Source organism: Onychomys torridus, chromosome X (assembly GCF_903995425.1).
Source record: "Onychomys torridus chromosome X, mOncTor1.1, whole genome shotgun sequence".
NCBI lineage: Eukaryota > Metazoa > Chordata > Mammalia > Rodentia > Cricetidae > Onychomys > Onychomys torridus.
Window position 1 is genome coordinate 118,889,437 of NC_050466.1, and position 72,089 is coordinate 118,961,525.

General features: G+C 39.8%; 1 protein-coding gene and 1 long non-coding RNA gene across 2 annotated transcripts; both read left to right on the top strand.

Annotated features, from left to right (window-relative positions):
* The first annotated feature begins 21,980 nt into the window (after positions 1 to 21,980).
* On the top strand, positions 21,981 to 37,070 carry LOC118574351. Its single transcript, XR_004943720.1, has 3 exons — positions 21,981 to 22,240; positions 23,315 to 23,404; positions 36,644 to 37,070. It is a non-coding gene; the product is annotated as an uncharacterized LOC118574351 (long non-coding RNA).
* Positions 37,071 to 58,190: 21,120 nt separating this feature from the next.
* On the top strand, positions 58,191 to 60,193 carry LOC118574350 (transcription elongation factor A protein-like 3). The gene is made up of 3 exons (XM_036175222.1): positions 58,191 to 58,374; positions 58,929 to 59,001; positions 59,338 to 60,193. Exon 3 carries the CDS (start codon positions 59,364 to 59,366, stop codon positions 59,964 to 59,966), a length of 603 nt encoding a protein of 200 aa, XP_036031115.1. The 5' UTR covers positions 58,191 to 58,374; positions 58,929 to 59,001; positions 59,338 to 59,363; the 3' UTR covers positions 59,967 to 60,193.
* The last annotated feature ends 11,896 nt before the right edge of the window (positions 60,194 to 72,089 follow it).

Genomic DNA, 72,089 nt, shown 5'->3' on the forward strand with positions numbered 1-72,089 from the left:
AGACTCAGATTGGTTGATTTGAGTGGCATTCATGTTAGTAGCTTTTAATTGGCTAGGGTTAGTTGGGGTTACAGTTATCCATCTTTGGGCAGTCGTGGACAAGTGCCCAGACTTTGTCCTTGAGCTGCCATGAAGGCTGGCTGGCCTGGCATGTACTGACGGTGGGCGCTGACTCAGTGGCCCAGGCATGGTGGATCCTATCTCCCTGTCCCTGCTGGCAGGGGCACCAGTGATTAATTGTCTGTTGTTCATGTCCCTCCCAGAAAATGCTTGCTCAGTCTCAGGAAACTGAGATTGAGGCCTGATCTCTGAGAGAAGACTGAGCAGCCTGTCATGGCGTCTCCTTGGTTTTTCAGTTACAATTTTACCATTTGGGGGCATTCTTGGGCAGATCAGGGTATGTTTTAAGAAGATTACAGGAACTGTCCTGTTTGGTCACAGCCTTGAGATGCTGTAGGGCTGGCTCAGGCCTAGACGTATGATCTCCCTCGTCTCTGTGTACACGCTCTCTCTCTCGTTGTCCTTTGAGGAAACTGAAACTCAGGCCCAGTTGTAAAATGGGGAAAGTTCAGACATTTCAACACAAGAGATAGAAATAGAAAATGATCTAAACAATAGCCAACAGGGAAAGAGATTCAATTCCCAAAACCAACATGTCAGCACCCAACTGTCTGTAATTCCAATTCCAAGGGATCCAACACCCTCTTCTGGCCTACATGGGCACCAGGCATGCATGTACTGGTCAGACTAACATGCAGGCAGACATATATTCACATAAAACAAAAATAAATCTTTGAAACTTGTAGTGAAGCTATACATTGCTACACCATTTAGTATTAAGAATGAACAATTATCATATGCAACAAAATAGATAAATTTAAACAAATATGCAAGATGAATGAAAGAATCTAGATGTCTCTAACCTCTGATTCCATTCAAATATTTTCCAGCAGATATAAAGTGGTCTATAATGACAGGTTGCTGCTTTTGCCTGCAGACAGGGTAGGGCAGTGGGTTGGACTGTGTGGTGGTATTATGTTCCCCAAAATATTGTGCGCCCTATAAATTTATTGGGGGTCAGAGAACAGACAGCCACTAGAACAGAGCCAAAAATGGTGGCTAGAAAGTGGGTTAGAGCAAGCCATAGAAGCTGGGCGGTGGTGGTGCACGCCTTTAATCCCAGCACTTGGGAGGCAGAGCCAGGTGGATCTCTGTGTGTTCAAGGATACAGCCAGCATGGCAGACACACGCCTTTAATCCAAGGGAGTGACGGCAGAAAGAGAAAGATATATAAGGCATGAAGACCAGAAACTAGAAGCATTTTGGCTGGTTAAGTATTCAGGCTTTCGAGCAGCAGTTCAGCTGAGATCCATTCTAGATAAGGACTCAGAAGCTTCCATTCTCAGGAAACAGACCAGCTGAGGAACTGGTGAGGTGAGGTAGCTGTGGCTTGTTCTGTCTCTGATCTTCCAGCATTCACCCCAATAACTGGCCTCAGGCTTGTTCTTATTAATAAGACTCTTTAAGATTCATGCTACAGGACTGAGAACCTGAGTAACATAGAAATCAAACCTTATGGACTGGTAAATAATCATGAACCTTGGGCCTACCAAAGTATAGGAAGATGTCTATTATCATTATGGAGCAAAGTAGAAACGTAATAACTGTTTAAAATCAGTGTATTGGACTTCAGAGATGGCCCAGTGGTTAAGAGGACTTGCTGCTCTCATAGAAGACCTGGGAAACGTCCCGAAACACGACAAATCCACAGAAGAGTTTTTTTTAAGATAGGAGAGAAAGAGACAGACGTGACAGGCCTGTGGGAAACACACGTGGTCAAGAGGGAAAGGAGAGAGACCGGTGCAAAAATGGCGCCGGCTTAGAAAGGGTGGGCCGCGCATGCGTACAGGAACTCATGTGGCTACTCCACACATGTGCATAGATTACATGGCTGCTCGTGCTTTACACAACCATGCAAAGCCACGGAGTCCTAGTCACGCGAGATGTTTTGACCCAGAAATGGCTATTTTGAACCGGAAATAACTAGGTGGAAGTGTCTAGGTCCGCTGAGCATGCCCAACCGTGTGGGCATGTTGTGACCTCATATCACTGTGTTCCCAGCACCCACTTGGTGGCCCACAGTGGACTGCATATCTATTTCCAGGGGATGCAACACCCTTTCTGGCCTTCACCAGGCACCCACTCAGTATATGTACATGCAGTAGTCAGATATGTAGGGTAAAAGGACCTGCCAAAGTAACAGACCCTGACCCTGAACCCAGAGCCAGAGAAACACACCCTGACCCTGAGACCAGAGCCAGAGAAACACACCCTGACCCTGAGACCAGAGCCAAAAGGTTAAAAAGGGCTAGTGAAAGAAACACACCCTGGCTCTGAAACCAGTGCCAAAGAAACACACTCTGCCCCTGACCAACTCAGGACAAAACCCAACCAATCCCTGAGCAGGAAACCAACCAAACACTGAGCACAAAATCCAGCCAATCTCTCAGCTTCTTCAACTTCAGGTATTGAAAGTCAATCAATTTCCACCCTGAAAGTCTTCACAATGGAAAAACTCGGCCCCTAAGAAGCCTTATATTAGCCCTGTTCCTGTTCAGTTAGGAGCTGCCTTTTTCTACCCTGGCAGAGGCAGCCACTCTCTTGGATTCCTCCCAATAGATCTCTTGAATGAGGTTTGGGTGAGACCTTCTTTTGCTGGAGCAGAACAGAGAAGCAATGACTTTAGCCCAGGCTATAGTGGAGCACAACTGTAATCCTTTTGCTGGGGAAGCCTTCCTGTAAAGAGCCGAGTTGTTACACTCTGGGGACCTGAGCAAAGCTCTAACAACTTCGCTGGGGAAACCCTCCTCTGCTGGAGCAGAGTGGTTACATTGAGGAAAACTTTTCTCTGGAGAAGGGCTGTAAGCTGCTATGCTCATGGTGACTTTGTGGTATTCCCTGGCTTCCCACTGCCAGGGTCCCTTTCCATCGGAGCTATAATGCTTACAATATATACACATATTTTTAATGGTAATCATTGGCTGGTGAGACATCCCTAGCCTGCCTGATGCCATTCCCTCAGGCAGGTGCCAGCCACCCACAGGCCAGCATGGGTCCTCAAAGCCTGGCCTGGTGGAAAGACATCCATAGACCTGCCTGGTGCTGTAATGGTGTCATTATGATGAGCAAAATGTGTGGTGGAGAAATGGGAGAGAAAGAGTAGCTGAATGATTCATGTGCTGTAGGAAGAAATGAAGAGGGTGAGGGACAGGCTGAGGTGGGTGGTCCTCTCGCCACAACAGGACGTCAGGACCCAGGCTGCTGCCAAGGGCCATGCCTGGGTCTGTGGTCCTATCCCAGCTGGGGTCTGGGTTAACATCATGGGCCATGTTGCCACCAAAGGCCACACAGACGCCTGGAGTCTGGGCTGCAACCTGTGGCCTTGGTGTCTTAGGGCTGTGATGCCACTGGAGTGACACTGATCTTAGTGGCCTGTGCTGCCACCCAGGGCCATGGTGTCATCCTGAGCTGCTGCCAAGGGCCATATCTAGGTCTGTGGCCCTATAGTACACAGGGTCTTTGATGTCCATGGCTCCTGTTACCATCGAAGGTCATGTGGATGCACAAGGTCTGGGCCAACAGCTCAGGCCATGAGGATCTGAGTGGCCTGCTCTGCCACCTGGGACAATGATGACATCCAGGAAAGGCTGATGCCAAGGACCATGTATGGGTCTGTGGTCCTACCACATCCAGTTTGTGTTAAAGTTGGAGGCCTGTGTTGCCACCAAAGGTCACACAGGTACCTGAGGTCTAGGCCTCAATCTGTGGCCTTATTGGTGTCTGAAGGCCTTGCCGGAACCATGCTGATCTGAGTGTTCTGTGCTGCCACCTGGAGCCATGGTGTCATCCGGGCTCCAGGTACTGCCAAGGGCCATGTCTGGGTCCATAGTCCTGCGGCAGCTGGGTTCTGTGTTGATGTCTGTGGCCTGTGTTACCACAGGGGCCATAAGAACCATATATGAGGAAATCCGAGGGCCAGGCTGAGCTGGACCTGCCCTTCTCTGGACACTGCAGCAAGGGAGCTGGCTCTGACCTTCATGGGAGAGCTGGCCCCACCCCTCACCATGGGCATGGGAGAACTGGCCCTGATGGCTCTGCCCCTAGCCTAAGGGGGTGGCCCTAGTGACCCACATTCAGGGCCTTGGATTGGCCATCCTAACATCTGCCCCATCTATGACCTGCTAGAACACTGGAAGGGACTGGTCCTGTGAAACAATACCAGGGTGGCCACAGGATATCCAAGAAGAGTTTTGGTGAGGGTCCAGTCCCTTCCAGTGGAACCATAGCTGCAGGATCTCCATTTCTCGGGTTGCTGAGAGGAGTTTTGGTGAGGGTCCCCTGATGATAATGTATCAGAAACCAGAGGCTATGAATTAGACCAATGACTTTGCAATGAACGTTTGCAAGTAAAGCTGATTGGACAAAAGGGTTTACTGTGTGCCTCACCATATATATTGATCATATTAAAATGTCAATGGGGCCCTAGTACGATGGTGCCTGGCACAGCATCTGATGACCTGAGGTGCATCCCCAGGACCCACATTGTGGGAAGCAAAGAAATGATTCCTGCAAGTTGTTCTCTGACCTCTACATGTACGCTGTGGATCCCGTATTCCCCTGCCAGACACACAAAATAAGCAAGCAGATAAATAAATGTAAAACATGTAAATGGATACAACTTATCAAGGAAAAAATGTTCTTATTGCCTATTGAAATAGAATCCAAAACTATTGCTTTTCAAGACATATACCTGAAACAAAAGGCATTTGAATGTTAACTTGAACACTTAAAAATAACTAAACAATTCCATCCAGGTACAAATAATTAGAAAGCAGAAGTTATAATCTTAATGTTTAAGAGAGAACTACAATCAAAATGCAATGAAAGTATTTTGAAACACACAATAATGTTAGGTCTAAAATTCATTAGGAAAATGTGAGCCTTTATACCTATATTCCAGTCACACAGCAAAATATTGATTGATGCAAAACTACAAGGAGGTATAGGAAAACTGATTACCAATTGCAGATGAATGTAACATACTTTTCTCAATGCAACAAAAATCATGAAAATAATTGATTCATCAATGGAAAGACCTGTATAACCTAACCTGACAGGCAGATCCCATAGGAGGACATATGGAACTTTTATGTCTGATACAATCTTACTCTGGGATGGAAACTTTATTTGATGCTTATTGTAGTTTGTCCCCATTTCCTTCTCAGCATTTAGAGGTCATTGACAGTGTATTGGAAGAAATGAGAGAAATGTCCCAGAGACATGTGAATGGGCCGTCATCACAGGAATCACACCGAAAGAGCATCTTTTAGTAGCTTTCAGCATCCAGTGTGTGGTGAGAGATGAAACTCATGAAGATGAGCTTTTACCTCTTGACCTCTCAGTAAAAACCTTAATGAATACCATGGAGCTAGGATAGTGAGAGTGAGAGGCTGTGAATGCGTGAACAGGAATTCCCAGAATCTGGGTCTGCAAAGACTTATGATTGACTGATAGAACTTCAGTGATGTGGAGAGCATGGAATGTTGCAGTACCAGAGCCTAATTACATTAAATTCTGTGCTCTCTTTAGCCCATGAGGATCCAGTCCTCTGCCCCTCTGTGTTGGACTGACTTAGCATCTTGTCACTAACAGATGAAGTTGGACCTGACATTTAAAATATCAGAAAATATCACTTTAACAAACCTTAATTTTCTGCCAGTCAGGGGACTGAGTGGCATCACAAGGCAGCTAATGCCTGTAGCTGAGGTTTCTCAATGCTATGCTAGAGTAGCCTACTTAATATTTCCACCAACATATTTAAGAAGTGTGTTGATTTATGGTTTTCTGTTCAGTTCTCGTAGCTCACTTTTATTTTAATTTATTTTTTTAAAGATTTATTTATTTATTATGTACACAAAAGAGGGCGCCAGATCTCATACCAGATGGTTGTGAGCCGTCATGTGGGTGCTGGGAATTGAACTCAGGACTCTGGAAGAGCAGTCAGTGCTCTTAACCTCTGAGCCATCTCTCCAGCCCCCTCACTTTTATTTTTTATTTCACATGTCTTACCTGTATATATGTCTGTGGTAACATGTGCATAGAGTTCCCACAAAGGCCAGCAGAAGGTGTCACAGCCCTTGGGCCTGGAGTTACTGAGGTTCATAAACCTCCATGTGGGTTTGGGACTCTAATGCAAGAGCAGCCAGAGCTCTTGATCATTGAACCATCTCTCTAGTCCCCATAGCACATTTTTTTTTAAATTGGGATACTTGTTTTCTTGTTGTTTAGAATTTTGTTGTTGTTTGTTTTCACTTCTTTGTATATAGCAGACACTAATTCTCTGTCAGATGTACTGCTGGCAAGGATTTTATCCCATTCTGTTGACTACCTCTTCATTTGATTAGCCGCTTCCTTGAAGTACAAATGCTTTTCAATTTCATGAATTGTTGTTTGTCAGTCTTATTCCTGGGTAAGCAACGTCCTATCCTGGTTAAGCAGAAATCTCTATCCTGACATATTCTCTCTCCTCTAGAAGTCTCAGGTCTAACATGGAGATCTTTAACTTATTTTGAATTTTGCAACCAAAATGAAAGGAGTAAATTTCTTTCTACCACATATAGATCTACAGTTTTCAAAAAATCATTCGTTAAAGATGCTGCCTTTCCTCATATAATGTATGTGTGTGTGTGTGTGTGTGTGTGTGTGTGTGTGTGTGTGTGTGTGTATGTGTGTGTAAACTTTTTAAAGAATAAAACCAATATCTGTAGGTGCATGGACTTACATTTTATTCTTATATTCTGGATCCTCAGTTCTAGTCCATTCACCAATGTCTCTGGTTTGGTGCCAGTACCATCCTGTTTTTAACTACTTTGGCTCTGTAGTAGAACTTGAAATCAGGTATGGTGATAGCTCCAACCATATTTTTATTGTTCAGGGTTGTTTTGGTTATTTGTTGTCTTTTATCTTCCATGTGAATATTTAGGGTTTTTGTATTTATTTCTTTTATTTTATGTGTGAGTGTTTTGTCTGAATGTGTGTGTGCATGTGTACCAGATGATGTCCATACAGATCAGAAGAGGGCATCTGATTCCCCTGGAAGTGGAGTTACTAGTGGATGTGAGCCACTATGTGTGTGCTGGGAACCAAACCCAGGCTCTCAACAGCAAGTACTCTTAACCACTGAATAATTTCATCAACTACTTCGTTATTAATTTTAAGACCCTTTTTTCTATTTCTGTGAAGAATTGTATTGAAATATTAATGAAGATTTCATTGAATTTGTTTTTGGTAGGATGACTATTTTTACAGTATCAATCATACCAATCCACACACATGGGAGGTCTCTACAACTGGAGTATTTCTTTTTCAACTTCTTTCCTCAGTGTTTTCAATGTATAGATCTTTCACTTCCTTGGTTATGTTTATTCCGAGGTATTTTTGTTTTGAGACTATTGTGAATAGATTGTTTTTCTGATTTCTTTCTCAGTCTGTTTTTGTTTGGTATATAGGAAGGCTACTGATTTTGGTAACTTAGCACTCTGCTAAAAGAATTATTCACCTCTAGAAATTTTCTAGTAGAGTTTACAGGATCTGTCATGTACAGAATCTTGCCATTTGTAAATAGGGATAGTAGACTTTCTTCCTTATTTGTATTCCTTTTATTTCCCTCTCTTGTCTTATTGTTAGGACTTCAAGTACTATATTGAATAAGAGTAGTGAAAGTGGACACTCCTGTCTTCTACTTGATCTCAGTGGGAATGCTTTTTTTCTCTATTTGACATGATATTGGCTGTCTCAGTTAGGATCTCTATTGCTGTGATAAAACACCATGATCAAAAATAAGTTGGGGAGGAAAGGGTTTAATTTAGCTTATCGTTCCACATCACTGAGGGAAGAAAGGGCAGGGACTAAAACAGGGCAGGAACCTGGAGACTGATGCAGAGGCCATGGATGGGTGCTGCTTACTGGCTTGTTCCTCATGGCTTGCTCAGCTTGCTTTGTTATAGAATCCAGAACCACTTATTCAGTGGTGATACCATCTACAATGAACTGAGTCCTCCCACATCAATCACTAATTAAGAAAATGCCCTAAAGTCTTACCTACAGGTTGGGGCGTTTTCTCAGTTGAAGGTCTCTCTTTCCAAATGACTTCAGTTTGTGTCAAGTTGACAGAAAACTAGCCATCATGGTGGCTTTTGGTTTGTCATATACAATACTTATTATGCTGGGATATGCTGCATCTATCCCAGGTCTCTCAGAGGATTTCTTTCACTGGCTCTGGTTTCAGAGTCAGGGTGGATTTCTTTCACTGACCCTTTTACCCTACAACCACCACTTCCAATCACTGTGAATTTGACAACTCTAGGATCTCAAGTAAGTATAATCATATAAACATAGTATTTGCCCTTTGGTGTCTGGGTGGCTTATTACATTTGTATTGTTAAGGTGCATGTATATTATAAGATATGTCAGAATTTTTTACTTTCTAAGACTATGTAATATTCTGTTGTATCTACATATTGCTTTTGTTTACTCATTCATTTTACATTTATTGGTATACACTTGATTTGTTTCCAGTTCTGGGATATGGTTAATAATGCTTCTATGAACACTGATCTATAATAACTATTCAAGTTCCAGCTTTCAATTGTTGGGGGTTTTGCTTAGAAATTGAATGGATGGATCACACACTATTTGCATGTTAAGTTTATATATAAATAGATGAAAGATAGTACCTGTATGAGTTTATGTGTGCCAGGGTCATATAGGTGCCCACATAGGTCAGAGGGTGCCAGATCCCTTGGAATTTGTGTTACAGGTGGTTGTGAGCCACCATGTGATTGCTGGGAACTCAACCCAGGTCCTCTGTAAGAATAATATGTGATATTAATCTCTGAGCCATCTCTCCATCCCCTGCATGTTAAATGTTTAAGAAAAGAATTACTCTATGTTCTGCATAGTGGTTAAACCATTTTATATCCCTACTATCAATGGACAAAGATTCCAATTTCTCCACATTAGGTCAACACTTGCAATTAGGTGTTTGTATTCTATTTATAATTGAAATTCTAATAAGTGGGAAATCATGTATCATCGTAATTTTGATTTACATGACCACAGTGATTATCCACCTGGTACATCTTATTGTGTATTGGAAAGAACCCAGGACCTATCATATACTAAACACATGTCCTAGCATGGAACAACAATCACAGCTGGCATTTTTTTTAATCTTGAGAGTTATTTTTTTTAAGATTACCTTAGGTCATGTCACATGAATATGAAGTTTTCTTTTCCAATTCAAATGCTTTTGATTTTGCTTGCCCAAATGAAGTGGCTATAACTTCCAGTAAAATCCTGAATGCAAATGTCTTCTTTGTGATCTCAAAGAAAAAAACCTTCCAGGCTTTCCCCAACTGTGTAAACTAGCCATGAATTTTTCACACTGGGTTTTGGAAAGATTCTGTTTGTTGACCATAAAACTAGGAAATAACGCCCCAAACAATCTCTTCCACCAGAATTCCCAAGTGGTTTGTGTAGTTTATGACAGCTTACTTCCTAAAGTTTAGAAACAGTCTCATAGTTACCAGTCTATTAATAACAAACTTCTATTACGTTTTCCGCAATGGACTCCCCTCTGTGAACCTTAATTAGCTAGCTGTGGCCACTCATACCTGACTAAATAAGCAATTTCCCAAATATGATATTTTAGGCAAACATAAATTGTCAATAACACACAAATAAAAATAAGGACAAGCTGTTACTAGAACATGAGCATGAAAAATAAAAGTACTCAATTTAAATTTCAACAACAATTTTAATGTTCAACAAAGAGTGGGGAAGCAATGGGAAACTATATTCTTTTCAAATTTTCATTTTACAGGGACTAGGGAGATGGCTCAGTGAGTAACAGTGCTTACTGTACAAGCATGAGAATCTGACTATGAATCCCTAGCAACCATATACAACAAGTCAGGCATGGCTGCACATGCTTATCATCTCTCAGCATTGTGGGGCAGAGACATTCAAATGCTTGGAACTGCCGGGCGGTGGTGGCGCTTGCCTTTAATCCCAGCACTCGAGAGGCAGAGGCAGGCAGATCTCTGTGAGTTTGAGGCCAGCCTGGTTTCCAAAGTGAGTTCCAGGACAGGCGCAAAGCTACACAGAGAAACCCTGTCTCGAAAAACAAAACAAACAAACAAACAAAAACCCAAATGCTTCAAACATACTGACCAGCCAGTTTAGCTGAAGAATCAAACTTATGAGTCAGAGATTAGATCTTACCTTAAAGGAATAATGAAGAGAGAAACAGGAAATAACAACCAATGCCTTCTTTGGTCTCCACACACAGGTATGTGTTACCTCTGTATACCTGGGTTGTGTATGTACCATATATACACTATACACTTCTCTCCCAAAATTTCCATCTTACAGTATCATATTTCCTAAATTGCTATAAGTTTGAGATAGTAAAACTAAGACATGATGGTATATACAAATAGTGTGGCTACTGTGGTAAGTAAGCTTGGAGTAGGGACTTATGGCTGGTACTGGACAGGCTTTGGAAAAAAACAAGCTGCTAGCTTCAACATGTCCTCAAAACAAATGAAAACAAGACCAGGAAAAATCCACATCAATGGCTTAGAGTCAATTGAGCACACAAACACACACACACACACACACACACACACACACACACACACACACACATTCGAGATGGAGGTGGACTCAGTAAGACCCTATTGGCTAGTTTTACATCAACTTGACACAAAGTAGTCATTTTAGAAGAGGAAACCTCAATAGAGAAAAAGTCTCCACCTGATTGGCCTTAAGTAGTGACTGATAGGAGAGGTCCCAGCTCACTGTGAGCAGTGCCACCTCTGGGCTAGTGCTCCTGGGTATCTATGAAAGCAAGCTGAGCAAGCCACGAGGAGCAAGCCAGTAAGAAGCACCCCTCCATTGCTTCTACTTTAGTTCCTGCCTCCAAGTTCCTGCCCTGCTCGAAGTCTTGCTCTGACTTCCCTTGGTGGTGGACTGTTACCTGGATGTTTAAGAAGAGATAAATTATTTTCTCTTCAGCTTGTTTTTGGTTATAGTATTTTATCACAGAAATAAAAACATTAAGATAAACACTGACTCTCACCAGGAAGTGGTGGTGCATGCCTTTAATACCAGCAGTTGGGAGGCAAAGGCAAGCAGATCTCCATGAGTATGAGGACAGACTGGTCTACAGAGCTAGTTCCAGGACAGGCAGGGCTACACAAAGAAACGCTGTCTCAACAAACCAAAAAAAAAAAAAAAAAAAAAAAGACTGACTCTTTTTAGAATTACCCATAGTCAATATTTCTACTGCATATTGACTATTATAACAAGGTCTGATAATGCTAAATTAGCAGACCACATTGAACCCCTTTATATAATGAGAAAATGCAGCATTATTCACTTTGAACTTATATTTTAAAAACTAATATACAGCACATGTAGTCATTTGGGGAACAGCTGCTCTCTAACACACAAACAACTTTATACACATCTAGACAATCTAGACAGGCCCTAGAGGCAAGCCCTGAACCAATGCTCATCCACATGGTGGGAGAACGCCTCTTGGTTCTCCCAGACTATGAGGCCACAGTGCTCTTCCCTGCAGCTGTTAGCAGACCACGCCCCCTTCCTACTCTTAAGACTTTGTCTTTGCCTTCTTGGTGCTGATGACGCGTGTGCGCTTGCCTCACTCCTTTGGGGCAAAACTGTGGGCTAGAAATCTGTTTTGCTGCACTATAGCCTTGACTCATGATGCACGAACTGACCTCTGGTTTTTCCCAAGTAGAAGAGCAAAGGGAACTCTTGCATTTTCCTGCTTAACCCTGTAATGCCTTGATAATTCTTAAAATGTCAGGATGGGAGACTCTCTGCTTCTTTCTTGACATATTCTATCTCCCCACCACTGTGCTGACATCCATTTCCACAGGGCTTTCAGGCTTCCTTCCTTGGAGACATACAATGTAGACTTGGGCCAATCATGCAAACATCAGCCAAGTGTGAGGGTAAAGCAAGAATTGCTTGTAAGGGAGAGGAGTTGAAAATGACTGTGGTTAATTTAGCAATGGTAATTTTCTAATGTAAAATTAGAGAGGCATCTGTAATCAAAATAGTGTGATGAGATTTGCTTGTTTTTATGGAAACAAGTGTAACAAAGTCAGTCCCTAAAATTATAGAATAAACATGTATATTGCTAATTTTCATGTCTTCCTTTATAAGAGTGAATGTTACATCTGATTCACAAAAAATGATGGATCTAATATTTTTAGAGAAACATCTTGAGACAACACATGTAATTATTCCCTAGGACATAATGTATCACCAGTGTATAAAGCACTAATCATATATACTAAAAGAACATCAAATAAAGAGATTCAGTATGTCTGGGATAGGCTCCAAACACCTTCATTTTACCAAAACTGTACAGGGAACTTTTTAACCAATATAGGTTCACAGGTTTAACAGGCTGCTATTGTATAATTATCAATTTTCATCATGCACCATGTTTCTGAACTTCATCTATACCCTATCTACCCCAGTTCTCTCATTATTACTGGTATATTGTATAGCACTGTGTGTTTGTACAATGAAGATTAGTGCTGTTTTAAAATGTGATCCAGGGCCAGTGAGTGGGTAAAGCACTTTTGACAAGCCTGACAATCTAATTCAATCCTTGGGACCCACATGATGGGAAGAGAAAACTGATTCCATCATGCTCTCAATGCTGTCCTCTGACCTCCATACACATGCTGGGGGGGGGAGGGAAAGAGAGAGAGAGAGAGAGAGAGAGAGAGAGAGAAAGAGAGAGAGAGAGAATACATGCATATATATATTATATATATATATATATATATATATATATATATATACTATATGCATATGCATATCTTACATGAATGGATATTTGAAAAACTGCTGTCTAGACGCCTTACTTGAATAAATGTCCTTGTGGCTATCTGTTAGATGTACTGCATATGTGAACTTGTGGGTCCATTTGAAGTGTCAACAGATGGACACAGTCTGCAAAGTCAGTGTACCTTGTCACAGTTGTCTAATCAGTTGTGTGCAGCTCATTTAAAGAGGGCACCAGGTGTGTGATCCACAAACAGGCCTTTGTGTCAAGCTCATGAAAATTATGACAGAAGCGTTTTCTCGTATTAGAATTGCCTTGCTACTATAATTAACATTTTATTACTGTGGTGGGTTGAATGAGAAGGGCCCCCACAGGCCCATATATTTGAATACCTGGTCTCCAGTTGGTGGGACTATTTGGGAAGGATTAGGCGGTATGGCCTTGTTGGAGGAGGTGTGTTACTTGGGGGTGAGCTTTGAAGTTTCAGAAGCCTCATGCCATTCCACTGCTTGCCTTTGGCCTCTTGCTTGCAGACCGGAAGGTGAAATCTCAGCTGTTCCTTGGCTTCACCATCATGGCTTCAAATCATCTCCAACTATAAGCCAGATTAATTGCTTTCTTTGCTAAGTTGCCTTGGTCATTGTGTTTTATCACAGCACTGGGAAGGGAACAAATATAAGCATCTTGCTTTTTTTTTCCTTTTCTTGTAAGCTTTAATTTACCACTCTTATCCACCACACATCAGGAAGCTATCGACAACAGTGTATCGCATGGTGAGTCAGTTTACAACAAAACTGAACAAGGCAATTGTGTTTACAGACGTTTTCAGCCGAAGTCCGCAATGCAGCTCGCTGAAACACAGTGCTCACACTTTATAGGGAGGTGGAGATAAAGTCCTCTGGTATCAGCAAGAAAACAGACATCTGAAAGAGTGGTATGGAAATCAGAAATTTAAGGAATTGAAAAAAAAGAACATCGTGGTATTAAAACACATCTATCTACATTTACAGTCCCACTTAATTCAAACAAACAACCACCACCAAAGCTCAACCATTCACTAGCAGTAAAACATCACGAAAACCAGACTCATAGCATCAAGAGATGCCGAGACCAGCAGGCTACTGAAACACCAGGGAGATTGTCACAGACTCCTCACTGCACTGTCATGTTCCTGTCACTCCAGCATCTTGCTTTTGCAGTCTGTAAATGCACTCCTAATTTAAAATATATATATATATATATAATATGGCTGGGCAGTGGTGGCGCATGCTTTTAATCCCAGCACTTGGGAGGCAGAGCCAGGAGGATCTCTGTGAGTTCGAGGCCAGCCTGGTTGGTCTACAAAACAAGTTCCAGGAAAGACGCAAAGCTACACAGAAACCCTGTCTCGGAAAACCAAAAAATAAAAAATAAATTAATAATAATAATAATAATAAAATATATACAACATATACAGGCAGCATGTTTCTGTTTTTCTATTTCTCTTACTGTTTTGCAGGAATTCTAGTTTAGCCTCAAGATCGCCACTGCACTGCAGTCTTTACATACTGCTGGTGGGAATGTTAACTGGTGTATTTCTTTTATGAACAACAGTATGGAAGTTATCCAAAGAAATCAAAATAGAAGTTCCATATGACATAGCTATACCACTCTTGGGTGTATTCACAATGGACTCGAACTCAATATACCACAGAGCTATTTGCTAGTCTATGTTTATTGCTGCACTGTTCACCATAGTTTAGTGAAACCAGCACATTGTACCTCATGTTTATGTACTTACGTGTCAAGTCAAAAATAAACTAGAACTTAAAAAAAGAATGTTATAGAATGAGCTGTGTAATGAAGAGCGTGATTTTACCTTCCTTGTAGCCTCTCTGGGTTTGGTAGGTTTATTTCTGATATATTCATTCCATCACAATTATGATTATGATCCACATTCTGATACCCTCAATATTGATAGCTGTGAGTGTTCATTTTATTGCTATTCTGTTTGTTTTTATTTAACTTGACATATTGTCTTTTATGGATGAATTGTTGGATGCTTTCCTATTGTTTTTGTTATTCATTTCTAATTATATATATTATTACCAAATAACCCAATTTTTTTTCTTCAGCTTCTTCAACTTTTTATATTTGTGCATGTGTGTGGCTCAGCATATTTTTTAAATGAATTATTCACACACATTTTAAGAGAGTGTACATTCTGGTGTTTTAAAGTAGACTATAATGTACACACCCAATAGACCCACTTGGTCAATGGTGTTCAGCTCATCTGGAAACTGGTTGCTTTTGGTTCTCCCAATCCCCTGTATTACTGAACAGGGAATGATGAAGGCTCCAATTATAACTATGGATTTGTGTGGTGATATTTTGTTTGTACTCTAACAAACAAAGCTTGCCTGGAGATCAGAGTGCGGAGCTAAGCCACTAGTTAACCATACAGGCAGGCAGTGGTGGCGCACACCTTTGATCCCAGCACTTGGGATCTCACGCCTTTGATCCCAGTACATGGGAGGAGGAAACAGGAAGTGACAGGGCTGGGCAGAGAGAGGAATATAAGGCAAGCAGAGACAGGAGCTTGGGCCCCCTTTTCAGGATGAGGAGTTGCCTAGGTAAGAAGTGGCTGTGGCTTGCTCTTTTGTCTCTCTGATCTTTCAGCATTTACTCTGATATCTGGCTCCAGGTTTTTATTATGACCAATTAGAATTCGTGCTACAGATTTGTCTGTTCCCCTGAATACATGTAGGTCATCCAGTTTCACTTGCATCTCAGATAAAGAAAATTATATTGCACATTCGTATAACTATTTGTTGTGAGCTGAAATTCAAATTGAACTGAATTAGATTTAGTCTGGCAACTCTGCACCTGGAATATTCTGTGGAATAGAGCCAAAGTGCTCTGAACAATGTCCTAGGTGAACTTCAGTAGCTGCCAGCCCCAGTGGTCACCATGTGAAGGGGGTTTCCTGATGTCCCTGGGGAGTGGAACCTCCGGGTGACTTCAACCACGGGTGACACACAATGCAGGGGACACAAAACACCCAGGTGAGCCCTTTGCCACTAATTGGCATCTTAGAATTCTATTCAATACGTGTGTTTCCTATTGAGTTTAAGAGATTGAGAGACATACCCTTAGACAAGAGAGTCCCAGAGTTTCTGCTTTGAGTCTGGTACCTGCCAATGGAGAACTAACACTCCAGTGTCCAGTCCAGCCAAAGATGCTTAAGGATCCCATATCACCCTTCTGGTGCTCAAAGGAAGTGCATTTCTCTCAGGTGAAATGGGAAAAGGAGTAGGAAAATAAGGTAACAAGAAATCTCAACAACCACATAAAGTGGAGTCAGTGGTGACTTTAGCTGAATGGAAATGTGATCCCATTTGTCCCTTCCCCTAACCAGATGAAGACACTCCGTCCACCACATGGACTTACAGGAAAAAGACAAACATGCCAGAATTTTCCATCCTTCTCTTTTCTCACTTCCCTTTCGATGTCATCAGTTACTGTACACTGTAGATACGACCAGTATTACCCAGGACGGCACATTAGCATCACATGCTCCCAGAAATGATGTGATAAGAAAGACACTTCAACTCTGTGGCATTCTTTCCACACACCCTGAAGAATGGTCTAATTTCAAGAAAGACAGCTAATGAAACCTGTGCTCCTCGTGGGTATCAGGGCCACTAAAGCCTTGTTGTAATTCCTCAAATGGGTAAGTACAGAGTGACCACATACCCAGCAATTCCACTTCTAAGTACATACCCAACAAAAAGCAAGACCTTAGTCTATATAAACACTTGTACACAAAAGTGTACAGCAACATTACTCATAACATCTCCAAAGTGGAAATCACCTAAAGACCACCAAGTGATTATCAGATAAATAAAATGTGAAATAACAAAACAATAGACTATTATTCTGCCTTTAAGAAACAAAGAAATCAATCTTCCTACATTCTGGAATGTGAATGAACCTTGAAAACATCACAAAATGAAAGGAAGCCTGACGCAAAACAAATATAGCATGAATCCATTTATATCAACTGCCCCAGAAGAGAAAAAGGAGAATCCAGAAAGACAGAGCACATCTGTGGCTGGACAGCTTTCAGGAAGCAGGCTGAAGCAAGAGGATTGCAAGTTTAAGGTCAGCCCTGACTACAGAGTGAATTCAAAGTCAGACTAAGCTACATAAGCAGAACCTGTCTCATATTACTATTCTAAATTCAACTGAGGATCTAACTATACTAAACCATAATGGGAGGTTTCAAGGTGACAGAAATATCTGAAAGTTATTACAGTGGTGCACAATGATATATATTTACTAAAAATCATCCTTAACATATAGGGGGATGTTTGTTGTTGTTAGGGATCAGTTTTCATTCTGTAGCCTGCACTGGATCAAACTTATGATAATCTTCCTATATTTTCCCAAGTACCAGGATTAGAGGTGTGAACCACAACACCCGGCTTAAATGTGTGGCTTTTAATTGCCTTTAAATTATCTTGTACAAAATGGTAACAGATTTGAAATCCCTCTCCCTGAGACTGGCCTTCATGGTACCATAAGGCATCATGCAAGCTTCCAAAGGAGGGGAGCAACCAATAGTCCTACTCAGCTGTGATGCCTCTGAACCACAAAATGACTGGCATGGCACAATAACCCCAAGGATCCAGTAGTGGTACACATAGTTTGGCTCTCTAACTGGATTTAATTTAAGATCAGCTCATTAAGAGGGAAGCCATGCCTGGTACTGGGACTCCAGCCAACTACCCAGAGCTAGTGAAAGCATGGATCTTGGAGAAGAACTTACAGCTGCCACTTCACTGAATCCCCAAATATATTCTAAATATTTGTCCTTTTACCCACAAATAAGTGTATTACTCACCCATCATCAAAGAAACTTCTCTTTGCAACAGACAGAGACAACTACAGAAAACCACAGAAAATCAAAAAGCAGAGTCGTGGAGTCCAGTCCTAATGGTTAGATCTACAAAACAACACCCACACCTAAGGTTCGGGGAACATTGAAAAGGGGGCAGGAAGATTGTAAGGGCCTGAGGAACAGGGAATCTGTTGTGAGATTGCATCTCCTAGTGAAGTCAGAAGCTACACCCATAAAGCCTCAAAACACATGACTACCTAAACATGAGCTGAACAAGGACAATAACTAACATGCTAAAGTGGATAGGGAAAGCTCATCAGGCTTCAGCCCTACACAAAGAACTAAAATATGATGAAAAACATATACATACAAATAAGAGCACACAGACTGAGCAGGTTGTGCTTATGTATTTAGTAATATATATGTACCTACAATATATGTATGCAACAATTAATGAAAAAAGAGGCCACGAATTTGAAAGAGAGTAAGGAGTGACATGTGGGAGATTTTGAAGGGATAAAAAGGAAGTGGGAAATGATATGATTATATATCTATATTATTACATCGATATTAGTTATATCTATACTATTAATAACATTACACATTATAATCTCAAAAAATAAATTATTTTAAGTTGTTAAAACCTTGCCCCCTGTGCCACAGGAATAACCATCTTTTTTCATACAAAGAAGGCCTGATGTACATGTATCATGTAAACACTAATATATATAAATCTGGGTATATCCTGTCCTTCTGACTCTGTCCTGTAGTTTTCCAACCATTGACTTCCCCTTCTCCTCTGCATATGGAAAGCCTGACTTACATCTTCACTTGGCCAAGGCCTGCTTTCTATGAAGTCAGTAGTATACTGTCCTTGTGTGTCTCTCGATTTCTTCGCCTGAGTGTGTGTCAGTGAGAAGAAATTAGAACCACCTTTCCGGATGCAAGGATACTTGTCCAAGGAGCACAATTCTTGCAGAAGTCAGACTTAAGGGTGGAGTGAGGAATTCTAACAAGGTTCTGATAATGATATCACCCTGAAATTTCATCTCCTTCACTTCTGGGCCGGAATTTCAGAAAGTTAGCCAAGTAGAAGGCAAAATATGAAAGAAGCAGAAGAAGTAAGAGGGAAATATGGTTGTCATCACAAGCCTCTGACTCATTCCCTCTCTTTCTCTCATACACACACACACACACACACACACACACACACACACACACAGAGCAGTCAGATTCTAGTATCATACCAATTTTTCCAAGATGGTTTTCTTGATTCAGACAGTACAAAATTTCATTTTAGGATCAGCCAAACTATTTCCTGTACATACTCAGAAAATCACACAACACACACACACACACACACACACACACACACACACACACACACACACCTAGTTTACAATGAAAGATATCATAATACATAAGATCAATTTGTGAAAAATTATTATTTCACAGGTATAAGATGAAAAATTATAGGAGGAAGTAAAAATAGCTATAAAATCAATACAATTATGACAGGTGGCTATATTGCCTGTCACATTAGCAATAGTTGAAATTGTTACCAACATTCAGAGAAAGACATTTTCATACCATCTTGATAACAATAAACAGTAATAATACAGTGAATGTATTTTGTCAGTGTATACATAGTACACATTTCATAGTTTTCAAGGGACATTTTGAAAAAATTAATGTAGAAAAAAATGATTTGGAATGCATTTGCTTATATATGTACATGAGTATTGAAACTGAAGTTTAATTTTAAAAGTGTAAAGAAATTAAATTTATCATAAAACTACAGGTAAAAGAAACTTGGCATCCATCTAAAGAAACAATAATTTGATATAAAATTTAAGACAGAGTTGTAGAGGTATTTTAAATGCATTTCTAGGTAAGCAGGGTCATAATTGTAGGCAATGAGGTTACAAAGAACACAATGGTCAGGACTCACTTTTGTTCATATGTCTCATTTTGTGCTTCTCACATGGCTTTCAATTCAACATAGTGTTAGGCAGTACTCTGTCTGGCCGTCTTAGCAGCCTTAAACTGTGGAAACGTCCCCTTTATCCATCTAGACCTCCAGAAAGCTCCATGGGCATAATTAGCCTCGGCCCCTCCCTCCCACCTAGCTCACCAGGCTTCAAGCTGCAGTTCATGTTTGGACCACCAGGTGGCAAAAGTACGCCATCCACAGCAAACAACTACAAAGACGGTTCGGCAATAAGAAAAAAAAAAAGATAGCTCTTAAAATAAGCTTATAAAAATGATTCTAATTATTTTGAAGGTAGAAACTATATGTGTAAAAGAATATCATGAAATCATATACATGAAAATCACCAGATAATTCTAGCATTCTATTACAGTCAGCAGCAGGCACAGGGGGCTCTGGGGAGATGTTTAGTAGATAAAGAGGGTACTGGCTACAGCTGTGTCTATAGTGTCCTAGAGAAAGGGTGGCAGAAAGGGGTTGGAAAAGGGCCTAGAAAGAACGTATAAGGGTGGGATAATGGAAGATTAATGCAGTGGCCTTTGTGTGGAACGTCAACCTACACTAATTGCCAGGTAGATCTGGAGACAAACAGGAAACAGAAAATGGAGCTCCTTTAATACACATACAGAGTTTCCAAACAACAGCAGTCATAGGAAATGATTCATTTTAGCACACTTGTTGGTTTTTATAAAGTGCTTCCCTTTGCATCGAAAAGAGAAAAAGAAGTTGTGCGCACTGGGACACATCTATTAGCTCAGCACTTGGGGGACTGAGTCAGAAGGATTGACAGTTAGAGGTCAGCCTGGGAAAGCACTGTAAATTCCAGTCCAGCCTGGCTGGACTCTCAAATCAAAACAAAGAGCAAATAAAAATAAGATAAGATAAAATAAAATTAGATATGGCTATCAACTGTCGAGCAGAAGGTTTACAGCTTTGTCAGACCAGGGAGCTGAGAAAAAAGGGACACAGATTCAGAGTATGCCTTGAAATTCTAGAATTTTCTGGAATTGCTGAACTAATGGGAGGAATCCTCTACAACTATCGCAGGAACATCTGAAATGGAGATTTACCTCCTTCCTCCCATCTGAAATAAAATGAAAGTGCACCTGGGAGTGCTCAGGGTCCCCTCGGGGGTTAAGGGATGGACTCCGGCCAACCCTGCCAGACACCTGGAGATGAGCCTGAGCTTGTTCATCTGTGAAAAAGGACAGGCCAGGCTTTTCCTACAGAGATGTCCTGAGGGGAATGGAGAAAATGTTCCCAGTGTGCATGGCACAGAGTGGGACGTTGATGGCTTTTAACTGTTGGGACACAGTAGCAGGATCCGGCTGAGCTTTAGATCTGAGGCAGGCACCGTGAAAATCATTCCTCTGTTCTTTGCCTAACAAGAACACAGACATCTACAGTAATGAAGAAATATCTCTCTGGCGTCCTTTGTGTTCATGACTTGAGTCAGGAAGTGCTTTCTATTCTTGGGTCTTCATAATGTGACAAGAGACGTTTCACACCATGCCTCCAAGCAAACCCAAATCAGGCCCGACCTGGGAAGACAGGGCCCATCTATGCCTTCATCTGAGGAGCTCACTGGTGCTGGGTGGGCCTTGTGGCTGCCCCAGAATTGTACGGCATGTTAGTAACATCTATGCAGAAAAATGTTGGACCTGCCCTACTTTCGCTAGTCCTTGGCTCTATCCAGACACATCACACCACGCGAAAATTTTACCCATGTCCTGACTCTGCAGGGACCAAAAAAACATTCAAGTCTAACAGGCATTTATTTGACACACAATAGTCTGTTTTTGTTTTTTTTTTTCATTTCTTAGCAACCAAATGTTTCTTGAACACAAGACCTACACTGTTCTATTAGAGGTGCTCCACCAATTCTCTAGTTAATACAAGAGAAGAGGGATGAATGTGTATATGGGTTTTCGGTCAGAGAGGAGCTGGTCCCACCCACTAGATTTAAAGTTTCCTAAGTTTCCTATATTCTCTACTAACATGTCATTTCTCCCTCCACCCCTACCCCAGGTGATTTGGCTCAGGTCCCTTGGCTGCAGCAAATATTCTCTCCCCAAGGTCACAAACTTTTTTTTTTTTTTAGCACATGGTACAGTTAGTTGTTTATATAAACGTTAACATACTGAATGTTATTTTAATGGTGTTTTAACATATGCTCAATTGTACAGACCGTTTCTCTCCTTTAACAATAGGTCTTTGACAGTTCCTCGGGCTCTGGAGTGTGATGTTCTGAGTGTAAATGCAAGCTGTCCTGCTCTGTAACTCTACAGCCTTGAGCACCGTAGTGCCTCACTGCCCCGTGGTGTTTCATCTGTGCTGTACAATGATGACCAGCAACATTGTGCATCTTGGAAGTGTGCTCTGAGCACTGAATGACTCAACACTTTAAAAGGCTATGGTACATTAGAAATGTTCATCGGTTTTTAAATTTGGCTTTATGGATCATTCTTACTACTATTTTTCTTACATCTATAGAAAAAAACACATCATAGGCTGATGTTTGCTCACAATCAGTTACATTTGAGATGTGTTATTACCAAACAGTCTAGGGCAACAACAGGAATTTCTTTCTTGCTAAGCCTCCAGAAGAGATACCTTCTTTGCCTCTCTTGCAGCTTTTCTGCTGGATGCTCCTTTCCTGGTTTTATGGCAGTATCACTGCAAGTTCACTCTTCCTTGATCTTCCCTTTGTATGTCAGACTTCCCTGTCTCTGTTAGGAGGACAACGGTTGTTAGATTCTAAATCCAGGATAATCTCTTCTAAAGAGCCTAAATTGCATGGTCATGAATTTAGGCATTGGGGGGCTAAGGTTTGGACATACCTCATTTGATGATGCAATTAAGACCATTCTGTTTACAAGCAAGAGTGTAGTTAAAGCTACAATGACATCATACATTTTGCACCTAAATAAAAAAAAATCATCCTAAAGAAAGCTTGTGAAGGACTGGAGAGATGGCTCAGTGGTTAAGAGCACTGACTGCTCTTCCAGAGGTCCTGAGTTCAATTCCCAGCACCCACATGGTGGCTCACAAATGCCTGTGATGAGATTTGCTGTCATCTTTGGGCCTGCAGGGACACATGCAGGCAGAACACTGTATACATATTATATATATATATATATATATATATATATATATATATATATATATATATATATATATTTTATATATATATAAAAGCTTGTGAAGTAATATGAAAAGTTGACAACATTAGCAGGGCTTATTTTTTTGCATTGTTTTGGGTTGTTGTTTTATATTATTTCTCATATGTTCTAGTGACACTTAACACTCATGTAAATAAATTATTAAATTTGTTGATCATAAATGTCTATTGTACTACCTGCAGAACACTTACCTCAGAATGATAACACAGGGAGAATAGATTGCAAGCAGTGTTGTATAAAATACTGTAAACCTATTTCCCAACATTCCAAACCGTGACTGTTGTTTGTTTGTTTTGATTTCCTTTCAGTATCTTACCCCTGCCCATTCAACTGAGAAAACCAGTTTCACTTATTTTGCTGTGCCTTAAGAAAAGCGCTGGTCTTGTCTCTGAGAAACAGTAAGTAGCAAATACTGGTTAGAGATATTGACCTTGGCCCCACATGACCTGTGTTCATTTCTGACCCTCATCACATGCTGGCTGTGCCATTTCTGTTTTCATTTTCATATGGTTTTAAAATATTTTAATGTACCCTTTTTCCTTTTTCAATGTATATTTGTTTATGTAATTGATATACATGAGTGCTTTGTCTTCAGGTATGCCTGCATAACAGAAGAAGGCTTCAGATCCCACTACAGATGGTTGTGAGCTGTCATGTGGGTACTGGGAATTGAACTCTGACCACTAGAAGAGCAGCCAGTGATTTTAAGCACTGAGCCATCTATCCAGGCCCTAGTTCTGATATTTTTAAAGTCCTGAAAATACCAACTACTCAGTTACCAGCTGTAGGAAGTCTTAAATTAATAAGCATAGTCTTGGCATTGACAATAACATTGGGGCACTGAGGAAGTCAGGAATAAATATTAACCATATTAATTACTCTTTTCATAGTGTCTTAGCCACCGTTCTACTGCTGTGAAGAGACACCATGACCAAAGCAACTCTTAGGAAAGAAAGCATGTAATTGGGGGCTTGCTTGCAGCTTTGGAGATTTAGTCTATTAGCATAGCAGGGAGCGTGGCAGCCTGTAGGCGAGCAGTGGAACAGTAGCTGAAAGCTACATCCAGATCCACAGACAGCAGGAATAGAGAAAGCCTCAAAGCCCACCCTCAGTGACAAACTTCCTCCCACTCCTTCTAATCCTTTCAAATAATACCACTCCCTAGTGACTATTCAACTACATTAGCCTATGAGGCCATTCTTATTCAAACCACCACACATACCTAATCTGATTGCCATGTGGATTTATAATGGTAACTATGGATTGACCTTCCTAATTTGGAAATTAGAAAAAGGTAACAAGGGGGCTGGAGAGCTCAGCAGGTAAGAACACTTGTTGCTCTTGCAAAGGACCCAAGTTCAGTTTCCAGAATCCGTATGGTGGTTCATAACCACCTGAAACTCCAGTTCCAGAGAGTCTAGCAGCCTCTTCTGAACTCCACAGCCAACATGGATACACATGGTGCACATACATACTTGCAACATTCAAACATTCAAACACATAAAATAAATTCTTTTTTTTTTTTTTTGGTTTTTCAAGACAGGGTTTCTCTATGTAGCCCTAACTGTCTTGAAACTCACTCTGTAGACCAGGCTAGCCTCAAACTCAGAGATCACTTGCCTCTGCCCCTCAAGTGCTGGGATTAAAAGCATTCACCACCACTGCCCAGCAATAAATTATTTTTAAAAACTAAAATTAAAATGAATGAGGAATGTTATCTGATTCTTGTTCCAAAAATTAGAGAGAAAATTTTAATATTCAATCACAGATAAGAGAATTTTAAATGTGTTTGAGGAACTGAAGGTTTGGCTTGGCATTGCAGTTGCTTGCCCAGCAAGCATGAAGCACAAGGTTCAACCCCTACTATAAAAAAGAGAGGGAAAAAAACCCAAAGCATATACTATAATCCTGGCACTTAGGAAGCAGAGACAGATGGGTTGCCACAAGCTTAAGGCCAGCCAGGTATACATGGTAAGATTTTTGTCACAAAATTTTAAGGGCCTTTTTTTTAGTGATGTTTTCTTTTTCTGTATTCTCCATTTTATTAAAAACAATAAATATAGAAGTAAAAAAAATAACGATAAATATTTGCAGCCTTTCCCATACAAAAAGTAATACAAAGTCTGATGGAAAAATCCCTAAGCCCAGGTAATTTGGTTTAGACTACTTTAGAACTATATATACCTCTACCCACTCGACAGCCCCAAACAAGCATCTTCAGGCACGTGGCAGACACCTAGAGGAAGGACAGGAACATTCCTCAGAAGGATTTTACATTCAACAGTCTCCGCTAAAGGAAGTCTCCCCTTCCCCGATAAAAGTGAAGACTGTGAAATGAAAAATTCTTCCAACATGCTTCTCATTGGCCTATCGCAGATGAAGCCCCTTGGACTTCTGTCACACTCCTGTTCCCCTTGAAATCCAATGAGCCCAAGTTAGCCTCAGGGTGACTCCATCAGGGGAAAGGAGGAGGAGCCACACTACATCACTGCATGCTCAACTCCACAGATTCCTCAGAGCGATCAAGGTTGAGTCACAGTCTCATTCAGCCCACGGTCCTAGGAGTAATAAGCACATGGGGATGAGAAAACCTTCCTATTAGTACACAGAGCTTCTAACTGCTCTCCTCTGTCTCCCTCCCAGAAATAAGGCCATAATCCTTACAGTCTGTTCCTATAAAGAACCCCTGAACATTGTCTTCTTTTACCAGATAATAGAAGCATGCTAATATAATAATGTAAGGAGTGAAAGTATAAGTCAAAGATGAAAAGTTGGGCTTAGGATAATAGGAAGATAGCTCATATTCATTATTTTTAGCAACCTACCTCCTAGAAACATAAGACTCAAAATATTAGCTATTGATTCCATTAGTACTCCCTTTATCACAAGTGGAAAAAATGGGTGTCTGTTTTGATAAGTCTGGAAAAGGATACATGTGAACACATCTGGAAGGGCATACATGACAGGTTTGGATGTACATGTGTATTCATTCTCAGGTCCAGGGTTACAGCATTTCCATGGGTATCTACATTCTAAACTCAAGATCTATGATGGCACTCTAGCCACCCATACTTCTGACACAAAGAACCATTAGAAAATTGATCTATTCCATACTCTGAGCCTCAGCACTGGGCCCTCATAATGCAGGACCATGCTTTAGGCAGTAGTTCAGTCACAGCTAAGGAGACCAACACCCTGATGTCAGAACCACTCTAACTCTGCTCACATGTGTTCCTGTTCTATGATGCCTGGATACTTCACAAGTACATGTGTCCCCTGTACAGCCACTAATGTAGCAATGCACCCTAGGTTTCAGGTCCTGTTTGACTCCGGATCCCAGAGATGAAAGCCCTTTCATGAATGCTATACTTCGGGTTTGTTTCCTGGACAACATTCATCAGACACCACTACCTCTGCAGACAATTGCAAGAAGGGTGCATCCAATAGCAGCATAACAGAATTCTTCCCCACCATGCATACAACATTCTCTATGGCAATTCATATCTTAGGCCAAAGATAAGTCTTAAAAATTTCAGGAAGACAGAAATTATATAAAGTTTCCCTCTCCTTCCCCTCTCCTTTGTCCCCTCCCTTTAATTTTTTTTTTTTGAAACAAGGTTTCACTATGTAGCCAAGCGTAGTCTTGAATTCACAATCCCTCTCCCTCAGTCTTCTGAGCACTGACACTATAGGCATGTGCTATCACACCCAGAGCCAGTGTATTTTACAAACAAAGCAGTAAAAAACTAAAAACAAGAAACAGGAGGAAATTAACCATGCTTGTAAACAACAAAAGAGACAAAGAAACATTTTAAATGCAAAAAATATATTGACACAAAAATGAAAAGATAAATTCATCCAATGCAAAGGAAGTCATTCTATAAAAAGGAAAGTCATAGCAATTTATGCTGCTATCAAATGAGAAGAAAGATCTCAAATATTTTTTTAAGTGGCACTATATTTCAAGGAGCTAGGAAGAAAAGAATGCTTATCACCTCAGCCGAGGCAAGAGTCTCAAGTCAACCTGTCAACTTGGGCTACAGAGAGTTTCAGGCCGGTCTGCACAGCAAGACCTTGTCTCCAAAAAAAATCAAATGAACACTAAGACCAACTTTAGGGGATTTTTGATACATAGTGCTCATAAAAATTGAGTAATAAAATATATAATTGTAATAACACATGATAATTCTTTGAGTGAAATAATAACCTATGAGCCTTATTAGCATACAAATAGCTCTATTCAGCAGTCAAATGTCAATTAATACATGCAGAAGGAACGGCGGAATTATAAAAACAGTGCTTGACAACTAGCATCATAAGAAGTGATTCAAAAAGCCTCATAAATGGATGCTCAGTTTGCACTAAATCCCACAGCATTCACTGAGTCACCATGGTAACCATAATGGCTAAGGAAAGCTGAGAAAAATCAAACATCACAGTCCTCCATTTGCTTCCTAATATGTACTAGGAACTGAATGTAACTGACATACTACACAGTAATTAATCTAAAATATTTCTTATCATAAATACTCTCATGGCTTAAACAATATACACAAACATACATATATATCCATGCACACACATTCTTTTTCTCAAAACCCAAGAACCCAGGAATTCCTCAAGATAGATTTGTTTGGGGGATAAAAGATGAAAATTCCACAATGCAATTGTAAAAATTAAGAGCTACTAAACTATTTTATTTTGCTGACTTATTTTTCTAAAAATTACCTATAAAATTGCCTCAGGAATGTTTTTCTCCCTAATTTGAATATACTGTCAATGACTTCTAAAAGCTGATAATAGAAGTTTGAACAAATAGATGATGCAATGATTAATTATATGTGTCAACTGTGCTACAGTGCCCAGACATTATTTTGGATATGTCCATGAATGTGCTTTGGATGAGATTTACATTTGAACCAGTACACTAAGTAAAGCAGATTGCCCTCCATAGTGTAAGTAGGCCTCGTCTGTTACTCAGAGGCCTAGATAAAACAGAAATCTGACATTCCCTAGTAAAGAGGTTATTCTGTGACTCATTCTGGATTTCATTTACCATATTGGCTCTAGCAGTAGACTGGCTATTGATTCAGGATTCAACTGTTTGTTTAGTCTGAAAATTGTTGGCCACTACTATCAAAATTTGAACTCACCAAGCATCCAAAATCATATGAGCTAATTCTTTGGTATCTCTAGATAGATAAATACATAGAGGTAGATACATAGATGATAGATTGATAGATGGATGGATGCATAGATAATAAAGTAAGCTCTTGAATTTTCTCATGTGTGGTGGTAGTACATCATATTGGAAGGGCTATCCATTTATTTTTGCCCAAGTATTTTACCAGCACCCTCCCACTATATACTTGAAATGAAATCTACTTGGGGTGTGCCACAACTATATATTAGCTGTATTTCAGGGAATGATTACAATATTCATGGTTTATTGGATAATCCCTAAGTAATGTGTGCTTGAAGTCCTATAGAGAACTAAATTTTCTATATGTATAGAAAATAATTTTTTGATACTTTGAAAAGAAAATGGAGTAAAGAAGTTATTGAAACAGTATTCAATTTCAATTCAGAGATGAATGTGGAGAATGCTTCCTACATTTCAAACTCTGCATGGTACAGAAGTGAAGACACAAAAGGTGTTCATAGTTGGATTAGCTCTGTAGTTTTTAAGAGGATAGCTTGTTCTTTTCAATTAGTACTGTACAATTAGGTGGCATTCCACTATCACAGTTTAAAAGTAAAATGTTTGTGCCTCAGTTCACACCGCATTTTTAAAAGGAATGCCGCACTGAGCAGGAAAGTACTCAAGAACTTCCATTAAGACCTGTGTCTTAGTACTCAGTATTCTGTGTCTTATGCAAATACTTGTCTTAGATACAGAGGCCTTTTGTTTGCTCAAATGCGTATTTTAGCAGAGTTACAAGGAAATGATTGTCATACATGTCTCTTAGTATAGTAAGACAGCATATAAAATACTTTTTTTACATGCACAAAAAGTCCTATCATTCATAAGAGCATCAGAACAGGAAATGTATGGGATGAAGCTGTCCATATATGTGCAGAGCTTATATGCTGAACTCTAAAATATTTCTGAGAGAACTTGAAAAGGACATACTATCATCATGAATCAGAACATTCAATATCATTGTCTATTATCCTCAAATTTATCTATAGGGTCAGTTCAACTCTGATTTTTAAAAAGTTCCAGAATATATATTTTTTGTTTGTTCTGTGAAACTCCCTATGTAGTTCTGCTGTCCTGGAACTCACTATATAGACCAGGCTGGCCTCAAACTCAGAGATCCATCTGCCTCTACTCCTGAGTGCTGGGGTTAAAGGCGTGTACCACGATGCCTGGTCTCAGAATATACTTTTTAAGAAGAAATTAACAGGTCTATTCCAAAGAGCATATGGAAATAAAAAAGGACCTGTACTATGAAAACATTCCTGAATTTCAATATTCATTATAAACTCCCAATAAAAGACACTGGCTGGGTGCCCTCTAATTCAATTTCATTTTCACACTACCACAGAATGAACTCTCAGTCTCAGAGATGCCTGTGCCTCATTTTATTTTATTTTTTATTTATTTATTTTTGTTTTTCGAGGCAGGGTTTCTCTACGTAGTTTTGCGCCTTTCCTGGAACTCACTTTGTAGACCAGGCTGGCCTCGAACTCACAGAGATCCACCTGGCTCTGCCTCCCAAGTGCTGGGATTAAAGGCATGCACCACCAATGTCCAACCTGTGCCTCATTTTAAATGCTACTCATGAGCCTAGACTATTTTGTTTTGTGCTTCTATTACAATCCACTCTTCAGGTTTGACTAACTTGTTTGGGCATCTCCAAAAACTCAAGGAAAAGTTTTTAATCATTTAATATTGTGATAATATGGAGGACTTAAGCAAAGAGATATATAGCAAGCTATGGAGGAAGGGATCCAATGTATCTGTGCTTTCTCTAGGTGCCACACTCCAGGAATTTCCATGTATTGAGCTATATGGTGGAACTCTAAATTCATCCCTTTCAGATTTTTACAAATGCTTACTTACATAGACATAACTGAAGAACAATCATGTAGAAATGTGATTGGACAAACAATATGATCTATGCTGACAGAATGGTTGGTAAAACCCAACAAGGTCTGTCCAGATTTTTCCTAACCATTCTATACAATGTTCCTTCCTCTCTGATGTGGGCAAGAACTCTTACTGAAATGGGGATCTTTGGGCAGTGGTGGCATATTTCTTTAATCCCAGCACTTGGAAGGCAGAGCCAGGTGGATCTCTGTGAGTTCGAGGCCAGCCTGGTCTACAGAGCGAGATCCAGGACAGGCACCAAAGCTATACAGAGAAACCCTGTCTTGAACTCCCCCCCCCAAAAAAAAGAAAAAGAAAAGAAAAAAGAAATGGGGATCTTATGATAATGTAGGTCAGAAAATTTCTTTATGGTAGTCCATACCAAAAATATTAGAGATCATATGACTCACCTTGTAGAAGAGAAATTCTAGAATCTGTTGCATGCATTAGGAAAGTAATTATGAGCCAGGAACTGCAGATGAAAAGATATACATATGTATGTTATATATCATAATAAAACAAGAAGTAATTGTTGATGTTATTATCATTATTATTGCTAGTATTATTCATGCAATCAGAAAATAAAGTAAATGGTAATATTTAGTAACATTGCAAATGAATTTTAAGCATCAATTTCTTTCCTTAACTGCTTTGTGACAAAGAAGTCCTCTATAAAATAGGCTTCAAGACCTACTACAAACCATGTAGCTGATACCAAAAGAAAATTCCACCTGCTGCACCTCTTCAATGAGGAAATCAAAGTAGGTTCCACTTTCACACTATTTTCTGAACCCCATGCAAGCCGTTCTACCACATATCCGGCTCTGTGGTGTCACTGGAGGTAGAGAGAAGTGCCAGGGTATATTGGGCACTGCTGCACTTCAGATCTATAGTAGATACTTCAGAGAGCATCATTACACACTGCTTCCTTAAGACACCTGGTAGGAAGGTCAGTCACTGGAAGAACAGCTGCCCAGAAGGACACTGAATCCAGCAGTCACTGTGCTTTGAGGAGTAAGTCTGTGCCCTGCATACTTTGGATGCACCAGTGAGCAACCAAAGGCACGGAAACAATGGAGTATTGATCATAACAATGGGCTTCTCTCCAGGGTCTTTTTCTTCTTTTGGGCTCATCTGTCCCCTAGCAACAAATCTGAAAAGAAAAAGGAAGTAAATAGTATGGTGATCAACATGGATATGCAAATATCTCTGCAGTAAGATTTGAGTCCTTTGGGTAAATACCCACCTAAATGCTCATCAATAGACAAATAGATAAAGTAAATGTAGGATATATATACACAATAAAGGAAAATGAAATTATAATATTTGCAGGAAAATGGAACTGGAGATCATTATGTTACATGAAATAAGCCGGACTCCTGAAGTCAAGTATCACTGGGGTGGTAATCATCATCATCGTTGTCGTCATCAATAAATAATAAAAATGAGTTTTATCTCATATGCAGATTCGTGTGTGTGTGTGTGTGTGTGTGTGTGTGAAAGAGAGACAGACAGACAGACAGACAGACACACACACACAGAGAGAGAGAGAGAGAGAGAGAGAGAGAGAGAGAGAGAGAGAGATGAAACTAGAAAAAGGAATCGAGAGAGAGAAAGGAAATCGTAAGGAAGGAGATGGGGATAAAATGAGGATAGGATGGCGTGGGGAGCGAGGAAGGAATAGAACCAACAGGATAGAGGAAAGAACCAGGAGGGGAGCTGGGGAGGGAGCACACCAAAAATAATGCATGAAAATGAAAAAAAAAATTGAAACTCATTACTTTGTATGTTAGTTTTTAAAACTATAAAATAAAGTGGCCTGAAATAATATAGGGATTGGTGATCTCACAATAACCACAGGCAGGGTCTTTGACTTGCTCATGTGTTATTATTGAAGGTGACTTCCTATGGCTGAGCATCAGGACCCTCATGTCACAGACAGGGAAGCTATACTCAGAGGGAGCCATCACATGCCCTTCTCTCCTGAACGCCCAACCTGTAACTTGGAAAGTGGATCCAGGACAGCATAATCTCTGGGGCTAAGAGGGTCTCACTCTTCTCCCTCAGAGGTATTTCAGAGAATTAACTGAGCACCAAACCAGAAATAGGAACGAACCAACTTGAGTCTGGGATCTTGAAGTCTGTTTCCTCCACAACCAGGCACTCACACCTGCATCTTTTTGTACAGGCACGTGGAGGAAGGATGCTGCTCTCACCATATAAAGCTAGTCTCCATTTAAAAAAAAAAAAAATCACTTCACCCACCTCCGTCGTCTCGATGACGTCAGGTTACCATGGAAACTGTGATAAGCAGGCTCTTCAATACCGGAAGTGCCTCTGAGGCACTCTTCCCTTCACTTACCTTTCTCTTCAAACAAAAAGCCTTCAGTATGCAGGCTGCTGCCTTAAAAGCCTATTTTGAGGGTCTAAGAAGGGATGCAGACAATTGGCTGAATGCTCTCAGCCTGCAGAATCTCTAGAGTCAGATTTTTTTTCTATAAAACTGACCTTTCCACAGTATTATCAGTATGCACAGACTTGAATATGTCTCTTGGAAGTCTGGGAGATGAGCTAGCCCTCTGATGGAAACATGTCAGATACTCATATACTCCATCTTTGTAAGAAAACTAAATTGCTCTCTAATGCCTTGACGAAATACCCAAGAAACATTTAAAATATTGTCATTTAAGGAATCTCAAAATTATTTCAAAGATGCAGGGTTGATACACTTATTTATTACGAATAAACTTATAAATTCAATTGAAGCATATTAGGTTATGCTAGCAAGCTCCTGCACTTCAGATATTTTTCTCCAGATAATTTTTCTCAGCATCATCCATGACTAAAGAAACATGTGAGTTTTCTGCAGACTCCATCCTCTATCACATGAATCACTTGGCTGAACGTATTTTGGACATGAAGACATGAATAACACAGTCCAGGCCATCTCCCTTCAAAACTCTTGGTTATAGTCTTCGCTTAGACAACTTACATTTTGCTGTGCCCTCCAGTTTGGGATGTTCTATTAGGCACACTGCTCCTTTTCCCTGTCAGTATCTCTCTGAATAGACAGCTATACATGGTCTCCCTCTCAAATTTTAGAGTTCTTAAGAGGTACCTTAAACAACCCCTTCTCCAAATATGAAGAATAAGCTAACTAAAAACTACAACAAAATTCAAGGATGATGTATCAATTTTATCTTTTATGTATGAAAATAAAGGGGCTGGCAAGACAGCTCAGGCATTAGTGACACTCGTCACCAACCTGAGCTCAAGCCCCAGAACACATATGACAGTAGAAAACTAACTCCTGAAAACCTGTTCTTGGACCTTCATACATACATTGTGACATGCATGCACTATACGCAGACACCACAGCAAATACATACATACATTCATATGCTTTAAAAATTAGAAGTGAAAATATATGAGAACATTTTCAACATAAATATATGAAAATATCACACATATGGGAATATAAGCTAAAATGAGCTGGTAAGGGGACAGAATTGTCCTCCAGCAATACCGCATAGGAATAGCAGGCAAAGATCTGCCATGCTGAAGGCTTCCTGTGTGCATGTGCTCAGAGCAAGTAGCTTCCTGGACAAAGGATATCACTGTGGTAGAAGAAAGTGATTCTGAACAGCTTCTTTGAGGACTACTTCTCAGTGGAAACAAATATCCCTTATTCTGAGAGCGTATTCATCAATCAAATATCTGAGCTTGTTGATGTCTCTGTAGCTCATTGAGCCTCTTGCAATGACAATGTATACTGTATTAACAAACACTCTTACAGTAGATACTCCCTTTATGGAGGGAGATTTTAACTAATCTCCTAATTCTAAGTGCATAGTGAAAAATTTATATATAACAAAGGTTTATGTTGGACTTTCTCATAAACCCACAGCAACCATAGTCAAAAATTAGAGCAGAGCCCCTTCTTAAAACCTTAAAGAATAAGATTGTTCCATTCCTTTCCAATTATTAGAGCCTATAACTAGGGAAGGTGCATCAAAATTGCATGGTTTACATTTCCATTTCTGAATATATATCTGAACCAAACATGTGTGCGCGCGCGCACACACACACACACACACACACACACACACACACACACACACTAAAAATACATCAATTATTTGTCAGTTGAAAGGGCTCACCTGTGTGTTTTGTGTCCCCTGCATTGTGTGTCACCCATGGTTGAAGTCACCCGGAGTTTCCACTCCCCAGGGACATCAGGAAACCCCCTTCACATGGTGACCACTGGGACTGGCAGCTACTGAAGCTCACCTAGGACTTTGTTCAGAGTACTTTGGCTCTATTCCACAGAATATTCCAGGTGCAGAGTTGCCAGACTAAATCTAATCCAGTTCAATTTGAATTTCAGCTCACAACAAATACTTATACGAATGTGCAATATAATTTTCTTTATCTGAGATGCAAGTGGAACTGGATGACCTACATGTATTCAGATTTGTTAAATCTGACAACTCCAGAGAAGAAACTTTGAGTTCATTAAACAAGAAGACATAGAACTTCTAAAAATAGATGCTTATAAAGTAATGGAACATCAAAATCTGTGGCACAAAAGCTGAGAGGACTGACAGGGGAACAGACAAATGCATAGTTATAATTGCAGTCTTCATCATTTCTTGTTCAGTAATACAGGAGATTGGCAGAACATATTTTTAAGATACTGTACTGTACATACCCAATAGATCCACTTGGTCAGTGGCATTCAGCTCATCTGGAACCTTGTTGCTTTTGTTCTGCTTGACTCTGCCTCCAGAGTGCTGGGATTAAAGGCATGCACCATCATGCCTGGTTTATCCCGTGTCTCTTAAAGTATATCTGTACTCTACACCAGAAGCATGGTTATAACTTAAATTCTGATCCTCCCAAATTTGGTACATGAGAGTTTTCTTCTTTAATACTTTTGCATGTATTTTATTTATATTAACACATTTTACTTAATGCATGAGTTAGTTAGATTTGTGTTTAATTTATATGTTTTTGGATATTTTTATTTATAGTTGTATTCATTATTGTCAATAACCCATCTTTTGCTCCCCCCATCCCCACATGCAATGATGAGGATGGAACCATGTATAGGGCATTTTTAACTGTGCATAAAATTACCTTTACAATCCATTAGAAGGCAATATGCATATGGATGGTATTCTGATGGGCAGCGGGATACCAAGGAGAATAAAGATGATATTCAGTGTATACTTAACATTTTTTTTTGTTTTTGTTCTTTGTCCCATCAAAAATGATTTAGGTAAAGTAGTTAGCTACACATGGTCTTTGATGTAAAATGCAAAATAAATAAATAAAATTACATCTCATAGGTGGCCAAAAATTTAAATAGACATAAATTTATGTTCCTTCCAAATTATAACTCATTAAGTGAAATGGTTATGGTCTCATAAAGAATAATATGTTTGGTCAGTCACTGGTGGCGCATGCCTTTGATTCCACCACTCAGGAAGCAGAGACAGGCAGATCTCTGTGAGTTCAAGACTAGCCTGGTCTACAGAGTGAGTTCCAGGACAGCAAGGACTACGCAGAAAAAAAAAAAATTGTCTCAAAAAAAAGAAAAAGAAAAGAAAAGAAAAGTATGTGTGGAGCTGAAGAGATGGCTCAGCAGTTAAGAGCACTGGCTGTTATGGCAGAGAACCTGGATTCAGTTCCCAGCACCCAGATTAGGTGGCTCACAGCCACAGGTAACTCCAGTGCAAGGGGGATCCGATGCCCTCTGTTAACGAGTGCAGGCAAGATGGTGATGGGAACGTGGAACTGTTTTCAGAGACAGAAAGAGACTTGGTAACCATTTCAGTTTCTTTCAGCCCCATCCAAGGGAAGTGGGGCCATGTGTCTCTGTGGCCTTTGTCCTATCTCAGTGTATCTTGACAGTCTAACCTGAATTCCAGGTGGACAGTCTATCTTTTTGTCCTGTTCACCTCGGGCTATACACTCACTTGGTAGAAGGATCTTAAGAGTCCTACAACAGGCCCTTATCACCAGCTGGATGGCAGCTTTCCGTAACAAAGGGAATATTCTGTTTGCGCCAGTCCTAGCTTTCATATCAACTGCATCCCATTAAGTCTTTTTTTCTTATAAGATCTTCCCTCCCTTATGGTTCTCATGGTGGTGAGAGGCTCTCCCTCTCTCTGTCTCTGTTCCTCTCTCTCTCTCTGTTATATCTGTGTTTGCCATATGAGAGAAAAAATACAGGATTTGTTTTTCTGAGACTGTTTATAAGCTTTATAAGTTTACTACATAATGATTTCCAGCTCCATTCATTTTCCTGAAGATGTCGGTTTTACAGAGAGCAAAAGCAAAGTGCTATATATTTATGATTCAGTAGAGAAGTTCTGGAATAAGAGATAGTGCTGCTACTATAATCTTCTCAAGCCCAACACAACTGCCTGTGTGTAGACCAAAAACTCATCAGAGAGCAATGTGATTTCTAAAACACAAATAATTGGACTGTGATGGATACATCAACATTGCAGACTATTTCCCTTTTATTTTACAGATTGCTCCTATCTGAAGCCACTTCAAATGGGTCCTCAAGTAAATATCCAAGATACCAAACAAATGACCACAAGAAGTTCTATACAAGTAAGGCCTTTGGGCCACCTTTGTAAACAGCACTAATCTTCATTGTACAGACACACAGTGCTATACAATATACCAGTAATAACGAGAGAACGGGGGTAGATAGGGTATAGATGAAATTCAGAAATATGGTACTTGGTGAAAATTGACAATTATACAATAGCAGCCTGTTAAACCTGTGAACCTATATTGGTTAAAAAGTTCCCTGTACAGTTTTGGTAAAATGCAGGTGTTTGGAGCCTGTCCCAGACATACAGAATCTCTTTATTTGATGTTTTTTAGTATATATGATTACTGCTTTATGCACTTGGTGATATATTATGTCCTGGGGAATAATTACATGTTTTGTCTCAAGATGTTTTCTTTTCTTTTCTTTTCTTTCTTTTTTTTTTCGAGACAGGGTTTCTCTGTGTAGCTTTGCACCTTTCCTGGATCTCACTCTGTAGACCAGGCTAGTCTCGAACTCACAGAGATCCGCCTGCCTCTTCCTCCCAAGTGCTGGGATTAAAGGTGTGCACCACCACCACCCAGCCTTAAACAGAGTCATTTTAAACCCGTCTTTCCTGCAAGCAATTTTTGCTTTACTCTCACACTTTGATGATGTTTGCACACTTGGCCAAAGGCTGGATTGTATATCACCAAGGAAGAAAGACTAAGAGCCCTATAGAAATGATGTCAGCATAAAGATGGTGTGCTGCATAGTTTTATGTCAACTTGACACAAGCTAAAGACATCTGAGAGGAGGGAGCCTCGATTGAGAAAATTTCACCATAAGATCAGATTGTAGGTAGGCAGGCCTGTAAGGCATTTTCTTAATTAGTGATTGATGGGGGAGGATCAAGCCCATTGTGTGTGGTGCCCTCCCTGGGCTGGTGGTCCTGATGTCTATAAGAAAGCAGGCTGAGAAAGCCATTAGAACTAGTCAGTAAGCAGCACCTCTCCATGGCCTCTGCATCAATCAGCTCCTGCCTCCATGTTCCTGCCCTGTATGAGTTCTGTCCTGATTTCCTTCAATAATGAACAGCAGTATGGAAGTGTAAGTCAAATAAACCCTTTCCTCCCCAACTTTTTTTTGGTCATGGTGTTTCATCACAGCAATAGAAACCCCTAACTAAGGCAGATGGGGAGATAGTATATAGAAAGAAGCAGGAAGTCTCACATCCTGACATTTTAAGAATTACTAAGGCATTAAAGGGGTAAATAGGCAAATTGCAAGAGTTCCCTTTGCTCTTCTAATTGGAAAAAAAACAAGAGGTCAATTTGTGCATCATGGATCAAGGCTATAGTGCAGCAAAACAGATTTCTAGCCCACAGTTTTGCCCCAAAGGAGTGAGGCAAGACCACAAGTGTCATCAGCACCCAGGAAGCAGGGACAAACTCTTGTAAGCAGGAAGGGGGCGTGGTCTGCTAACAGCTGCAGGGAAGAGCACTGTGGCCTCATAGTCTGGGAGAACCAAGAGGCGTTCTCCTAACATGTGGATGAGCATTGGTTCAGGGCTTGCCTCTAGGGCCTGTCTAGATGTGTATAAAGTTGTTTGTGTGTTAGAGAGCAGCTGTTCCCCAAATGACTACATGTGCTGTATTAATTTTAAAATAAGAACAAAGCAAGTCATACTTTATATTATTATAATGATATAAATGTTTAAATGATATAAAGTATTTCACTATGGTCTGACAAGTTAGCATTCTATGTTTTGGGTAATGATCATTATGTAGTTGAAATCCATAGATACACTGACTGTGCATAATGCCAAAGAGGATCAGATCACATATGATTAATAAGCTATCTCTATCTTTATTTACTTTTGTGTCTTCAATTGACTCTAAACCATAAATGTGAGCTTTTCCAGTTCTTATTTTCATTTGTTGTGAGTACATGTTTAAACCAATGTTCTGGTCCTTCCAAAGCTAGAACCAGTACCAGCATAATGACTAAAGCCCTTATCCCAGGCTGCCACAGCAGTGGAGATCAATCTATCTTCCATCTCCATATTTCTTATAATGTCTACAACCATAGCAATTTAAGAGATATGCCATTGTAAAATAAAGATTTGCAAATGAAATTTTCCCACCCTCTGTAAAATATATAAATTTGAATAAAGTATTGTTTTATGCATCTATGATGAACTGTACGGTTTCTCTTAAGTTATGTTCCTTTTTACTAGTATGTTATTGGCAATTATGAAAAGTACCATATTTGGGAATGGTGCTTATTTAATCAGGTATGAGCAGTTATGGTTAGCAAATTAAGTTTGACATTTCAGAACCTAGCATTGGAAATTGCTTTAGTACCTAGCTTATAGGACTCCAGCATGTGGATAAGAAAGGAAGGTCATTGTGACAGGCCAAGAACTTTGAGATAGTTTGTAAGCCCTAAGGAGAGAGAACTGATTAAAATTTTATAAACTACAGGCTAATTCTTGTTGAAGAGCTTCTTGGCTTTATTTCATAGTATTAGGATAAACAAATAGGAAGAACCTTTCCAAAACCCAGTGTGAACCATTTACAGCTGATGCCATAATTGCTGGGGAAAGCCTGAAAGATTTTTCTTCAAGAGCAGACATAAGGGCTGGAGAGATGGTTCAACTATTAAAGGTTAGGCTCAGAACCAAATCGTCAAGATCAGAAGTAAGACACCAGCATACAGAGTTGTACTGGCAAGAATAAGAAATAAAAGCATCCACAAAGTAAAGGAATTAAAGATGTTTCCATTTTCATGTGACATGATCTAATGTTTAGAAAACCGCAGATTCCTTAAATAGTTAATATAAGTATTGAACCTGAGCAAGGCTTTGAGTTCAATACTCAGCACACACACACACACACACACACACACACACACACACACACACACATACACGAACACAAGATTCCATAAAAGAAATATTAGCACTAATAAATGAAAGTAGAAAATCAACAGTTAAACATGGATCATGTTTCATTCATAAAGATTTACTTATTTTATGTGTGTTGCCTGCAAGTATATGTGCATACAACATGCATGTCTGGTGCCTGTGGAGGTCAAAAGAGGGCATCAGATTCCCTGAAGATGCACTTTCAGGTGGTTGTGAGTTGCTATGTAAATGCTGAGAATCAAACCCAGGTCTTCTGCAATAGCAACAAGTGCTCTTAAACACTGAGTCATCTCTCCAGACCCACATTGATTGCATTTCAATACACTGACAATACACCAAAAAAATCATAACAACACTCTAGTCAAGAGAGATGGCTCAACAGTTAAGAGAGAATCCTGCTCTCACAGAGGACCAGAAGGTTCCTGGCACCCACAATAGGTGGGTCACAACCACCTGTAATTCCAACTCCAGGGAAGTCTGAAGCATCTGGCCACCTTGGCAACTATACTCATGTACACAAAGTCACAGTTGTGTGACACTATTTCTGGGGAGAAATGAACAAATGTCTACTTACTCAAGATAGAGTACCAATTACAAACAAAAGTATAAATACTACCAAGGTCCACCTTGGCAAACTAGTGAGTTTTTATTGGGATTACATTACATACATGTTTGAGAGGTTATTTAAGGAGCAGAAATGACTCAAAGACAGCTGCATCACCAAAAGTCCACCCCAGCATGGGTGACTGCTCACACAACCTAGACTTGGAGCACACCGCACAACCTTCAAAGGGCTCACCAGGCTGGATATTGTCCTTTCTGAGTAACTAAGCTGGCTTGGAGCCTCTTCCCAGCAGTTCCACTGGTCTCTGTTTCTTCGGGCTGGGGGTACTCCGCCAGTTTGAGTCACTTCTAGGCAGCTCAGCTTGTCTGAGCACATCTCTCAGCAGTCCTTAATGCCTTTATATGGTTGGAAAGGGAGGCACTTACTGTATCTGGTCAGTTTCAGGGATTTCCTGAAACCTTAGGATTGTTTACTTCCTAAGCTCAAGGATCTTGCCTGCAAGACGGAAGGTTTTCATCTCTGAAGAAACTGCTATAAGACACACATACAAAGACACATAATTTTTAAAATAATAAAAATAAATCTTAAAAAGAAGTAATTCCATTTCCATTGAATCACAAAGAAAATATAAATAAACTTGACCTAGGAGGTAAAAGACATGTACACCAAAATAACTACAAAATATTGCTTAAATTGAGAGAGATACAATGGAAAACATCTCATGCTTCTGGAGTATAAGGCTTAATATTACTATGATATTGAATCTTATATACTATTACTAACCAAAGTATTTGTTAGACTCAATGCAATATCTATCAATATCAATCAGCCTCATCCAAGAAAAAAACAACTCTAAAGTTATAGGCCATCAAGATGGCTCAGTGGATATGGACACTTATCACCAAGCCGAATGGCCTGAGTTCTATTCCTGGAGCCCACATTGTAGAATAATAGGACTGACCTTACTCTTGAAAAATTTCCTTTGACTTTCAGACATGTGTCATGGCATGCATGTGCACACATATGCACACACACATAAATAAATATGTAAGTAAAGAAGTTAATAAAATAAATATAAAACTTAAAAATTATCCAAAAGTTTATATGTGATTACAATGGCCCCTCAAAAGTCACCTTGAAAATGAAGAAGGGGCTGGAAAGAAGGCTCAGCAGAGGACCCAGGTTTGATTCCCAACACCTACATGATAGCTTACCAACATCTGTACCTTCAGTTCTAGATATCCAATGCCCTCTTCCAGCTTCGGTGGGAAGCAGACACACATGCTGTGTACAAACATACATACAGAAAAATCATCCACCTATAAAATAATTAAAAAGTCATCCTGAGTGAAGTAACCCAGACCCAGAAAGACAAGCATGGTATGTACTCACTCATAAATGGATACTAGATGTCAAGCAAAGGACAACCAGAGTATAATCTACAGTCCTAGAGAAACGAGGTAACAAGGAGGCACTAAGAGGGATGTATGGATCGCCATGGGAAGGGAAAATAAATGAGATCTCCTGGGGCAGGGCAGAGAGTGGTGGTGAGGGGAGGGGATAAGGAATGGGAGGAGAGGGATTGGGGTGGTCCAGTTGGGGGAAGGATGGAGAGGAAGAGCAACAAAAAAGTTATCTTGATAGAGGGGGCCATTATGGAGTTAGGGAGAAACCTGGTACCAGGGAAAATTCCAGGAATCCACAAGGATGACCCCAGCTAAGACTCCTAGCAATAGTGGAGTGGCCATCTACTGTAATCTTACTAGTGACTACCCTAATTGTCATCATAGAGCCTTCATCCAGTAACTGATGGAAGCAGATGCAGAGATCCACAGCCAAGCATTGGACTGAGCTCCTGGAGTCCTGTTGAAGAGAGGGAGGAAGGATTGTAGGAGCCAGAGGGGTCAAGAGCATGATGGGGAAACCCACAGACAGCTGATCCCAGCTCATGGACTCTAGACCAACAGTTAAGGTGCCTGCATGGGACCAACCTAGGCCCTCTGCATGTGGGTGACAGTTGTGTAGCTTGATCTGTTTGAGGGACCCCTAGCAGTGGGACCAGGATCTGTCCCTGGTGCATAAGCTGCCTTTTTGGAACCTATTCCCTATGGTGGAATGCCTCGCTCAGCCTTCATGTAGTGGGGAGGAGCTTGTCCTGCCTCAACTTGATATGCCATGCATTGTTGACTCCCATAAGAGCCCTTACCCTTTCTGAGGAGTGGATGGGGTGGGAGTAGAGAGGAGGTGGGGGGAAGGAATGAGAGGAGAGGAGGGAGGGGAAACTGTGGTTGGTATGTAAAATAAATAAAAATTAAAAATACTTAAAAAACAATAAACAATCAGAAAAGGAAATTAAGAAAATAATTTCATTTTATGACAGAGTTAAAAAGAATAAAATACTTAGAAATTAACCAGTAGAAAGAGATTTTACACTAAAAACTGCAAAAATGTTCCAGAAAGTTATTAAATAACAAAGTAGATAGAGAAAATTTAATTATTTATTTCATTTTCTGAGACTATAATATGATATTATTTTCCCCTTCCATTTCCTCCCTCCAGTTCCTTGCATATACCTCTCTTTACTTTTTCTAACTCATGACCTCTTTTTCATTAATTTTTGTCATATACATATATGTATACATAGATACACATATATTCCTAAATCCATAACTACCACCTGCTCAGTATGTATAATGTTACTTGTATGTATATGTTTTCAGGACCGGCCATTTGGTATGCTCCTGCCCAGAGAAGACTATTTCTCCCACTCTGCATTCCTTTGGTGCCTGTAGTTCTTTGTGTATATGTGATGTCTCAGGCTTCGCCTCATCTACTATAGCACGTCTATTGGCATCATCCTTGCTCAGGTCACATTTGGACAGTCAAGATGGTGAGACTTTATAAATGTAGCTTCTAACATTACTAGGAGACACTGTCTCACAAAAGCCTCCCTGATCCTCTGACTCTTAGAATCTTTCCATCCCTTCTTTTGCAATGTTCCCTGAGCCTTGTGTGCAGGAGTGTCCTATAATTGTATCACTTGGGACCAGGCTCCACAACTCTGCATTTTGATTGGTTTGGTTTTCTGTAATGGTCCCCATTGCTCAGCAAGAAGGAAATCATGCCAAATACTGGAAACATAGCAAACTATCCAGGTCTAATGAAATCATGGATTCTAAAGAACCCACAACAGCCACTTTACTAAGTCAACATAATCCCTAGCTGCGTTCTAAATATGTGTCCTTATGAGTAAGTGGAGTCTTCACCTCTCACCAAGGAAACTTTTCTTTGTAACAGACAGAAATCATTACAGAAAACCACAATCAATTAAACTAATATATAAAAAAAAGAAAAAGAAATTCTTTGAAGTTTCTCCCTGCTATATGTCAAAATGTACTATAAATAAAAATGAAATCAGTAGTTCAGACGTCTTCAGCGTCTATTCTAAATGACATGTGGTGAACTGCTGCAGCTGTTTCCTCATTTAGTCTGTCGCTATGCCATTCAGAGAGCACTCGAATACTGCACTGCACACATGTAAGAATGAGCGGAAAAGGCAAAAAGCATATCTGATTGACCCCATGAAAGGCTGCCCTAGAAAAGTAATTAAAAGGACTGATTTCTTTCCACAAAGACTACTATGACCCTAGCAAGTAGGTCAGAAGAGGGCACCAAGTCCCCTTGAGAGAGATGATGAGGAACCAATGCTCAGATGCAAATTCTATGTCAGGATGCAGACTTCAGCCCTGATGAGTGACTCCCAGGCCGGTTCTTTGCCCTCAATTCCAAAGACTTTTTATTATAAGCTCTGTAAGATTTCCTTGATTTAAAAGGCCATGTATTAACTAATTCCCAAGCATTAACAAATGAAACAGGTATCAACAAATGCAAATAACCAAGGAAATGTCTTGTTACAGAATATTCACTTTCTTCTATATGAAAGACACATTCAGGATGTTTCTATGAATTTCATTCCAAAAATATAAGCAGTGAACTACTTTAGTTTAAATTTTAAAAAAGAACTGATTCATAATAATGTGCATCATTGTTGGGAAAAATGTACTACATTTATTTTTAACTGGACCATAGCTAAATTAAAACTGATAATATTTAATAATAAACATAATGATAATATTGATACTTACTTCATGGTAAAGAAAAGATTTTTTAAATTAATAGGACACTACACTTTTGATAATTATAAATAGATCTCATTTGACTGGAATACAGTTTTCCACATCAATCTGTATGTCTCTGAAAAAAGATTTTTATATAACCCCAGGTTAGATACAGATTTTGTATATAACCTTGGCAATAGGAAGCATATGACCTTCTTGGCCTCTCTGGAAGTGATGAAAAAGTTCTTGGTCAAACCGCTATCCTCAGTGGCAATGAAATCAAAGATATCAATAAGAAAATAATTCATGGGGTTGGGGATTTAGCTCAGTGGTAGAGCACTGGCCTAGTAAGCACAAGGCCCTGGGTTCGGTCCTCAGCTCCATAAATAAATAAATAAATAGATAGATAGATTGATAGATAGATAGATAAAATATTACAAAAGAAAATAATTCATATCTTATATGCAATTTAATGATATGAAAATGGATTTCAAAAAGGAATTGAGGTGGAGTCTATGTTGCTTTGGCAGGCCTGGAATGCTCTATGTGGTCCAGGCTGTCCTTGAACTTGCAGCAATCCTCCTGTCTTTGCCTTAAGTACTAGGATTACAGATGCATGTCACCACAACCAGTCTGAAAATAGTTATCTGAAACCTCTTCTCCATAAAGGCAAACTCAGAGGAATGCTCAGCCCAGATATTCATAGCTATTCAATGTTTTGAAATAAAAGACAATTGTAATTAGTGACAAGGTGGTTTCTTTCTATAGACTTTATATTCAAATGAAGTCTTGTATATGTATCTGATTGGATGAAATGGATTATAAGCATGCCTAGGTAGGCATGGAATATTCCAGATAACTGAAAACTTTCTGTACTCTAGAGCACTTTGTGGACACCATCTATAGCACCTAAATTGGAGACACTTCGGTGTCTTTTCCTTGAAAGACTGGACCTCCCTTATCCAGGTCCATAGTGCCAGATGACTGCTGCTGGTCACATGATAACCATTGGCCCAACAACTCAGAGCAAAATATTATCCAGTCCTAAGCCAACCTGCCTTAAGCAGGAGCTCTGCAACCTGGAGTCAAAACTCCCAGAAATCAAGAAACCTGGCTGGAAAACTTCTGCTTTCAAGTCTGATATAAACAAGCTAACACAGAAACGATCAAAGAACCTCTTGTGAATCAGAAAAGGAACCATAGCCTGATCACAGTTCCCAAATACAGAACACACACCAAAACAAAGTCTTCTTAATGTGTAAACACTGAACAAGTTTAAATTGTTTTCTTGACATCGCTCTGAAACCGTACAGAAATTCTCTACTCTTGGACCAGTGAGGTGATTCAGCAGGTAAAGCCACTTTGTCATTAAGCCCATTGATTCCCAGGACAGTGGGGAAGGAGTGAACTGACTTCTCTCACAAGTTAGCCTCTGATTTCCATTCCCATGTCAGAGGGCACACACACATAGAAATGTTTTGTAATGTTCTGTTTTTGAATTTGTGAATAATATGTGACACTAGACTTCCTGCCTTAAAAAATACTAAACTTCCCATCTGAACAGCCTCCTTAGAGAGAGAAAAGGAATCTCTTTGAAATATTTACTGTAAAGGATATCTCTCTCCAATATCCATAACACAATGAAAACTTTATAATGTATTTGTGGAAACTACTAACTAGAATAAGTAAGCTCCTGTGTTTCTAAAAGGGGACATTAAGAACTAAAAAGAATGGCACCATTGAGGTTCTCATTGAGTTTCTATCCCAAATGATCAGTTTTCCAAGAGCACTTCACACCAGACCATTAAAGAAGGTATACTTTTTTGTTGTTAAAGAAATGTCTTCGATTGTGAAGAGAAAAATACCTCAATTATTTAAGAAAATAAAGTGAAGACATTATACTAAAAAGAAAACTGAGTAGTCACAATTGTAAATGCAGATATCAAAATTGTACATCAAATTTCACCATTTTGCCAGCTACTGCAGGGGATGCTTCTCCTCTTCCTTCTACCTGAATCCTTTCTTTTAACCTTAAGCCTCAGAATGTTATTAACTCCAGCAGTATGGAGTTTTGTAAGCAGCAGAGTAGAGAGATCAAAATGAAAGTGTGATTGCGATATCTGTGACACACATATCGTTGTGCAAAGCTGTAAATTATTCATTTTTACTTCTGTGTTGTGATGCTTTCTAGAATTCTAACATCATTATTCTATTGCTGAAAATTTGTATAGTGTTAATGGTTATTCTTGTCCATGTCTATTGGTAGGATACTCCTCTCTTGATTGTACATCAGGAGTACAACTGCTGAGTAAAGTTAATACACAATCGCTGTAGTAGATAACAATTTTCCAAAGTGATCATATCCAATTAGACTTGCACTCTGTGAGTGTGTGTGTGTGCCTGTGTCTGTGCCTGACAGACAAAGAGACTCTACCCTTACAAAATCTTACTATTTTCAGCATTCTGACTACTCTCCATCCTCATATATTCACAGATACACTAACTAACTGAGTCTAAGATAGGTTAAATGCTCTTTGAAAATAAATATAAGGTCTGATTTCTAGATTTTTTTTTGCTGCAGCAAGGCCATAAAATTTTACATTTCTAGCACTCAGAAACATTCAGAATAGTTTTTCTGTAATTTTAAAATTGTATTGAAACAAAAGTTCACATTCCACAATGACTAGAATGAATTCTGCATCCTAATATGCATCTATAGTAGAACCCCCTAGACAGCACATCTTAATGAGTATAAGAGTGGCATGGTAGAAATTTGTTGTTTACTTTAGGTAAACATCTATTAGCAAATTTTTCAGTAAAGAGCCAGGTGATAAATATTTTTGGCTTTGTGAAATATCTATTCCCTTTATTCCTGACATATTTTATTTTATTTTATTTTATCTTATTTTATTGCAATGCTAGGACTTGAAGCTGAAATCTCAATACCACTAGGGAAGTATTGGGCCACCCTGTTACACTGACAGCCCAACTGTTTGTAGCCAATGTTATATCTTTTCTACACATCATTCCACTTACTATTGGTATAATTAAGACTGATCTAAAATGTAGCCACTTGAAACAAGTATTAACTTTCAGGAACTGTTCAGCTGCTAGGTTGTTACTTAGGTTCTCTGATGATGTTGACGATAGACATCAACTAGGACAACGGTTCTGTGAAAACTGGACAGGGATAGCAAGCCAGAAGGGCTCACTCACACAGCGACAGTTACTATTGCCTAGTAGAGTAAAACTTATCTGGAGCTGTCCATCTAAGAACATATGCATGGCCTATGGTAATTTGAAGAATGCCCCACAATGGCTCTGGAATTTTAATACTCTTTCCCCTATTGTTTGTGCTGTCTGGGGAGGCTTGGAAGTTGTGGTGTTGCTTGAGGAAGTACATAACTGGAGATAGGCTTCCAGGTTTTAAAAGCCATGTGCCATTCTCAGTTCACTCTCCATTTTGTGCTTACAGTTTAAGATGTGAACCCTCAGCTTCTGCTCTCAGTTTCCAGTTGCTGTGGCTTGCTGACTCCATTTCTCCAACATGGATACTAACCCATTGAAACTGTAAGCCACAATAAACTCTTTCTTCTAATAAGATGCTTTTGTCCTGGTGTTTTGTCACAGCAGCAGAGAAGAAACTAAGACCTGAGCTCTCTGGGACATTTGTCTCAGAGAAAGCAAAAGGTTATGTGGTAGCTGTTTTCTCCAGTGTGAGTATTCCAAGGCTATCAAGAAGATACTTTATGGTGTGTTCTGGTCAAGTCTGAGGAATAGCATAATATGCTTTCCATATATGGTATAGATAAAAGCAGTCGCAAGAAACTGATCATAGTGGCTCACACCTGTAATCCCAGAATGCAGCAAAGACAGAAAGATTGGCACAAGTCCAAAGAAAACTACATAGTGAGTTCCATGCCAATTGAGTGTATACAGCGAAACTCTGTCTCAAAAAAGCAAAACAAACCCAAGCATGACATCATATGTATGTAATATTATCATTCAGGAGGCAGAATCAAGAGGCTTACAGTAAGTGTAAGACCTGTCTGGGTCTACATAGCCAGTTCTAGGTTCAGCCGGGGATACATAGTGAGACCCTGCCTCAAAAAATAAATTAATTAAAAGGAGAGGGGGGCTGGGGAAATAGCTCAGCCATTGAAGTGTTTGTCTTTCAAGTACAAAGCTCTGGGTTTGATCCCCAAACCTTTTATTTGTAATCCCAGTGCTGGAAAGGCAGAGACAGGTGGATCACTGGGACTCACATAGCCAGCTAGCCTACTTACTTAGCAAATTGCAGGCTAGTGAGAGACATTTCCAAAGGAAAAACAAGACAAAACAAACAATAACAAGTCAGAAGGGGTTCAAGATATAGCTTAGCTATCATGCCCCAAACTGTAAATTCAATTCTTTTTACCACACACAAAAAAAATAGTTCCAGTCCACATCTGTCTAGCAGAAGAGTGGCAAAGTTACATATGGAATGAGCTGTTATCTTTCATCTTCATCAAGATGCTACCTTGCATGAAGAAATTAGTGTAATCTCTGTATAGATATTTACTGAACTAACGTTTTCAATAGTAAATGTATGGAACATTTCTAATATCAATTAATGAGGATTGATCAAATACATTATGATGAATCTGAAGAATAGGAAAATAGGTAGCATAAAATGCATGAAGATTTACTGTGTACAATACCAAAGTAATTTGTTAAAGATATATTTTTATGTGAAGGAATCAAATATCAGAGCGTTATACATGGTACTATTTTATCATTATATATACATTATATACGAATTAAGCATCAAAATTAATATGTATCACACATTTCCACTTTCTACATTATACAGTTGTGATTTTAGAAACAATGATTATTTTAAGATTCATTTTTACTACTTTTAATTATGTGTAGGTGTGTGAATCTGAAAGTGAATATATGTGCATGAGTGTAAATGCTAGCAAAGGCCAAAGGCTTCATATCCCCTGGAGTTGAAGGTTAGATGGTTGCGAGCCATTTGATGTGGGTACTGGGAACCAAATTTGGGACCTCTAAAACAGCAGATTATTTATTTTTCTCTAAATTTTATTATGTATTTTTTCTGATTAACTTGCTTTACTCTTCTGTTTTCCTAAATTAGAAGCTTATATTATTGATTTTAGGTCTTTTTTCTTAAATGCACTTAAGCTAAAAATTACCCTAAAAGCACCACTGTAGTTGGAGAGCTTCTCTCCAGGTTCCACCAAGGCCCCACGGTCGCACAACCCACGTATAAAATAATCATACAGACACTTATATTATTTAAACTGTTTGGCCATTAGCTCAGGCCTACCATTGTCTAGCTCTTACTCTTATATTTAACCCATTTCTGTTAGTCTATACTTTGTCACATGGCTTGTGGCTTACTGGTGTCTTTACATGTTGCTTCTCATGGCAGTGGCTGGCTGTGTCTCCTTCCAGCCTTCCTGTTCCCAGCCTCCTCCTCTTCCTTATCCCGCCTACCCTATCCTTCCTGCCTGGCTACTAGCCAATCAGCACTTTATTTATACAGAGTGATATCCACAGCACACCACTTTTATAGCCTATCATATTGATACTGTTTTTTTTCTCATTCAGTTCAAAATATTTTCAAACCTTTCATGAGCCTTCTTATCTGACTCATGTGCTATTTAAATGTATGCTCAATTTCCAGATATTTGGGTTTTCCACCTATTTTTCTTTTATTGCTATTTAGTTTCATTCTATAGAAAGCATGCTTTTGTGATATCTATCTTTAAAATAACCATGACATGTTATGACCTAAGATAGTCTGTTGATAAATATTCTGTATGAAGTTGGAAATAGCAGTGACCTAGTGCTGGATGGAGTGTGATATAGATTTAGTTAAGGGTAAGTTAGTTAGAGGAAGTTGCTTGATTGATAGAGCTATTCAGATCAACAATATTCTCATTGATTTTCTTCCTACTTTATTAACTACCAATTGGACGAGGAATGTTGAAACTAGCAGCTCTAACAATGTATTTTCTTTTTCCCTTTCCAGTTCTCTCACGTTTTGCTGAACATATTTTGACAATATTAGGTACATGCATGTTTATATTATTATAAGTTGTTGGAGAATTGTCCTCTTTTTAAGCTTGATTCTCCATGTTCTGAATTTTTTTTAATTGTATAGCTAGCTACTCCAGCTTTCTCTCACTCAGTGTAGTGTGTATTTCTTTCTTAGTTGTTTAATGTGATTCATTCTAATTCTCTCTCTCTCTCTCTCTCCTTTCTTTGTGTGTGTGTGTGTGTGTGTGTGTGTGTGTGTGTGTGTGTGTGTGTGCTCATTTTTTGTGTGTGAGAGTAGAGTGATGGTGGATTTACTTGACAACTTGGCACATTCTAGAATCACCTGGAAAGGAGACTAAAAGAATGATCATCTAGATTGTGTTGGCAAGCCTGTTGGGATTATCTTGATTATATTCATGGAAGTGGGAAGAATCACTCACTGTGAGTGGCACTGTCCTAGGAATGGATTTCTGAGCTTCCAGAGAATGGAAAGAGCAAACAGAGCAATAGTGTGCATACATTAATTCATTGCTCTCTACTGTTGACTGTAGATATGATGTGATCACTTGCTTCAGATTCCTGAAGCCTTGACTTGCTGGACTTTAACCTGGAATTGTGAGCCAAATAAGCCCTTTCTCATGTAAATTCCTTTTGTCAGGGTATTTTATTACTGCAAAAGGAAACCAAGACACAGGGTTGTCTCTCTCTCCCTCCCTCCCTCCTTCTCTCTCTCTCTCTCTCTCTCTCTCCCTTTCCCTCTTTCTCTCTCTGCTTGATACAGTTTGCATGTGAAGATCAGACGACACTTTTTTTTTTTTGTTGTGGAATCAGTTCTTGACTTCTACCTTTCCACCTTACATAGGATCTGTCACTATCCTGGAGCTGACCAAGTAGGCTAATGTGGCTGGCCATCCAGCCCCAGGAGTCTTCTTGTGTGTGCATTCCCAGCACTGGAATTGCAAGTGTGTACCAGATTTTTAGTGGGCTCTGGGGACTGCACTGAGGTCCTAATTCCTACCCAGCAAGCACCTCACTGACTGAGCTACCTTTCAGCCTACAGGATTCTTATTATTAACCATATTTATATCTGTTTTTGCTTTATTGCCACAAGTTTCTTTGTCATCTTTGATATTGAGATTTTTTTTCATTTTGTTTGGCTTAGTTTTTCTTAATTTGGGTTTCTTTTGGAGTTTATGGTATATGTTTGGTTTGGTTTCTTTTTTCTTTTTCTGGTATGGAAGCTTTAAGCCTATGCTCGGCAAGTGAACTACCACTGAGTTATATTCTTGATCCCTGTATATTTTTAACAAATATAAATGTGCATCAGATTATATTTCTCCTTAAATTATGAATTTTAGTTGCTTTAATTTATTATTTATTATTTATTTCAATAATCTATATTCCATTTTGTCATTCAATACATTCATAATGTTATTGCTTTGGATGGTTACATTTTAGATGAATTAAGAATAAAAACATATTTAATTTATTCCACTTCCAATACTTGTCCATCTTTATGTAGGTTTCTTTATAGTGGACTCATATTGTTTTACTTTTTCAGTTGTTTAAATTCTTTTTTCACTGTGTGTATGTGCATGCACATGTCTGGTGTACTGTGGAGGCCAGAGAGCAACTTTGTGAAATCATTCCTCTGCTTCCCTCTGTATGAGGGTTCCACAGGTAGAAGTCAGAATGCCAGGATGTGTGGCAAGTGCCTTTATCTGCTGAGCCATTTCACAGGCCCTTATTTTCTTTTTGTCTGAAGGAATCCTTTAACATTTCTTGAAGGGCAGGTTATCACTGCTGAATTCCATCCATTTTTGTTTTTTCTAAGAGAGCATTTATTTCTTCGCTAATAGAGATTCTCCCCAGATCTATCATTTTAAGCTGGTAGCTATTTTCCTTTGTTGTAAATATATGCCTCTGTTCCTTGCCTTGCATTCTTTGTGGTGACAGTTCCATTGCAGTTCTTCAACAGGTCAACTGCCCTGCCCTTGCTTTCTTTCACGATGTTTGTCTTTTGTTTCATGCAACCCAAATGTTGCTTGCCTAAGGATGGATTGGTGATGTTTTACTTTCCCAAGCTTCGGAGAGAAGTGGCCTGGTGTCTCTTATTTTAGAAAAATCTCACTATTATCATTTCCAATATTTCTGCTCTGTACTCTCTTCTTCTTAGGATGTGCTATTTGGAACAGTTCCAAAGATCTTGGATGTTCTGTTCTGGGGATTTGTTTTACTTTGCTTTATTTTCTCTCTTTTCTTTCTATTTGTATTTCAGTTGGAGAAATTTCTGGTGATATATGTCTAAGCTTACTGATTTTTTTCATCATGTGTTTTTAGTGTCTGTGCTGCCATGTCATTTAAGGACTTTTTCATATAAGTGTATATTTTATAGTAAGCATATTCCCCTGCACTTCTTCCCTTTTCTTCCTCAGCATCCCTACATCTTGGGAAGTACTTTTGCTTTTGCTTTGATGTTTTATACATATGTAATTTGTCTTTCTGAGACTACTTTGATTCACTTAGTGTTATTATACCCTGGAAATGACATAACTGATGTTCTTTAAGGCTAAAATAAAGTCCATTGTGCATATTCACCCATTTTCTTTATCCAGCCCTCTGATTTGGACATTCAGGTTCATAACTTGACTACTGTGAATTGTTAAACTCACTAACTTTTGTCTTGGTTGTGCCCAGTCTGTTATCAGACAATCAAAGCTATTATTCAAATCTGTTTCATCTTTTAAATTTCTTATTTAATCTGTCTGTCTGTCTGTCAGTCTCTCTCTCTCTCTCTCTCTCTCTCTCTCTCTCTCTCTCTCTCTCTCTGTGTGTGTGTGTGTGTGTGTGTGTGTGAGACGTGTTTGTGGGCACCTGTAGAAGAAAGTGTCATATCCCCTGGAACTGGAGTGGCAGACAGTTGTGAGCCCTGGATGTGAATGCTGGTAACCAAACTCAGGTCTTTTAGGAGAGTAGCAAATGCTCTTAACTGATAAATCATCTATTCTGACTTCCAGCTTTTTTTTTTTTCCATTTCTAGCATCTCCCTTACTCATTGGAGTTTCCATCACTGTGGATATATTATCTATTCATTTCTGTTGTCTACTTTTCCCACTAGTACCCTTAAAAACTGATCAGTTATTCACTGTCTGAGAGTTTTGAGAGCTTTGCCATATCTGAGAATAGTTCTGATGGATGTTTTGTCTCTTCAGACATGTCCCCTTTCCTTTTGATGTGTCTTTTAAGTCTCTTTTGTTAAAAGACAGATATGTTGTACCAGATAGTAGTAAATGAGGTAAGAAAAAAAATAAGTCTTTAGTGTAAGTACTTGCATTGATTAAGAGTTGAGATTTGACTGTTGACTGTTGCTCTTAGTGCTCAGTTTTTCAGTATTCTTGCTTCCTCTCCTGATTTTGGGCTTTCCTAAGTACTCCTCACAGAGACTCTGGGTGTTCCACAGCTGTTGCTGTAGTAATTTACTGCTATACTAAGAGCCTCCATGTGTAGTAAGAAGTGGAAGAAGGGAAGACTTCAGTAACCTTTGAGTTAAATCTTTTTAGTGGTTCTACATCTTTGACCTCTGAACTTCAAAAACATTTTTATATCATTTACATAACATAGGGAGTTTAGAAGATGGTGGAGTTGGGTAATTGCCATTCCAGCACAATTCTTGCACAAGTCTCTGATGAAAATCATTTCCCTAGAGACTAGATCTTCTTTACAAAGGAAAAAAAAATACAGAGAACAAAGCCTTCTTGAACTGCATAGTCAAATTTACCAGAAAATAACTTGGAGGCCACAAAAATGAATTTTATATCCAACACTGCCTTTTTGTCTCCAAAATGGAGCCGAAAATAGTTGCCCTAGTCCCTGCTTCCCACTACTGCATGTATAGTTCACAAGATAGAGATTCAGATATGAGAAAGGGATAACAGAGCATTGAAAATGCTGAGTTCCGATCCATCCACACCACTTACCATAAGCTTTTAAAAAAAATATTGGAACCATTTTGATTCTTCAAATGCAGTTACTCATTGTTTATAGTGGTGGGCTCTTATCACAGAAGCCCCTACTAGTTATATTGGAACAAGATGCGAGCTCTTGGTAGAGCCTGATTCCTCTAAGATAAAAGTAAATTGTATCAGAAGACAGCAAAAGAATGACTCAAGAAAATGGCGAAATTTTTTTTCCAAAAGTAGAGATTTTCCAGTTTTTCTCTATTAATTGTTGACTTATGTATGCATGCTATAATATTTATCATTTTCAGCTTTTCATATTTATTGAGGCATCTCTATGGTGTTCCTATTGTTTAGACCAGGCTTTGGTATGTAGTAGAAGATGGCCTTGAAGTTGTAATACTTCCTGCTCTGTAATAATACTATATTAGCAGTTTCCAGAGCCTGAAAGAGGCGGGGAATACCGTTTTCACTACTAAGGTGGTGGGAGCAAGCAGCATTTGTGTTTTTTTTTGGGTGGGGGGCAGCGAGAAATGTATTTTCTAAAATGAAATACTGGGGATGGGTTCACTAATCACTATTGAATCACACATTTTGAAAGGAAGAATTCAAACTAGGCATCATGGCTTATACCTATTGTCTACACATTTGTGACAGTAAGAACAGAAAGATTACAAGTTTGAAGCTAGCCTTGGCTACATAGAAAAACCTTGTCTCGAAAAAAAGTATAGATTTTATACCAGTAAAGCTGCTTATTTTTAAAAAGAAATGAAATATGATTTTGTATATTGTGATGTCCAGATTAGCTAAAATTACTTATTGTTATAAAATATATCTATAAACTCTTAGGTTTCCTAAATTGTGTAATAGTGTTACTCAATCATGACAACTTGGCTTCTTCCTTTTAGAACCCTCCCTCCATCTTCACCTTTACCTTTGTCTCCTCATCTTCTGCTTTCCTGCTAGTGGCTAAGATCTGTGGCAAAATTTTGACCCAATCTAGAATCCCCTAGGAAAAGAGTCTCGAAGAGAAATTGTCTAGACTGGGTTGGTCATGTGCATGTCTGTGGGGGACTGTCTTGACTTTGTTAATGGATGTGGTGGAAAGCCCAGCCTAAAAGTGGACAGCACCATTCCCTGGGTTTGCATGCTGGATTGCATAAGGGTAGAAAAAATGAGCTGAGTAGTAAGCATGTATACATTTATTCTCTCTATGTTTGTTTGTTTGTTTTTGAGACAGGGTTTCTCTGTGTAGCTTTGCGCCTTTTTCCTGAACTCACTTGGTAGCCCAGGCTGGCCTCGAACTCACAGAGATCCTCCTGGCTCTGCCTCCCGAGTGCTGGGATCAAAGGCATGTGCCACCACCGCCCAGCCTTCTAGGTTGCTTCTTGACAGCATGTTTTTATCAACACAGGAGAAATGAAACTATGACTCTTGTCTTACTCCCAATTTCAAAAGCAATGCTTATGGTCCCGAACGTTTTAATATTCACAGTACATGTTTTGTCAATATATTTTAAGAAATCAAAAAAGATGCCTTTAAAAAATTATTTATTTATTTTATGTACATTGGTGTTTTGCCTGCATGCCTGATTGTGTGAGGGTGTTAGATCCCCTGGAACTGGAATTAGAGACATTTGTGAGCTCTCACGTGGGTGCTGGGAATTGAACCTGGGTTCTCTGAAAGGACAGCAAGAGCTCTTAACCATTGAGCCATCTCTCCAGCACCCAAGAATACCCTTTCTCTAGGGGTTTTTGTTGTGCTTCATGGTAACATCAATAAATACTGTCATGCATGTTGGTTTATAATTCATAATGGTTAATCTTAGTGTCTTTTCTGGTGCTGTGATGAAATAAACAGACAAAAGCAAGTTAAGGGAGAAGGGCTTACTAAGGGCCACTGTCACAGAGCATCCTAGTGTCTTGTCAAGCTGACAAAACTACCATAAAAATATTGCCCTGTAGATATTTATCCTATTCATTTTTTGTTTATCCTTCGCTCTCTATTCTTCCATCTAAGATAATTTTGTTACCTGAAAAATGTTTTCTATTATTTCATACCTGCTGCCTGTAAACTATTCACAGTTTTTGTTTATTTTTATGGCATCTTTGCTTTGAAGTCCTTTTTTTTTTTTTTTTTTTTTCTGGCTGCCAATTTCCAAGTTTACATTTTCTCTCAAGACACAAACAATATTCCATTGCCTTCATATTTCCATTTTTGCTGTTGAGAAGCCCAAACAAAACAATCTCTCTTGTTTCTTTGAAAGTATAATCTTCAGTTCTGGCTAATTCAATTATTTTTCTCTTTGTCTTTGATTCCCTGAAAGTCCACTGCGTTTGTAACTAGTAGGCCCCCAGACCTTAGCACAACTGACTCCATGGTGGAAAGACCATAAAACTCAACATGTAGACAGCACCACCTGCCAAAACAAAAACAAAGACCTAATTCATCAAGTCCACAGTTCTGGGAAATCCTCTAAATGTACTAACCTTGCTTTTTTGTTTCTGTAATTGTGCTTCTGGCTAGCTGTTCTTGTTAACTGTAGTCTCTGGCTGCCTAATAGATTTTCTATTGGCTTAAACCCATGTCTGAGCAATCTTCTCTGATGAATACTCCACAACTCATCAGCTCCCCTTTATACATGGAGGATCATATTCAAGACTTACAACAGATATCTGAAACTGGATAGTACCAAGTACTGCAATGTAATGTCTTTTCCTATAATTTACTAAGTGCCTTGCCATGCTCTATAGCCATTGGGTTTCTTAGTTTGAGATGCAGCACTAAAACTATCACGAACCCTGCTTTATTTCCTCACAATTTCATGAATAAAAGATGAATTCCTTTTTACTATTTTTATTTTTGGTGTTAAAGATCGAACTCAGAATCTTACACATACTGGGCACATCCCCATGCCCAAATGTTCTTAGAAACCTAGGCATATGATTTTTTTCTTTTGTTATTAAGTTAAGAATGCTCAATTTTTCTTTGAAATAAATGCTTTATGGCTTTTATTTAACATAAGTGATTTCAATCATTACAAACTTTATGTTTTGGGACCACTATTAAGCAAGTCGATAATTACTTGAACACTAGCATTGTGGTACCACAGCAGTGGATATGATAACTGAGACGGCAACTGACTGACTAATAAGTAGAGATTTTACGCTGTGAGAATATGCTGGGAAATTGATGAATGTAACAGCATGAAACTTTATCAAGTGACTATCATGTCAATGAAATTAATAAAAAAAAATCTTAGGTTATGTTTCAAGAAGTATAGGAGAACACTCTCCTATTAGTACTGAAGGGAACAGGAGTCTGATATTAGGGGGAAATAGCCTGAAGATGTGCATTTGAGAATCATTAGTATTTTGAGGCAAATGAATGAGATCACACAGAAATTGAGAGCATGTAAACCATAAGAGGGCAGGAACAGAATCCTAGGGAACACTTAAGATTGCAGCTCAGCTTCCCAGCAGGCTCCTCCATCAGCCTGTTCAGGCAAGGCTGGGTGGGTGGGCTGGTTTAGAGTCCTGATGGTAGCTGAACTGCCCTTGAACTCATTGTAGCCAAGCCTTGTCTTGAACTCTTGTTTCAACTTTCTGAGTGCTGGGATTACAGGTGTGTGCCACTGCACGCTGACTTGGTTTGAAAGCAGGCTATTGTGATTCAAGAGCTGAACACTATAGACAAAGTCAAACACCATTTCTGATAGACTGTCCCACCTGTAACCTGCATATATGAGAGAGATGTGTGCATATCAAAGATGCACAAGGGAAAACATCCTGTAGCCGCCCACTCTTCTCAGACACCTCCTAGCTTTGACATTACACACCTCCTACAGTCCGCATCGCAGTCCCCTAGGGAGGTGGAGGGTGAGATGGGTCAGGCATGTGGGGGGGCGAGCTTGGGTGACGCGGTGTTCACGTGACCGGCCAGGCGCAGACGTGGGCACCAGCCCCCACGTCCGCTTGCCCGCCCTGCGGTCTGGTCCTGGCACCCGCGCAGAACCAGCTCCCTGAGCTACCCTAAGCAGCAGACCGGCTGCGAGTAGGTTTCTGCAAGCCGGAGAAGGCGCACAGGCCTGTCGCGGGTTTCCTCAGGTCAGTACGGCAAGGCTGGCTCTGCCAGCAAAGGCTGACAAGGGTGGTGAGGGTGGCAGCTAGAACCAGCAGTAGCGGGAGGGGAGGGGGAAGGAATCAGGGAGATTGGTGAGGAGGGGACAGGCAGGCGGGGCGGGAAAAGGGAGGAAGGAGGACCCCGCAGCAGGCTCTCTTCCCTCACCCCACTCCTGATCCGTTTTAGAGCAGGGAGGGGGGATGAGGGGGCCCGCAGTGCGACGGGGAGACGCAGATGTTCCGAAGTGATCCGCTCGCACTCCAGGCTATGAAGACAAACTGACCCGGACCAAAGAGATGGTGGGGGGTGGGGCAGGCTGCCTCCAGCGTCGGAGGGGAGAGCACAGAGTAAAACTGAGTTTGGGGAGCATCCCGATGTGATGCCCAAGGCCTGAAAAGAAATGGCGGCTGGGGTATACGGGGCGGGGGGGGGGGGTGACGGAGAAAAAGGTTGGGTGATGAGCATGGCCGCAGGACAGGTTCCCAGTCCCTGTGCATCCACTGACCACGCAGCCCCTGCCCCTGTGTCCTGTCTGTAGGTCTGCACCTCTGTTGTTCCCAGCGCGTTGTGACATCTGAAAAGGAGGATCGACCTGCCCAGGATCCCTGCAGGTCAGTGGATAGTGGCAACGTGGGCAGAGGCACGGGCAGGATTTGGGACCCCACCGCCAGTCCCCTCCCAAGCTATCCCATGCAACACACCACAGAGCTTGCTGCGCTGAAGGAGCACCCAGTAGGTGGAGAAGGTGGCGGGACCTGTCACAGCATAGCTGTCTCAAGGGTGGAGGAGGGGTGCAGGCAGAAGCACACTTGGAGGGCTGGGACAGCCACGCGGACCCCACGAAAGGGCCAGATGTAAAGACAGGTGTTAATGAGCCTGTATTCTGCCCGGTGTCTCAGGCTCTCACATCTCTTCTTTGCTTCCCATTTCCCCACCTTTACCCTCAGGACAGGAAAAGGAGGGAAATCTTGACATGGAAGAACTCCGCGGTGAAAACGAAGGGAAGCTGGAAAAGGAGGGAAAGCCGGAAGATGAAGTAGAGTCTGAAGATGAAGAAAAGTCAGACGGGGAAGAGAAGCCAGACAAGAAAGGGAAGCCAGCACGCCAGGGGAAGCTAGGGGAGGGGGCAAAGCCAGATGAGCAGGGACAGCCACAAGATGAGGGCAAGTCAGAAAAGCAGGGCAAGTCTGAAGGGGAGGGCAAGCGCCAAGGGGAGGGCAAGCAGGATTCCCAGGCCAAGCCAGCCAGCGAGGCGCGAGCCGCAGAAAAGCGCCCTGCTGAAGATTACGTGCCCCGGAAAGCAAAACGAAAAACAGACAGGGGGACAGACGATTCTCCCAAGAACTCCCAGGAGGACTTACAGGACAGGCATGTAAGCAGTGAGGAGATGATGAGAGAGTGTACAGATATGACAAGGGCGCAGGAAGAGCTGAGGAAGAGGCAGAAAGTGGGAGGTTTTCACTGGATGCCAAGAGATGCACAGGATGCGCTAGTCCCCAGGGGCCAGCGGGGAGTCAGGGGAGTGAGGGGCGGAGGCAGGGGCCAGAGGGGCCTACATGACATCCCATACCTTTAATGCCTTTGGCCTTCGATTCTGATTTCTCAGATCAGAAAGAACACCGCTGGCTCTGCTTTCCCTGGTAGATACTTGCCAGGCCCTGTGCTTTAACCTTCAGCCGAAACTCTGCTTTAGGTATCACTGTCCTTTTGACCCAACTACAGTGTTCTCTGTCTTTTAGTACAGGATTTTCACCCATGTGCATGTACATTGTAAAATAACAATAAAATGTTTGCAGAACTACATATACAGTATCAGCCTGTTTATATAAAATGTAAATATGCTTGCAGAATGCTTCTGAGCACAAGAAAACTATGAAAGTGTACATTAAGATGCTAATAATGTTTATCACTACAGGACAAACCTTCGTAGGTCCCACATGAACTCAACCATCAGGTGGTTGGAGACTTCCTGCCGTTCCACTGCTGATTTCTCTCCTCCAGTCTTTCCTGGTTGTAACCAGATCAGTTCAAATTGTGGCCTCTTTTCCTGGGTCCTCTAAAATTCTATTGCTCTTATTATGTTAAGGAATATGGATTATGATTGCCATAATAATAGTTTTTAAAAAGCAAAAGCAAGTTTAGAATGGCAATGAATACATGTAAAACTCCTGTTGTTTGAATGTAAAATAAGCAAGACTCACATTACCTCTGGAACTCAGTGCTAAAGGAATAAACTTGGCATTTATAATGCATCCCTTTCTGTGAGGGTCAATCTTACCATCTATGAAATGGGGATGATACTTGCCTCACAGGATTGCACAATACATTAGATGCCATGCTAAGTATGGGTGTGTGGAGTAGCAGGACCCTGAACCTTGTCAGCTGAGGGTAGGGCTGAGAATAGCTGCCACCTGTTCCCTAGGGACAAATCCAGGCAGCTGGGATGAGGAGCGGATCTTTGAATACTACCATAATAACCTTGCTGTCCCATTGTGCCCCGAATATGTTTACTTCCTACAATAGCTCTGTCTATAATGGTGTCCTCATGGTGCTAAGGCTCTTAGGATTCCTTTCTTTCCCCAGAGGGTTCTGTCTGACTCCCATTTGACCTCTAAAAGAGTGTGGGTAAAACCTTCCTGCTGTCCATTTTTAGGTATTCTGGATTTCAGATTAGGAATGTTCAACAGGTAAAGTGATGAAACACAAGGCAAATGACCAAATCCCTCTGCAGCCTAAAGCCTTTCTGGGCCCAGGCATTTCTGGCAAGGAATACTTAACCGTTAGTGGTGTGTTTTCCTCCATAGAATACTGTGTAATGCCGTGTGTCTTTTTCGTTACGGGTTACTAAAGATTATGATAAAAATGTAAAGTTATTTTCTGCACTCAGCTCACAAAATAGCTGAGCCAGCCTTGAGCTGTGACTTTTCAAGACTGTCTCTCTTGCCTTTTCAAGTAAGGATTGGTGGCTACAATCTTGGCAAAGGTTTAGAGTTCACATTTCAGGAGAGAGCCCTATGCTATGCAACTTTCTCAGACTCGAGAAAGCAGCATTTGTCAATGGAAACTACTCGGGAGAGGCAGTGTTGAAGAGGCCAGAGTCATTTCCTCTGCTGTGCTCAGAGAAGGCACAAATGGCAGCAAAGAAATTGCCACAGGCCTCTCTTATGGTGAATACCCTGACTAAAGCTCTATCAGTTTTTACCCATTTGAACGGATCTGGAGATTGAAATGTACACACAGGGCACATTCCTGTCCAGATAATTCATGTCTATATTCAGTTAATGAAACCCACTAGGGGCATCCACTCTAGAAGAAACTTACTGGTGGACAGGAAGAAATGATTTTTTTCCCATAGATATTATTTAGTTCCTCTTCCTATCCTTCAATGTGAGCCTTTGCTCAATAGGCCCAAGCATAAAGTATCCATGGAAACAGGAATAGTGCTAAAAACAAGATCAATATTGACTTCCTTTATTAACCTGACTAGACCGCTGTCATATCTGGGTTTGGATTATGCCAAACACTGGGGCCAATGACGAGTTCTGAACACAGTACCATTTCCAAAGGGAAGGCTGATTACAGTTTTGACTGAGACAGCCTGAAAAGAAGCTGTGTCTGCAGAGACTGATTGGCTGATCAGAACTGCAGTGATGTGGGAAGGTTGGAATGTTTCAAGTCCAGAGTCTAAATACCTTATCTTGAGCTAGCTTTAGCTACCACCACCCCTCAAGAGCCATTCCTTGTTAGAAATAACATCCTGTGACTAATAGCAATTCTTTGGAATCAATTAACTAAGCAGACCACCAGCTTCCACCAACCCAAAAGCCAAGACTGTCATCAGACAGCATCTTAAGCCACAGAAAAGCTTCCCCCATCTTGCTGTACCAGCTCTCTGACCGACCCACCACTGTATTTTTGACTTGCCTTGATTTATGACTTTCTTCGTTCTGTCAGTCTATAAAACTTTATGAAACTTCTTCTACATTGGAACATGGAATTTCTGGTAACCTAAATCTGCCAGGCCACAATCACTCATAATGGCTGCAAAATAAAGCATCTCTTATTCCCTTTCAGATGAGAGCTGTGGTTGTTGCCTTGACACAGTTCAACTCTCCCACCATGGAGAGGCAATATTTTATTCTTACATGGAAATAATGAATTACACATTTAAAATACACATTTTATCCCTATTCTTTAAAACTTGCCTACAAAAAGTGTAGAGGTAAGAGTGAGGATGTAACTCAGTTAGTAATACAATACTTGCCTAGGAGGTTCAATCCCCCAGCATTGCAAAGAAGTAGTACATATTTCACTAGTATGTAATACATTCACAAAGTTATTTCCCCAACAGCTTATTTTAGAACACCATCAGCACCCTAAAGAAGAAACCCTATCCATTCACAGTCACTCTGCATTCCTGTTCTCCACCCCTGACAGCCCTCATCACCAGTTAATTGCAACCACTAATTTACCCTCTGTCTCCATGGATTTGAAAACTGTCGTTGACAACATCATGAAGCATGTGGAGTTCTTGTAATTAGCTTATTTTGCTCATAATATTTTTGTTTGTTTTTATTAAGAATTTTTTATTCATTCTAGATACCAACCACAGATGCCCCTCTCATCCCTCCTCCTGCTCCTCCACAGCCTTCCACCCAGCATACCCCCATCCCCTTTTCCAAAAAGATAAATCCTCCCATAGGGAGTCAGCAAAGCCTGGTACATTCAGTTGAGGCAGATCCAAGTCCCTCCCCCATGCATCAAGGCTGAGCAAGGCATCCCACCATAGGCAATGGGCTCCAAAAAGCCAGCTCATACTCATAATATTTTAAAGGTTTGTCTGTGCTGGTAGAATGTATGGTCTTTCATTTCTTTTTTACTGTCTACTAATATTATGTTAGTGCATCTGTTAGAACAGATACATGTGATAAATCCATTAATCATTTATGTATATCTATATTCTTCTCACAGTTAGCGCCTATGAGTGGTGCTATTCTGAATATTCACTAGACAGACAGCATAGAGGATGGGTGTCTAAGGAGACTCAGAGCCCAAGTGGCAGGAGTAGAAGTCTGTTCTTACCCTCTGAAAGTGGAGAGGTTCACAGCAAAAGCCTGCAGGCAGGCTCCCTGATCCCTAGGCTGAAGACAGAAGGGGGTGGAGAACCCCAGATGTGGCACCCTTTTGGTAATAAACTCACTTTCCAGGGTGATGATGTGGCACTTAGGACTCACCGACAATGCCTTGGTAGGGTGACTGTCAGCATCTGTGAGGCACTGACCCTGCTGCACAGCAGTGGCTTGATTCTATCACTACATTCTTACACTCTCGTTTTGTTTTCCATTTTAACACAAAATCTTATTTTACCATGTGAAACCCTTTCTTGTCTAAAAGCGTCTACTTTTCCTTTAACCATCTTTTCAAAGAATGTGCTTAATATCTATAATTTTGTGTATTCATTTTGTATATCTGATGGTTTGTTTCTGTCTTATTTTTTTATGAAGTTTAGAAAATTTTTTCTTAACAAAGTAACTATATTTTAGTTTAAAAAACTATATACGAAACACAGACAAAATATGTTTAACAGTCTTAGAGACATGTCTAGTTCCTCTCACCAATGAATTTAAATTAATCATTTGTTTAAGATTTAAAGCCGCTGGGCCGTGGTGGCTCATACCTTTAGTCCCAGCACTTGGGAGGCAGAGACAGGTGGATCTCTGTGAGTTCAAGGCCAGCCTGGTCTACAGAGAGAGATCCAGGACAGGCTCCAAAGCTACACAGAGAAACCCTGTCTTGGAAAACAAAACAAAACAAAATTTAAACCATTTTATAACAGGGACTTAGAGATCGACCTTGCTACAAAAACATCAGCTTCTCCTTCCAGCCTGGAAGACAAACAAAGGCAGGATGAAAGTCTGACATGTGCCTTTGTTTGTGTTTGTTTCCTTTCTTTGGGATTGCCTGCTCAGTCCCTGCTTAGGCACGTTCATCATTAAGAAGTGCCTATCTAACTCCTTTCACCCTTCAAAGCTTCACACAGCAAGTTCCATTCTCCTACACCTGTAGTCACTTTGTATTTCAAGAACAAAGGAGTCACCTCCAAAGCCAAAAACCCAGACAATAGTTATAGGAGACTATACCTTCACGAAGACTGCTGAGTTATGGAAATTGTTTTGTGCCTCGCAACATTTCTTTTCTAACTTCAAAGCTCATGTTAGTACTCTGAAGATACACTTGGGGTTACTGGACCTCTCTATCCTCTCAATGGAGTCACAGTGATCAAATTTCCTCTAGTTGCCCTCAGCATTATTCATCTCTTTACTTGGTGTATCAGATGTGGTGGCCAAGCCTCACCTCTTACATTATGAACTCAAAGGAAATTGCACTGATTTAGTGATTTCAATTATGTGAACATGCAGTTACAGGCAGTTTTGTATCACATAAACAATTCATACAGTAAGCACATGTGTACATGATATGTACAGATAGCCGTATATAAAAATAAATTTAAAACAACAAAGATTTTTGTACCTTTTATGTAGATTTAACATTTTGTAGTTTTAAAAGCCATGTTACTGATCCCCCCCCATAGTACTAAGTAATATTTAATCTTAAGTCTGCATCTGCAAAGGCAAAACTCTTAAGAAAAATAAGGTAGAAAAGCAGCATCCTAAGCCGGGCGGTGGTGGCACACGCCTTTAATCCCAGCACTCGGGAGGCAGAGGCGGGCGGATCTCTGTGAGTTTGAGGCCAGCCTGGTCTCCAAAGCGAGTTCCAGGAAAGGCACAAAGCTACACAGAGAAACCCTGTCTCGAAAAACAAAAACAACAACAACAACAAAAAAAAAAGCAGCATCTTTTACATGTAAATAAAAACAAAATGTAAGAAGAAGCTTGTTGTATAGGATAGTCAGGAACAAAAGGTAAGCTGCAGAGAGTAGAGGCACTCTGAGAAATGAAAATTTCAAATTCATAAACGTTCAGAAATTCTGGATTGTAACTCATTGCAGTCACCTGGCATTCTTTAGCAAATTCCTGTGTGTACTGATAGAACTCCAGAAACCCCACGATCAGTTTTCAGTCCAGTCCAGGGAGTATAGACAGTATCAGGATCTCTCCTCCCTGGAGGCTCTTTCTTGTTAAAAAAACAAAACAAACAAACAAACAAACAAAAACCATAGCATTATCTCTACCTTTCATACAGAATTTTGATCTGCTTGGGGATAAATAGAGAAGAGAATAGAAAGGAGATTGATTAGGAAAGATGAAGATCAGAGCAGGTTAAGAGACAATGGGAGGTTGGAAAATTCAGTTCTTCAGAATTCATCTTGAATTCTGACACACCTTCTATGATTTTATTAATTTCTTATTATTTAACATCACTTTTGATAGTTTAAAAATATTTATTAGTTTTTATATAAATTAACAATTTCACCATCTTTTTAGATAATATTAAATAAGTTGCATATATTACATATACATAAGTATGTATATATATATTTTTTTCTATTGTCTAGAACTTTTAGTTTAGCAAGTAGAAAAATGAGACTATTCAGTGTTCCCCATTTAGAGAAACACAAAGTCATCTTTTGTTAGATTTCCCTATTTTTTCTTAAAGACTTGAAAGTTGAAATGCCATAATTATCAAACATACAGTCACCTAGAATATCATATCAATTTTTCTCTACAGTATTCCTCCATCTTTGGATTTCTGCTTCCTAGTTGGTATCATTTTTCTTTTCTGAAAATTTCAACCTTTTATGCAAGCTGAAGGCATTTGTGTTTTAGATCAGGAGAACCCCAGTCCTCCCAATGTTGATTCCTCCCACTGCATGCACTTGAACTTGAGGAGAATTCAAGACATTGGGCAATAATGCCTCATGTGTGTTTTCCTGGCTGAAACAACAAAGTTCCTGCTAATCTAGGAGAGGAATAAGTTGCTTGGGTTTACCTAAAAGATTGCTTCATGCCCTAGGGGGCTCCCCCTGAGATATCCATTCTGTTGGGCTGGGAGAAAGAAATGCCTCTTTAATGCCCTTATTATCAGGTGATTATAGAGTTTCTAAACTAAATAGGCAAGGTTGTAATGTGCAGAAGGGGACCAGGAAAAACACAATCTTAGATATTAAAGAAAAACTGATCAGAGAAAAATATCTGAATGCTAGCACACAAATGGCATGAAAATAAAAACAGACAAATATCATAACTGAATGCTCTGACACAAGTGAAGGGATATTCAACAACACACTCAGAATAAACCAATAAAATAACCATCAAATTAAATGGAGTATCAGACCTGGGAAGAACAATATACAACCAAACAGACAATGTAGAGAGTTGGGCATGAAGGGCCCATGCTGGTACTTGACACCAATTCAAGTGACTTCTACAGTGCAAGTAGATTGTCCTTGGAGTCACATGTTCAGGTTTTAAAACTGTTCATTAAAAAAGACAGCTTTCACTTCAAAATGAACAAGGGAGTTTATTCTGAGCCAGCTATGAATGACCATGTCCTCAGATAGTCATTAATCAAGCAGTTTTTAAATACAGTGTTGAGAACATGAGGTAGGTAGGTTTTATCTCTCCTATAGGTTTCAGAAAACCATAGAAAGATGTTAGCTATTAAGTTACACCATCCACCAAAGAGAACTCGCATGAATGATAAATACAAAGGTAACAGCTAAAACCATGACATAGGTATAAGTATTCATGACCTTAATTCAGGAAATTTCTCTCTGCCATGACAAATAAAACATATATGATAAAAAACAAGATACAGGCTACCACCTCAACATGAAACCACAGAGTGAAAATAATCCCAAAGATACACAAATGATCAATAGGTATTACAGGCACCAAGAAACTGCTTTTGCAAACAACAAAAACCTTGATTCATTACTTGGGCCCAAAAAATGGCTACAAATAGAATGTCTGATATCTCTGCCTTTACTTTGTTATCTGTCTCCTCTATTTGGTCCAAACACCTGCTTAACTCCGCATAAACATAATATTCAAGAATGTCTTTCTACCTAGTTCTATGTCACTCCCATTTAAGGCTGAAGGGCAAAGACTTTAGATTGGAGGACAGACCAATCACATATGAAGGCATTCATGCATGTTGGGGAGGCTACAGCCCCAAATAATCTTTGTGTATGACATGGATTTTTTTCAAGCAATGCCAGGATTAATATGCTTATTAATCCTTTAATGCTTTGGCTTACATTAAAGAACCAGAAGGGAGACAATGATCAACTGGACTGCACGTTGACCAAGATTACTGAAGTATACATATCTCTTTTGCCAGTTCCTTCCCTGTATAAACCTACATCTCCTGCCTACCTTGAAGGTGACCTTGGAGTTACTGGACTCTTTCTTACTTTCACCACTTCTTATCTGTTTAATCATTATAACAGGGCAGGTGGGCAAACCTAACCTGTTGGGACTGCTGGGCTTGCTCTCTAAAATTCTAGTTATGTGGAGTTTTAGTTGTTTTTCTTGTTGCAGTAATAAATTTCCCTGACAAAAGTAATTTAAGGGCTTTTGAGGCTCACACTTCCAGGGTGCAGTCCATTTTGACAAGGAAGTCATAGTGTCAGGAGCAGAGAACAATGTATGCCTGTGCTCAACTCTTTTTCACAGTTTTTATATAGTCCAGGGTCCTAACCCAGGGAATGGTACCACCCACTATGGGCAGATTTTCCTCAACAATTAATCTAATGTAGATAATCCTCCACAGATATGTCCCAAACCCTTCTTTTGGTGATTCTAAATCTTATCAAGTTGGAAATCTCATTATTAACAATTAAACCAACCCCTTGTCAACTTGACACCCAAACACTTCACTTTAAATCATAAAATTATACTTCTTATGTTCAGGTTATAATGCAAAATATATCCAATTTCAAGAGTCCCCATAGTTTTTAACAACAGTTGAAAGGTCCAAAATCCACATTTTAGAATCAGGACAATCTCTTAACTGTGAGATACTATAAAATAAAATAAAAACAATTACATGCTAACATGCAATGGTGCAGAATAAATAATTTCCCTCCCAAAACAGAAAACTTAGAGCACAACAAGGAGTGAACAAAGCAAAACAAGTTCACAATCCATCAGGGTAAACACCAGGCCACAATTTCAAGATAAAATTAGCTTAGGCTCCAAAAGGTTTAAGTAGCCCTTCTTATCCAGCATAACCTCTCACTTGGGCCTGTTGCACTCCATACCTGCAGCTTTTCCTTAGTGGATAGCCCATGATTATGGCATCTTCAATATATCCTGGATTTTTCACTGCAAATTGGATCTCACCCTCACAGTGTCACTCGATGATGGCTCAAGGCCTTCATTGTAAGGACTCAGGTTCTGCCACCCATTGTCTGGTCTCACTTGCTCTGTTGGAGCAGGAGCCCATGTATCTTGTATCTTTTACTCCTTCGAAACCCGTACCATATGGATGATGCTACCAAGTTCTGCTGCCAACTTGGTCTATCCTGGCCCCCTTGGACCACAGATTTCTTATCCTCTGTGTGCTGACCCCAGGAAAACAGTTCTCTAGACAATTACCTCTGAAGAGCAGAAAACTCCTTCAGTTTAGGCTTTCTTTCTTCAATTGAACTTAGATCTTCACAAGAAGTAGCTTCTGCCCTTAGGACACCTTTTGATGAGCATTTACATGGAACACAAGTTTCATCACATCCTTTACCCATTCCAATTTGGAGAGATCCTTCGACATACTTCTTCCCCAAATGTCATTCTCAGCAACTATACAATCATTCTACACTACATCCAGCCAAACTATTGGCTATAGCCCATGAATTAGTATCAATCACACATTTGGCCATTTCTCCTTTCAAGAAAAATGTATGACCATGTGCATTATCTGAAATTCTGCACATTGTGAAGATTTTTCCTTCACCAGTATCTTCCAGGGTTTTCCCAGAAAGGGGTTGTAATGTTGCATCTGTTCACTTCTGGGCAGTGCTTGCATATCATGCAGAACCATCTATAAACAAGGCCTAAATTTTCTCTTGCTCAGTCAACTAATCATAGAGCATATCCCTATGAAGCCATAAGTACATACTTAGGGAAAGAAGGCATTACTACAGGAATAAGAACCATAAGCTCAAAATACAGCATTTGGACAACATATTTATGCAATTTGTTTGTGCCTTCAGGATGTACTTGGGCCAGTTCACATATATACCACTTCTACTTAATGATAGATTGCTGCTATACATATCCAACTTTATGGCTTGGTAGGTGAGATAATCTCCAGCACATTATGGACATCTCAGGTCACATGGTAAGTTGGTTACTCATTGCCAAATGTTCAGTTTAGCCAAGAGTTGCTTCTCAAGGGGGGAGTAGTCGTCTGCAGATGGCAGCAGGGCCTTGCTCCAAAATCACAATGGCCTCCTCTCTCATTCACCTATGGGGACCTGCCAATGGTTCCAAATAGCCCCTATATTTGCCAATGACGCCTCAAGTAACATTATGTTTACTGGGTCATATGACCTAAGTGGCAGAGAATTCTGCCCAGCAGCCTGGATCTATTGAAGAGCCTTCTCCTTTTCCAGGCCCCACTCAAAACTAACAGCTTTCTGAGTACCATAGGAGTAACAGCAGCATAGAGTAACACATCCAAGTGAGGAATGTGTTGCTTTGAAAACCAAACAGGCCCATGTGTTGGGTAATATAGTTAGCTGACCAGAATCTAGACTAACCTAGGAGCAAGCCTCTAAGCATGTTTGTGGGGAATTTTTAGGATTGATACCCGCTGGGCATGTCTGATAATGATTATCTGGATTAGGTAAATCAAGGTAGGAGAGTCATCCTGAATATGAGTAGCACCATCTCATAGGCCAGGATCATATATTATATACAATGGAGAAAGTGAGCTGAGCACTAGGCTCCATCACTCTCTGCATCTTGACTGTGAACACAATGTGAAAAGTCACCTCAAGCTCCGGCTTTTGTGACTTCTTCACCACAATGAACTGAACCCTCAAACTGTGAGCCAAAATAAACCATTTCTCCCTTAAATTGCTTTTATTGTAGTGTTTTATCACAGTGACAGAAAAAGTAACTAATTCAGCCCACTAAGTATTGTTCTTTTTTGGTGGTGGAAGGGACAAGATACAACTTATCTTTCAACGTATAAGAAATATCTCAATATGTCTCATCCATATGGCTATGTGGATAGATCTCTCCCAATGGACAAAGGATGTGAACATACTTGTTTTCCAAGTAAATGCTCATCAAAAGGTGTCCTGAGGGCAAAATCCCTTCCACCAGAAGCTGTGTCTTGTGAAGATCCAAATTTCTTTGAAGGAAAAAGCCTGGATACCTAGAAATTTTGTGGAAGTATAAAATCCCTTGACTTTTGGTTGGATTTATTTCATGTCTTCTGATGTGTACATGCTTGCCAAGTCCAAAATGCTTATTAACTCTTGCTTATTCAATCCAATCATCATAATTTTATCATTATAATGTACCCCTTTCCTTCTTCCATCATAAAAATGGCAGCACTTTTCCCTTATTGGCACAGATAGTCTGGGTGTAAACTTGCCTGTTTTGCATATAGGCATATGAAAAGAAGTTCAAAGCTATTATCAATTAGGGAAATTCAAAATACAAACACAGCACCATATCACATAAAAGAATGTAACTAAAATGAAAGAGATGGAAAATAAACTTTTACAAGGATGGAGAGAAACTGCACCTCTCATATCTTGCTGGCAGGAATGTAAAATGCTGTATTCATTTTGGGAAATGTATTGACAGCTTGTCATAATGTTAGACATAGAGTTATCATATGGTCAAAAAATTCTACTCCCATGTATAAACACAAAAGAATAAAAAATATAAAAGCATATGAAAACATACAGAAATGTTCATAGAAACATCATTCCTGATAACCAAAAAAATAGGGATGATGTCCATTAACTCGAATAGACAAACAATATATTTATTTGACAAAAAAAGGAAGAAGTGTAGATACATGCTCCTATGTGAGTAAACTTAAAAAACATCCTTAATGAAAGTAGACAACCACAAAATACCACGTATTGTTCGGTTCATAATAAATAGTGATATCACCAAATCTGTAGACACAGAAAATGTTAGTTATTGCATGGAGCTAGGAGAAGTGTAGAAATGAGAGATGATTGGTAATGGAAATGGGGTTTCTTTTAGGGATGATGAAAATGCACTAAAATTGGATAATGGTTATGGTTGCCCATTTGTATTGTAGAAAAGAAGGGGAAATTCCTCTCTATCCTTTCAAGTTTATTGAAGTAAACTGACAAAGGGATTTTAAGTAGGAGAAGAGGCATATAAAGTTGCTAATGTGCAAAATGGGAAAAAACATAGCATAGGGGGAAATTGTAACAATGCAATTGCACACTAGCTCAAAATTACTTAGATATGTATTGCTATTTTCAAAAACCTATTTAGAAACGTCTATGAGTGAGGGGAAAAACAGGGACTGTCAGGTGATCAGTAAATTATTTTTAAGAGACTTCAATGGGTTTAGGGAAGATACAGTTGCATAGGATAAAGTCTGCTTGGCCCACTTATTAGACAATTACTTGTAAATGACCTTTGACACCAACATAGAAGATGTGAGTTTATTTGATAGAACTCAGAAAATCAAATAGATTTTGTTTTTTCTTCCTCTTTGGGAGTCTATACTTTAGGCA

Bases quoted from the DNA above. Each gene is read 5' to 3' on its own strand.
- LOC118574350 (XM_036175222.1), top strand. From the start codon at position 59,364: ATGGAAGAACTCCGCGGTGAAAACGAAGGGAAGCTGGAAAAGGAGGGA.